Source organism: Chanos chanos, chromosome 7 (genome assembly GCF_902362185.1).
Source record: "Chanos chanos chromosome 7, fChaCha1.1, whole genome shotgun sequence".
NCBI classification, from domain to species: domain Eukaryota; kingdom Metazoa; phylum Chordata; class Actinopteri; order Gonorynchiformes; family Chanidae; genus Chanos; species Chanos chanos.
This window is the reverse complement of record NC_044501.1, coordinates 13,860,323-13,921,565: the sequence shown is the minus strand read 5'-3', so window position 1 is coordinate 13,921,565 and position 61,243 is coordinate 13,860,323. Positions and strand designations below refer to the sequence as shown.

The window sequence follows — 61,243 nt, the reverse complement described above, 5'->3', positions numbered from 1 at the left end:
ATTGCATGCTTTATTCAAACGGCAAAAGTTTCAAACTGATCCGCCGGTCCAGCGCTGAGTAGTCAAAGACAGCTGATGCTGGATTAGCGAAATAGCAAAATGAGCATTTCAGGACCTGTCTCTTACCATCATCTTTACCGTTTGGATGACAGCTACTTCTCTGAGACATCACTGAGTGAAATGAAATCTAAAATTCATATAAGCAGCCAATCATTTTTCCTAGCAATCCAAAATGTCTTTCTTCGTCCACCGGGTCCAAAGACATGCAGTTAGAAAAGATGAAGCATATTAATGGGAGGACCAGAATAATGCACTTTTACTGTGTACTTCGACTTTGAAATTCGGTATACTGGATTGCCAAGGGACACACAAATACACCGCAGACGCATCAACCACTTACTAAGAGTAGTCTAAGCTCATTCTCCAAGGAGATAATCAGTGGATAAGACGATAAGAAGATCAGGTGGAACAAGGTACTCACTTTGTATCAATATCATTGAAAACAAAAGGAAGAACAGAAACATTTTCCCCCAAGTCCAAGACGTCCCACTTCCAGAAATCACTCTTAAACCAATGCAGAAGAACAGAAGCTGAGCGCAGTTCCAATTTTTTTTTTTTAAAAAAAGTCCCAAAATATAAAGTTCTTTCAAAATAGTGTTTCTCCCATCTGAAGCGTAGCCTTTTTTTGGCTCGGATATGAAACAAAAGAAATCCAACGTGTCGTATCAAAATACTCCGTATCAGCTCTGGTCAGTTTACCGTTGCATCTCCGGTGTTAGGAAGCGCTTTGACCTCATGCCTTGGTAGAGCGTTCTGTCTTCAGTCTCTCTCCACTTCACTTGTGCCGGAGTGGGAGGTGGGGATGGTGAACGGGGTGGGAGGTGGGGGCAAGAGAGGGGGATGCCTGAGTGCCAAGAGCGCTCCACAGTGTCCGTAATTTGCACGACACGGATCTTGCGTTTTTCTTCGAATCTTATTGGATTTTTTTTCCGTTTGACATATTGTAATAGTGTTTCTTAACGTTTCGTGTTTCATGATATACACTCTGCCCGGTGAGATGATAGCATTTAGAGACGCGTTAACGCCTAAAAGCAATGTTATGCATCAGAGCACACGGGCTACATTGTTCTTCAAGACTGGATCTGTAGGGAAATCATGCCGTGATGCTGCACATGTCAACATGTATATAAACATGGCAGCAGTGTATATTCATTGCCTATTACATAGTGAGGGTACAAACCTACCCATTTGCCAACCAAATTGGGCGTAACGTCTCAAGAGATAATTGCAGTAATTAGTGGGCGGCTTTAGCTCCTTATAGGCACTGAAATGTAGGCTACTTCAGAAACATCACTGGAGTCGAGCTGAACAATTCGTGTAATTGTTTTTTAGAATATGACACGAAAAAGTTCAAATTCTCAGTGTGGCACCCTCAAAGCCCCGAAATTTCTTGAAACGTGGTTTAGACCGATTTTTTTTATTAAGTGGGAAGTAAGAAAATGTAGAGAATAATGGAGAGTAATGTGGACCTTCTGTTCATTCTTAGTTTTCTTCCAGAATTTTCTAAGAAAACGGCACGCTTTTATCTCACGCACTTAAGTCCGCGGCAGTACAGCGAAACGCGATAACAATGCTCGGGTGGTCCATATGGGCACCGAATCAAACATCTCAGCTGGCCAATAGTCTACAAGCAGAGAGCGCAGTTGTTTTGATGCGGTGGCGGGGGGCTGGAGAGAGGAGTCTCGCCCTGACCACGGGTGTCTGGGTGGGGTAGAATTTGAGCTGAGACAACAGCTGGACTACGCTTCTTTGCCCCTGAGGCAAACCGAGAATTAAATGTCCTTCGCTTCGTAGGTTCGTCCCTGGAACGAGAGCAGCAATAATCCCTGGTGAGCACAGCGTTCGACGTCAATTGTCTCCGTCAAATGAAATCGTGCAGCTCATAAAACCAAGATTAAACTCAACCGTTTGGTACTTTTCCAAATATTTTGTCCTAATGTTCTTTTTGATTGTGGCGGATAAATATAGCACAGGAATAGCTCAAACGGTCAGCTGCAACTGCATTTACTCATACACACACCTCTCGCACCTGTCTCCATGCGACAGACACACCAGCTGCCATGACCCTGCTGACAGTCGAACACATACAACACTGCCATTGTTTAAGCTCAAGCAAACTGCTGACCAGTCACTACAGAAAAACTCACACACACCCTCCCTCTCACTTTCTCAAATACTTGGGCTACAACTGAGGGACCAAGTCCAGACACAGAAACCACCCTGCTAAAATCTCTCACGTGCTAGTCCAGAGTACCAAAATAAAAAAAAAAAAAAACATAACTCGCTACAAGCCATATTTTACTGATCTACAGGGTGAAATTCCTTTGCAATACAGTTGCTTACAAGAAAGAGGACACAGGGATGTCAGAACTTAGTAAAGGCCTCTAAAACATCTGAAGTGCATCATTAAACTATGCTATTGTATAAGCTTATGGTTGATGATAGCAAAGTATTACTAAGCCTTTTAACTTAAATGAGACAGAGCAGTAAAGCGTTTACATATTGGCACTGATCATTTCCACACCATTTCCACCACAAATACTTAATCCACTCAGGCAGCATGAGGAAAAGGATGGTTTAGGATAACCACTCACACTTACTCTAGTTTAAAGCATGTCATGCAGGGTGTTGAATTTTTGACATGTTGCATCACTGCACTGGACCAAAAAGAACCATTTTGTTCTCGTACAAACACACAGCCACAAACAATATGATCTGTTTCAAGAATCAGAGGCTCAATTCAGTTTTAAATATTTATTCATTGAATAATACAAATTTCTGAGCATGTATGTATACATGAAGATGGGAGAGGTCACTGCTGGGCCAAAGGAGGTGTTGTCTGAGGAAGCTCCACCTCAGCCTGTGATGTAATGGGTGGGGTCACTGTCTCACTGGTCGAAGACGTGGGGAGCTCCACCTGGGTGACAGAGGAAACAACAGGACAGCAGTAAAATAAACGAATTCGAAAGGTGACTAGGTCGGACAATTTGAATAAAAAAGTTCCAAGAAAGGTAGTAACAACGGGGAGATGGTCCAGTGTTTTTATATGTACTTCTCAGTTATTCAGAGGATCTTACCAGCTTCTCTGCTCTCCTTCTCAGCTTCCTCCACACTGTGTGATGAGCCTGAAAAAAAAAAGACGTCGGATAAAATACGAGACTTGCCCTTTCTGCCTGTCCTTCTGTCATACTTGGTGGCAAATGGCAATTTTAAAAAGTTTTAAAATTTTAAAATATTTGAAAAAGAATTTTAAAAAGAAATACACATTTATTACTGGACATACTGTCAGATTGGTGGGTAAAGACAGGCCCTGGGCTCTGCGATGAAGGCCCCACTGGCCCTCTCCTACTGTGTGTATGGCTGCCACCTCATACTGGTAGCACAGACCAGTTCTGGCCACTAGAGGGCCCCCACTCAGCAACACGTGTTCTCCACACCTGAAGGCAGGACACATGCATGGTTACCATGTGTGACAAAAACAAGCTTCGGCTGAAGAGAGGTGTAACATGGGTGCGATTACAGAACCGAATGTTTATGACAGGTTGTTTATGCTGACAAAGTGTGAGAACACTGTGGCCAACAAAGGGGTAAATAGCTATACTTATGAAAGTACATGATCTTACGTATACTAAGCATGTGTGTGTGTGAAAACTCACCTATATAGTGTAACTGTACCACTGGAGCTTTCGGCAGCCAACTCCTCCACCTCCTGCTGCTTACACCTGTACAGACAGAAAGAGAAATGCTGGTTATAGGATGTGACAGCAGGAAAAATGCACCGATGATGGTGAAACTGTTCATCTCTGACTGAAATCACTGAAACTGTCATTAAACTACATCAACAGTTCCCTAAAAAAAGTAAAACAATCATTCCAATCATGTTTATATATGTTATAACACTTGACCTAACAGATTAAAGTGTGTCTTTATATAGTGACCATATGTATAGTAACTATAGTTACTATACATATGTATTTATATAGTGTAACCATAATTATATAGTCGCAGAAAAGGTTACAGGTGATTATGACAGAACAAAAAAACAGAAGGTCTGGTAAGCTAGGGCTATGCAGTCTATAATCAGATGGGATACCTGCTGTGTGAAAAGACCTCCAAGGCAACAGAGGGCAATACTTCCAGTGGCTCCCAGGGCAGGTCTTTGTGGATAAGCTGGTGGGCTTCACGGGTGAAAGAGCGCAGGTTTTCCTAGGGGCAGGAATAAGGCAACTTATCACATATTCAAATATGACAATACAGTTACTCAAATAGGTTAAGGCAAACACACGCACACATGTAAAGGGGAGCTCAGAGATATGTGCAACTACTTTGCTTAAGTAAAATGAAGGTTAGAGGTGCCAGTCAGCACGTTACAAGGTCAGGATTATCCATGTGTTCTACATTCATTTCAGTCTCACTCACACTCACACAGACACACATATTAGAACGAGGACAAACAGATGGAAACTGACCTCTGAAGGTTTCCAAGAGTCTAACTGAGGGTCCAGCACCAGATCACAACAGAACGCACCTGATGTAACTAGAAAAGACAGACAGGTGGAGAGAGAGAGAGAGAGAGAGAGAGAGAGAGGGAAGGGGGGGGGGGGACAGAGAAAGAAAGAGAGAAGGAGAAAATGAGGAGCATGAACCTCTGTAACACAGGTATTACTCATTCCTGTAATAACCCATAAGCAGTGTAAATAAAGAACAGATGAAGAACAGAACAGTGTACATACAGGTATGAGAACAGAGCCCCAGCCAGAGGGATACCGTAACAATGTGTGCCATTAAACAACCTTAGCAGTAAAAGGTACTGTGTAGTTGAATGGTACTGGCAAAACCAGTAAAGGACATGGCCCATTAAGCAGAGAGTAGTGGTGCCGAATTTCACGTCTGGCAGGAGGGCATTTAGCCCTAAGGTTGTTTAAAGGCCAATTTATATTTCTGCGTCGAATCTACGCCGTAGGCTCTGCGTAGCTGCATATCCTAGGCCATAGCCTACGCCGTAGCCTGACGCGCACACCCCCCCAGAAATGCAACGCAGGCCGCAACAACTGTGATTGGTCCGCTTGGTAGCATCACCCTCCTTTTGCCTCAACCGGTTCAATGGTTCTACACACCATCTCCTCCGACTTCTTCTCTCTTTTCCGGGTTGCAGCAATTTCAGTAAAATTAACTGTTGTTGAACATTTATTAGCTCCAACTCCAACATCATCCGCTCAGTTTCAGTCACCACTGAAAAAATTCTGGCAAAATGGCGAACTGAGCGCACGTTACTTTGAGAGCTCCGTTTGTTTGTCCGCCAAAGTTTAGAAACTAGTCCTCCTTTTTAACGCAAAACTTGTTTTACAGATACTGCTGTGCAAAGACTGAATTCTGACTTTTTATTCAACATTACTCTCGCCACTGTTTGTAATGCACAAAGAAACACAACTCATTGTTTCAGTGGTGTAATTACAGAACGACACAGACACACTAACACACAAGTATAAGTACTGACAACAGCATAGGCCACTCACGTAGGCTCCGCATAGAGCCTACGCAGAAGTATGAATCATCCTTAAGAGTTATATGACCTTAGTATTAGAGCATCCCTGAAAGATTCAACTGAGCTGTCTTCTATAGTTTCAGAGAATGGTCTTTTCACCTTGTGTTACAAATGGTTATGTACCTGGCACTTCTGGAATCTTAAGCAGCTCCACACTGAACTCATCCTTAAAGGCACCATCAAGAACCTGGCCAAGGAGTGCTGAACATGATCTCCAGTATGCCTGTGTCACACAAACACACAAGTTATGTTTAACTCACACAGAGTACCGTGGCCTGAATTCATGTCCTCTCCATACAGTCTCCATACATCAAAAGTTATTAAACTTGCAATAACACTGTACAGAGACATGAGGCCAGTCGCTTTATCACCCTCTCACATATAAACAGACCTGATTGACCAGTTGAGGGTCGTTGTCTTTAAAGGTGAGGAGGGTCATGGAGCAGGAGTGGGTGAGAGGACGATGAACATGCCATGGCTTCCCGTCAACAAGAGCGAGAGCCGCACTGTTTACGTGCCACTCAGTCAGGTCTGAAGGAGGGAGGGAGAGAGAGAGATTTAAACGTTTAAATTCACAAATAGTTCATTAAATTGTCGTTAACAGCCACTGCACCTCAACAGCAGCTGAGCCCCTTCAATTAGACAACAGTACCAGAACTATTTGATTGTGATCAAAAAGCCTAATTAAACATGAGACAAACTACATCTGCTTTCTGCTCTTGTCTATACTTGAAAGGCCACGAGTAAACATGAGAATATAAAAGAGATAAATAGGTCAAATTACCAAACAGCTTGTTTACAATGAACAATAATGTACGAACAATGCTAGAGGGTGATAAACGGAGCACAGATGAGGCCTATACTGACGTCAGTAATGGGTTTAACTCACGCCGTGCACAGCTGTGTGGGGTGGACATTCCTTTATTCATGACGAGGAGGGTGCCCTGCAGACCGGGTCCCTCCATCTGCACTTCTATCTTCTCTATGCGGGGATACAGAGACCGCTGGCGTGCCTGCTCCTTGGAGAAAAGAGCGCTTCTCTGACTGCGCACCTCGGCAGCAGAGAGACGAGTAGCAGCCGCAGTAGACGTCAGGCCTGAAAAGCATCAGTCACTTAACTATTATGTACGAACACATATTGCTAGTAGGTCTCAGAACCATCTCTCCATCATAACATGGTATTAATTCATGTTCTGTTTCTCTCTGAAAAGTCACCCAAATTGCTAAATAGCAAGCGTTTTTCTAATTAAAAAACACAGAGAATGTCTGCATTATTTAATATTCTACTTTAATTTTCGTAGCTTGAGTAAACGTTGATTCCATGCATAAAGTAAGAACAATTACGTGAACTTAAATCACAGTAGTCACGACTGAAATTTTAACGGGCAGGCTCGAGTCGCACAATGTGTTGATAATGCTGACTGAAGTATTTTAAAAGAAACACTTTGGTTAACCTGGCCACTTTCAGTTTTCTCTTACTGATGCGTTTTATACAAATCTACCCAAGGTCAGAAACCAAGGCTAATATGCAGCCTCTGGCTACCTGGTGTCATATTTGTCTTACGGCAGGCTGATATGAACTTACGACGCTGCAGCATCTGACACGCCGTCCTACAAGACATTGTCCTTGTAAAATATGTCCACTTCAAAATCAATTTATGCAACAGTTAACCGCAAGACGAAGAACAAATTAAGAAGAATTTAAATACAGTGGCAAGCCACGCTTTGATTTCCGCCCATCTAAGTGCACCCTTTGTAAGATTCCGTGTTGAGCAAAGTACCCACGTGAAATGGTTCCGATTTTCAACTTTAGGTTTCAAGTTTATTATCGGGTACTAGATAACAATGCAGACATCATTGTCAGTAATGAAATTCTTGGACTCAACTCAACTTTGCATATTAAAAATAAGTAGAATAGATAATATAATGGAATTAAAGAGTACATAAGATAATATCAGAAAAAAATACTTGCAAACAGTGTAAACAGTCATAGTGTAAACAATAAAAGTAATGGAGCAGGTATACAGTGCAATCTTGAATAAATTAAGTGGCTTATGTAAGCAGTGTAGTCTGTAGTCAGTCTTAAGGGTCCAAGCATTGTGGAGTGTGTAGTATGTGTGTATGGGGTGAGTGCAGGTGTGAATGTCAGTGGTCCAGCTGCCTGATTGTCTGGGGGAGAAAACTGCCTCTGATCCTGCTGGTACAGGTACGGATGCTCCTGTACCATCTGTCAGTGGGCAGGAGCAAGAAAAGACTGTGGCTGGGATGACTGGGGTCAGCGAGGATCCGCTGCGCCTTCCTCCGAACCAGTGTGTGTGTTGAGGTATTCTGTGTATGAACTGCCACTGAATGGCTCAATTTAATTTCAAGCAAGTTATGTTCTTTGTTCTGCTCTTAAAAATCATTTAGGAGTCATTACATGAGCTTTCCTTGAGTACACTGTCTACACTAAATCTCTCCTTACTCATGCTATTTTAGTATGTGCCATCAGTAATGTTACTAAAGACTGAGTAATGACTGTGATTTACTGCAAATTTCATCTGATTTGTGATACGAGATAGCAGACCTTTGGAAAGGGAATGTTGCGCTCCGTACAGTCACACTTTTACACTTTGTGATGAGTGCTAGAGGAATCAGTACAGATGGTATACATGTTCATTACAGATCTCATTAGAACCAAAGAAATATAATAACAAATTAGCTGAGACCAGGGGAAAGGAGGATGGAAATGCAAATGAAACTTTGTCCTTAGAGGGGAATTCAGCCTTCCCAAAGCTGTCATATAGTTAACATATTGGTCCTAAACTTTTTGAATGTGTTTATACGAGAGAGCAGAAATCTTGTTAAGTACTCAGTGAGTGTAAACACTTCCGTCACTGTAGTATAACTACATATATAAAATAAGTTATTTGATTTCATCAGTTTGTACTGAATTAATAAATAGTATTAAAACACTGTATTATTCTAATATTTATATGGTAGGTTTTCCTTGAGGACTCTTTGTTCATGATAAAGCCTAGCAGAACATTTTACCGCACGACAGGGATGTACCCGAATCCGAATACATTATTCGGGAAAGCACGGATAATGCAATGGAAACAGTAGCTCCACTGGTGTTTTGTTGAACATAAAATGAGAAATGATGTCAAAGTAAAGAAGGCTACTGCCTCCTAACTTCACTCTGGCAGTCCCTCATAAAGACAGTGGTAATCCCACTGTGAGAGTTTTTATGTGTGTTTGGTTCAACTGTGCGCCAGAGGTATACAGAGGCATCATTGATGTCCAAATGCAATGAGTGAAAGCTGTACTTTCTTCTTGGCAAGAACAGCAAACAGGATATATGCCTGTATCCAGTCTGTGTTTCAGGTTTGGTTAGATATGCAAACAATGCAGAATGAAGTTTACAACTGATTTCCTTTCGACTATTGCAGTTAAACATTTTTCACTGACAAATGCCAGCCGTTCTGATCAATTACTGTATCAAAATTTTTTGAATACAGAAAATCAGAAACACAATTATCACCAGTTTTCTTTGTCACCCCAGAGAGAGTTACCAATGTCACAAATGAATGTTGTTTTTGTGTTGTAATGACAAGTTTTAAATTATGATGATTATTATGAAGAACTCTTTGCTGACATCAAATGACCAAGACCAAACATTTTGATAAGTAAATCATGTTGGCTCATAGAAATCTGTGTGTTAATTATGAATACAACATATTTAAGAGCTGGGGACATCAGCATCTCTACAAACAGGGGACTTTTGTACTTGTGTGAAGTTATGACTTATTATCATGAAGTTAAAACCCAAGTTATAGCTTATTAATACTCATTCCTTAAAAATGGTTCTTTGACTTGTAACTCCAGCACTTTTGATACTAATAATGAAGATGGGCTGTTGGACTTACCCACAGTACCCAGTGCCAGTGAATTTAGATTGTGCAAACTCAGAACTGTGAATGGATCAATGAGGAGTTCAAATACGTAACTATACGTAACTACAAACACATAAAGATTATAAACAAAGAACATATAGTCAGATTACTAATGTGTCAAACCTTCTCATATGACTACTATGACTTTGTAAGAATTCCCCTTCATTGCCTAACCACTCTTTGGCCTTATGCCCAAACTTTACACCCATTACGGTTTCATTTCCTTCACAAACACAGAGGTACAACTGGCTAGAAAGGTGGAAGATGGTTAATCTGACCTACATACATCTTTTTGAGTCAGTCTTGATAAAAAAAAAAAAGAGAGAGAGAGCGATAAAGAAAGGAGTTATCTTACATTTGTTCTGTCATTCTATGAAAAAAAAAAGCAAGGACATGTGTTTTTCAGTATATTGTTATTTTACTTTAATAATGCTGCAAAACATTATCTGTGGTAAATCCACAGTGATTATAGTAAAGACACAGACAAGAATGTCTTGAACCTGATAAGAGATACAAGCTGAAAATAAGTTAAATGCAAGACACAAGATTATCTCAGAAATGAACATGGCTAACAGGACTGCTGCATATACTGGCTGGAATGACAAATTACTTACCTGACTAAGTCTTATTCAGCTGATGTTGTGGCAATTTTGACAATGTGTCTATCCTAACCCTACAATGATACTATCACATATGGAGGTTCCACAACAGTCTTTTTGCGCAAATCGTTGCATTCTGGACGTGTGAATGCTACCAAGCTGGGATGAACAATTCCTTAACCCCAGTCATGGACAGCATTAACACAACTCAGTGCGTGTGTGTGGGTATGTACATACACTACTGTTCTTTTACATCTCTAAGCTATTATGTCTGGTTTAGCAAATTCAGAGGCTGATTATTAATCATGAGTGGAGATGTTAATCAGTTTTGATAGTTATGAGCAGGCAGGAAGCTGGTTTCTTCTAGACTGGAGATGACACATAACCGATATAGATGTAGCATTTTGACTTATTAGACTTAAGAATTTGATTCACTGGGTTCCTCAGACTTTCATGGTATGGCATTGAGTTGATGGACCTTTATCTCCTGAAGAATGTTCACCAGGGCAGGGTTAATGCTAACAGTTTAGGTGTTCATTAGAAAACAACCCCTATCACGATTAGCATTAAACCCAACCTGGGAAAAGTGGCGGATGCTGTGCTGGATGCATTACCAACAAAGACCTGTTCGAGAGACAAAGCAATATCAAAGTTAGAAATTCCTGGTCTATGTTTTCGAATCTAAATAAAAATTGTGGCTCTTTGTTCATTGCATGTTCAGTATTGTCAGCCTGCTATTTCTCAAGAATACACGTTACTAAGAACACTGCACTCACTTCATAGTTAAAACACTGAAAAACATTAATACCACACTCATCTTTTATGTGAGAAGATATATGTCAATAATCTAATTATAAATAATAGTACCAAATAACTGTAAAAGCAAATATTTTTACAGCGCACTCTCACTGACTTGCAAAGTTTCTGAAGGAAAATGTTTGAATCTCTCTTAATTTGCATTGTCCTACACAACCTCTTCAAACCACGTTCTAGAGAAGAAAACGGAAGCAGTTTGAAACGGGTTACTGCTCTTCACAAGAGAGCATTCATCCTCCCTCTCTTCAGTTGCCCACAGATGACAAATCCAAAATCAGCACCTACTCAACCTCAGAGGCTTCTGGAGTAAATTGACCTTTAAATGCTGGTTATTGTGAGTCACCATTCTACACAGAGGATGTTTCTCCCACACTTGTCTGCTGAGTTACCCTTAGTGGCAGTGATACATACTAGTCCACATATTTAATGGTATATTTAGATTCGCTTATTTACCCAGAAACTCAAATATGTTGAATATGAAATCAGAACTTCTTCCTTTTTTGGTAGATTAACATGCGGTAATCCTCACCAAAGCTAACAGCAGATTTTTTTTTGTACTCGATGCGAAACGGAATATGTCAAAGAACAACATACACAGTAATCAGTTTTTACTCATATATTGTAGCAGACCTAAATTACAGTGCCTAGATAGAAACCACAGAAGCAAGTCTTCGTACCATGTGGTCACATTGTGTGACACAGGCGCTAGAACACATTTACCTGCTTAGGCTCACTTCCTTCCTCTGGGTGCAAAGGCAGCATATGTTCTGTCTAGATGTATTCCTCTACTCGGTTAAAGAGTCCCACTGTCTTGTTTATCATTTCTTTTCCACTAAGACAGTTTACAATGTTGCATCGAACGACTGTTTCAACTTGATTCCTCTGCAATATTCCACCCAGCTCATGTATAAAGTACCGCTGTCTTTTCGTTTTCTTTCTCTCTCAGGCTCCAAAGTTTCTGGGGTGAGACTCTAGTGAAGGATGCCTCTTTTATAGAGAAACTCGGTGAGTCATAAAAATCCCCCAGCAACGGAATTTTTTTTTTTTGTTGAGGGGAAAGTCAAATATCCCAAGAAATATGTGATGGTGATCACATTTAAGTTACTGAAACTAACACTGTCTGCTAATTACACTTTTAATCACTCACAACATTTATGAGTGTCTATGCACCCTTTTTACATCACAGGTGAATGGGAGGTAGTCAAGTTGACTAGGATGGTTATGGTAATGAATGAATCAGAATGTTGAAGATGACATCTATGTAAATGAATGTGCTTTAAGAAAAAGTTGAAAGACTGTATAGATTTGGGTTTTTAAGAAACACAGAGAAGATGTTTTAAATATCACCGGTCGTCATATTCTTTTAAAGCTTTAGTTTTACATATGTTAAAAGAGATGGCACAAACATGTGACACAATTCTCATGTCTCCACTACAACCGCTCTTCATGATGAGGAAGATGATGATGATTTTGATGAAATCAAAATGACAGCACTTCACTGAGGGGATAATGAATTAGTAAAGTGATGAATGAAATGTGAATGAATTTGAACAGAACATGAGTGACATTACAAGTACAAGTACATATACGAAAAAATGTATTACGTCTAGGCATATGAATTTGTAACTGAACGTAATATAAATGCTAATGCTTTACATGAAGTGCGTGCTAATGTGTGATGTGTATGGTGATCATCGTCTGTGGTACCTTTCATTTGCAACTTACATTCTTTTTCTGTAGAATTTCTCCACAATAGTTTTACTTGTTAAGAAAAAGTAAGGTTAAAAAATGAATTACATTCCACAGGACTGAGAGCAATTCTAATGATTTCAGTTGGCATGAGTCAATCGGGGGTTTCACAGTTAACGTTCATCAGCCAAAAGATCTAAATGACTCTAAGCAACATCGAAGCTTGCTCACCTCAGGTGACCCAGCTCACACCTCACCTCCCCTAAACTCTACGCTGTACAGAGGATTTAATATCTTACCACTGCTCAGTTGTATTGAAATAATTCTATAATTCTGATTTTAAAGGGGTTAGTGTCTCACCTGTTAAAAAATTAGCTTGATTTTGTAAACACTCTAGATATCGGATAGGGATACTTTTTGTTGTCATGGTAACCTGATGTGTATTGACAGAAATATTTGCATTTTACAGTAGCCATAACAGACTGTATTTGTCATCAAGGAAACACAAACATATTATTAAAACACGAAAAGAAAGAAAAAACAGACAAATAAAGGATAAACATGCTGCTGTGTTCCGTTCAAGTCAAAATGATAAAACTCCATTACTGTCTGAGTAAAGGCTTTCCATAAATTCCCATTAGGGGTTTTGAAGACTTCAGAGGTACTAAAAAGAGTTTACCCCTTAAATTTACCTTTGAGGACAATAAAAAAGAACAAAATATTTGTAACATATCTAATATCGCTTGAGAAACATCCTGGACATTTAAATTATAAAAGGCTCCAAGACGGAAAGATTACAACAAAAATGAATGAATGGAACTAATCCTTTGTCCTTTCAAAACACCACCTATAGTCTAAGGAGAAAGAATTTAAAATGTGAATGAGAAATCATGTTTAAAAAACAATATAAAACCAATCCTAAACCACCTGTCAAAACCAGCTTTTTCTCATTTCCCAAACAGAAAATCTAAACAAATTATATGGGAATTACATACACTACTGCTAATCATACCAACATACAATATCCCATTAAAGGTTAGGGAAGCTTTATATGATATTTTTATATAATCTATCTTTCTTTTTTTCTATAAAAAAAGAAGAAGAAAAAGGTAAATAAAATGCAGGGAATGAACTAAACATAAAAAATACAAAACAAAATCTACAATAAATCAAATCATTATTCATGCAGTGGGCAATGAACAAAACAGTAAGAACTTTTGATAATTTATTGAGAGAAGGAAAAACAAACAAATAGAACTATATTTCGTCTCTCACGACTGCTTTACGCGCTGCTTGTCTGATTTCTTGTGTCAAAGTATTTAAGAATTTAGACTTTACTAATAAATTAAAAGGAAAATTCTCAAATGTTAAAATTCCAAAGCACCACTGAGGGCATTGTATGAGACATGTACAGATATCATGACATTCATAATTGTAAGCAGATGTTAAACTGTCAAAAGTTCTGACAAATAGGGGAATGTTGAAATTAATTCTGAAAGAGATTGGTGGCCAGTATTCTGGAGATGGGAAAAGATAAAAAATAATCTTCAACCCAGTTAGTTTGAAACACAAAACTGTTTTCAGAACCCAAAATAACAACTATGTTGCTTACTTCAGATATATTTTGGGTGTATGTCTTTAAAAGCCCAAGGACATGAGTGGAAATAAAACCATAAACTGTTTCAGTAGACCTATTGTTCAAGGGACTCTACATAGTTCCAAAGGGGAGACCACATCACAAAATTTACCCAATTTCTGGTGCATGTCCCATATTCATTATTCATGTGGACATACTGTAGCTGCTGGAGAGATCCATAATCTGTAAGACAGTACATGAAGAGTTGACCACAGTTTTTTCCTAAATAAACCATTTAAGAACTTTCATCCAACTTTTGACAGTTCTTCAATTTTTGACCACTTTGTTCATAGGAGTAGAAAATTAGTTAGTGAATTCAATGAGTGATTCATCTGTATAGGTATCACAATGAATTAGGCTATTCACCCTTCATCATATACAGAAGAAAAAAGCAGGGAAAGAAAAGAAGTGGTCTGAAAATTCCTCCTTGAGGCACTCCACAGGGGATATGACAGTTCAGGGGGATAAGACCACTTCAGAAAATCATTTTTATTCTGACGTAACATATAACAACCCAGAAATTAGTCCAGCAGTAGTAAAACAATACAACCCCAGGCTGATGTTCTAGGCTAAATTTATTGAACTGAGAAAATAGTTTTGTTTTCTCCGTTTATTTTTCCGCAGAATCAATGGACATCCCTCATGAGACTAAACCACCCTTTGGTTGACCTTTCATTATACAAAATAGTTCAGTTTTTTAAATTCAGCATTACTGACTGGTACTGAACAGTACTGGTGAGCAAATAACATCTACCTTCCAAAATGTTTAGAATTTTGGTGGTGAGGAAAACAACTTTTGAGCATCATTCATTTACTCCACCCAGTTTCTGGTCAAGATTTTAACTAGATAAGATAAGATAAGATAAGATAAGATAAGATAAGATAAGATAAGATAAGATAAGATAACACTTTATTGATCTCCAGGTGGAGAAATTTGGGTGTTAACAGCAGCAGAAAGACAGGCATAGAAGTATAGATAAAAATCCAATACAATAAACATTATATACTATAATGTATAATACAGTAATGAGCAATAAAAATGCAACAAATGAGCAAACAACTGTACATGTAGTGCAAAAAGATATGATAGTGAGCAATAAATGAATGAGCAGAACAGGTTCATGTATTTACAGTGTCCAAATGTACATGTAGTGCAGAATGGCATGATAAAGAGCAGTAAACAAGTGACCAAACAGGTTCAGGTATCTAAAGTGTTAGATATTTAAGTGTCCAAAGTAGGTATATGAATTAAATTGTCTAGGTGAGGTATAAAAGTGTTTAGCTAAGTGTATGTGTGGGTAAGTCCAGCATGGTGGAAGGAAGATCGGGGGGAGGGGGCACTCCCAGGAACCTGTACAAGTCCACCATCTCTATTTCCTCCCCCTGGATGGTAATAGGGTATGGGGGCTTCCCGTTTTGTCGGAAATCCATCACCAGCTCCTTGGTCTTGCCAATGTTGAGCTAGAGGTGGTTCTCCTCACACCACCTAGTGAAGCTCTATACTACCCCTCTGTACACCTCCTCCTCATCCTCACTGATGCAGCCTACGATAGTGATTGATTTGTTGATTTGGAGTTTGGATGGCTCCCATCTGACTTGGCTGGATGTGATGGTGGGGGCAGTAGGGGGTCGGTAAGATGTCCTCTGATGTGATGGACAGACTGTGCTGGGGGAAGGTGTCGGCTGTGAGATTGTCTCCAGTGGCAGGGGGAGGAGATGAGGAGGCCTGTGGTTCCTCCTGTATTGTCCTCAGTAGCAGAGGAAGGGCATGGAGAGGGGAGGGCAGAAGCTGAGGTGTGGATTGGGGCCGAGGGGGTCAGATGCAGCTGGAGTGCGGGGGTTGAGCCAAACCTGTTGAAAAACAGGTTTAGCTCATTTGCACATTCCTGGCTCCCTTTCATGGCTGGACCTGATTTTTTATGTCCAGTGATCCTCTTTTAGCGCTTTTCCACTAGGACGGTGCTGGTGCCCGTGCTGGTGCCCGTGCCGGTGCGGAGCCAGTGCTGCCTTGGTGCCTTTTTTTTTAGAACCAGCCCGCATTTCCACAGGTTTGGAAACCGAACGCTACGTAGTGAAAGTTTGGGTAAATTCCATGGGAAAAAAATAATGTCGGACAGAACGCATCTGCTTGCTTTTTACTTGTATGCTAGGCTTCCCCACAGCGAAACAACTCACGAATTTTGCTCAAAAACTTTTTGCTCTGGGGCGAAATTCATGAAAATAGTAAGCCTGTCACCTAGCTCAAAAGTTTAAAAGAGTGTTCAAATGATGGTCTGCAGTGGTCTATTTGCACCAGCCAGAGCCAAGAGAGTGAGTGTTTTTTCTACCATTCTGGGTCCGACTACGTTCATGTAACATGTAAACAATAGCCCGTGTTGTTGTAGACACAAATTATTGCCCATACATCTTTTAATCATATACATATTTTCATGCTACATATAGCCTTTATCTTGGTCAGACTTTTTTTGTTACTCCCGCCTCTCTAGAGAACGTCACACAGCAAACACATCAAACGCTGAACTGATTGGTTCTCCCGTGGTTTTTATTTGCATAGCCTCTGACGTCAGCAGTTCCAACTTTTAGGACCAGCAATTCTGTGGTGCTGTGCCAGTGCCAGCTTTTCGGCACCGGCAACAGTATTTTGTCAGTGGAAAAGCGCGGCCCCGGTGCTCGATTAGGCACCGGCACCAGCACCGCGGCAGTGGAAAAGGGGTATTTAACCCATCCCACACCTCCTTGATGCTGTTCTTTTGTAGCTTGCCCTTTAGCTTCTCCCTATAGCTGTTCTTGGCCTTCCTCAGCTCCCTCCTCAACTCCTTTTGGACTGACCTGATCTCTTCCCCATCTCCTGCCATGGAAGCCCTCTTCTTCCTGTTGAGGAGGGCTTCAATGTCCTTGTTAATCCATGGTTTATTGTTCGGAAAACAGCAGACCTTCCTGGTGGGTACAATGCTGTCCTCACAGAACCAGGTATAGTCTGTAATGCATTGGGAGAGTCCCTCAATGTCCTCCGCGTGGTCTGAAAACAGTGCTGCAGGGCCTCCTCAGCTTCTCTAGACCACCCCTTCACAGCCCCGGTGGTGGTGGACTGCTGTCTGATTCCAGGCTTGTACAGGGGTACAAGATGTATCACATTGTGGTCTGATCTGCTGAGGGACAGGGACGGTGGAGTTGTATGTCTCCTTCACATTGGCATGCAGCAAGTCCAAGATTTTATTCTCCCTAGTTTTGTATTTCACATACTGAGTTAAGTTAGTAAGGATTTTAGAGAGAGAGACATGGTTGAAGTCCCCGTTGACTGTCACGAAGGCGCTAGGGTGTTGCGTCTGTAATCCCGCGACAGTACAGGCGTGCGCAACCATCGCTGACAGTGAGATGTAGACAACAATAACGATGGCATGAGAGAACTCCTGATGCCATAAGCATGACCTCAGTCCCACAGCCAGCAGCTCTATATCTGGAGTATAGATGCTCTTCTTCCCCGTTACATGCCCAGGGTTACACCATTTTGAGTTAACAAAGACGGCTAGGCCTTCTCCTTTCTTCTAACCACTCTGTTGTCCCCTGTCCGCTTGTGCTAGTGTGAAGCCGGCTAGCTAAACCGAACAGTCCGGTGTGTTCCCTGCCAGCCATGTCTCTGTGAAACACAACAAACTGCACTCCCGATACTCGCGCTGACTGCTCACTGACTGCTTTAAGACTCGCCAATTGCAACTGCTTTGAGACTCCACAGTTGCAACTACATGTCTGTTTTTCAACTTTTTGAAGTTCTCCCATGTCGTGCTCCTTCTGCAGTCTCTCCACTGGTTGCCAACTGCCTCCAGTATTACCTTACCATGTAACCACAGAGACATCCCCAAGCTAACTTTGTTCCATGATAAAACTCTTTACTCCTCTTTGTGGAGTGTAGCAGTGCTGTCACAGACTATTTTTTACTGACTTCCCACACAAGACATGCGCTTGTCTAGTAAGACCCGTTGTGGAAATGCCCAGACTGAAATGCCCAGATACGCTTGAGTACTGTAATAAATACAGGTATCCCAGCATAGTGTGAATACCCATCCTCTCAGAGAATATTTGGATTTATTTCAACACTTGTTTTTTCCCCTCTCTTGGTAATTTTCACCCAGGTTTCTCCTTTCCTGAGCTTGTTTATAGTTTTTGGCTGTGTATTGTGTAAAGAAAGACTTACCATGTTTACTGGAGCATGTTTACTCTTTTGCTGAAAGTGTTTACCTTCTCTTTATCTGGTGTAGAGTATTTACTTATGGTAAGAGTCTTGTCTGAAGGTAAGAAGCAAAACTGTGTTTGAAATTGTACACATTCTCAACTGTTAATTACACATTTATAAGACATTATTACATATTTATGACAAAACATATTTGATAGGACAATTTTTTTACTTGTATTCCATAGCTACTTATTTTTCTTAATCACACCCAATTCTTTTTGTCCTCATAATGTCAATGCCAATAACTCATTTCACAAACTTTCGCTGCACACAGTTCACTGGAAATCGAATTAATTCATTGTATAGTGTTTGGACGTTACCATTCTTAACATGAGTGTTCAAACCCACTCAAACCTAAACTCAAATCCACGCTCACATCCACATAGCTGTGGTTTGTGACGTCCTTGGTAACATAGGGGGCCAAACCATTTCTTGACGCTTTGGTTCGTCTTAAAAACGTTGCTTTGGAGAGAGAAGAAAGCGTGGGGTGTGGCAGCGCTATCAAGGCGGACAAAAATCGTGGAGTGAGACAGAGAGCGAGAGACAGAGAGAGAAAGAGAAAGAGGGAGGGGAGAAACGGAGAAATGTTAGGGGCCCCCCCTCAGCTTTGGAAATTTATAACCTACATAGACAGATGGTTAACCACTACTTCCAATAAGCAGAATGACATACCTCTCTGTCATACATGAAAATGTTATGAAAGACCTGAATGAGAATATTACATATTAATATGTGAAACTCTTAGTGCTACTGAGTTCCATGAGAAGGGAAAACAGCAGTAAATAGTGCACTCTATGTTTCATGTGATAGCCAATTTGAATATCTTCTAAGACTCAGTGTATGAAATGTAAATTCCAAATGAGTAATAGCACGCTTTTACCTTGATGTATATGTCTGTTTGTCTGAGTGATCGCGTGGGACTAAACAGATGAAAAAGATATGGCTTATGATGTCACTTCCTATTTCATGAAAATGTCATGAGCTTCTCCTCTGTCTTTCTACATACACACATGTGTCGGCATTTAAAGGGAAATTTGACTAGTCTTCGCCTGGTAACGCTGAACCCAGGGCCAAGAGAGACTGAATCATTCTGAAAGAGCTTTTCACATTCAAACAGAGAACGGGGGAAATAAAACAAATCAAAGGGAAAGTGATAAATGTAAGGTCAAACTGAGAATGAATATTAGATGTGTGTGTGTGTGTGTGTGTGTGGGGGGGCTATGTAATAAATATGTTAATGTCATTGATATGTTTATGTAATTACATTAGGGTTGGACAAGGAACAATAGTTGCAAAGAAATACTAAAAAACAAAACAAAATACAACAAAACAAAAGTACTTTTGAAGGGCTTTTTTTTTTCTTTGTCTAGTGATGTGTTCAGTGTGTTTGATAGATGGTCCTTTCCAAGTAGAGCTGTATTTGCCTCCTGGGGAATTCACAATGAAGATGGGAAGTACCACTTTATTTATATTTTATTTCAAAATAATGATCAAGTACTCATCAATCAACACAACAGGACAAGAAGACAAGAATCAATATATTTTCCAGTTACAATGATACCATTTCACATCTGATACCTTTGGGAAAATACATGGGCTAGACAGTTTCACGAGTCCAAAACCCATGTGTGTCTTAGATCTTCTAAAAATTACCAGAGTTCAGAGAAGTGTAGGTGTACTACAGCGCACAAGACAGGCAACGAAAGAGAAAGAAAAAAAGAGAGAGGAAAAGAAGAAAAAGGGGTTGAGAATAAAAGGCGCTGAAGCAACACAGCAACACATGTGACGACATTTTTGACATTTGACGTTGGTAACATGTTTGTCTCACAAAGGTCTCACATTTGCTCATCAGAGAGCATCACACGACCAGATCTCATTCTAACAGCTGAGTTGAATAAAGCCATTGGAGTGAAGCAGGTTTATTCTTGAGAATGAGTAAAACCTTAGAGCAATGATGAAAACAGTTAATGGACACCCTCCACTGAACACTGAAAAGAAAAAAAGAAAAAAACGCACACGTAAAGCTCTCTGCTTTGCCCTCAGATGAACCGTGTTGAGGTTTGACAGTGTTTTCAGAACCAGAGTGAAATGGCATGAATGAAAGTTCCCTTTCACATCGTGGAGGGAAAAAAAAAAGTCTCATTTTTTGGCTATCCAGTCAAATGAAAAACTGTCCTGCTTTAAAGAAAGAAGTTAGACGGTTGTAACTGTTTCACATGGTCCAGGGATATCCTTTTACTGTACTAACAGATACATAAATGAGGGCAACAGAAATAAATAAACTGATGGATTAAATCAGATGACAATAATCCATACAGATATCAGATAGTACAAAGCTGTGGAAGGGATGAACAACTGGTATTTGAGTTGGAGGAATTAACAATCCTGAAGGTAGATGACTAGCTTTTTTAAGGCCTCTGTAGCCTAGCAACAGAACACATTATTGTTAATTTTAGAATCAGCGTAGACTAATGTAGTTGTCCCTGAAGTTCATCTGTCTGACCTCCATTTAAGACCTTACAGGCAGTTTGTTCACAATATAATGAATATTTTTAGATGAAATATTTTTAGATATATTTTACATGTACTGAGTTTAAAGACTTCATAAGAACATATCTTATATGTACTGAGTTTAAAGACTTCATGTACAAGTATAGTGAAGTGGTTAGTTAGAAAGTGTTTCAAAATGGCTCCTTGAGTTTTAAAAGTTTATTGTCCAAATTCAAATGACATTTAGTGGCACCACCAGTTGTTCTGTAGGTTTATAGGAACACACCAAACTGTCACTATCAGTCCCTCAACAGAACAGCGGGGTCCTCGCCAGTAGAGGCACTAACACTAACAACGGTGCTTCACTGCTTTACACATTAAGGCTTTTCAGCTTTAATTTGTCGGGGGAAAAGTCTTGTAAAAATCGAGAGCTTCATAAATCCAACTTTCAATTTGAACATCTGCCAAAACCAGCATTATTTACGTGCTCACCGATTAATCCCAAGAGCTCATATTTGGTGGCAAAGGAACAGAGCTCTACAAGGACAATTCTGCTATTAGCCTATTAAAGTAATCTGGGATGCTAAAGGCTCTCTGGGAATTTGTCTCCCTTGAGGTATATGCCCATAGGCATGGGCTGGCATGATCGTCAAGGGTTGTTAAAAGTCAACTTTCACTGACGGGGCGATTACAGGAAATTAAGTGTTATGGTAATAGAGTCTTCTACTTCAGTAATGAATATGTTCAACAGCAGTGGGAATATTTCTTACTCAGAATGGGAAAGATCTCTCTTTTATGTCAAAGTGGCATTTTACATGCAAAACTGATCGCGAATCGCATGGGAATACTTCGCTTTTTAGAGTAAAGTGAATCATCTGGTTGTATGTCCGACCGAGCGTACAAATGACTACGCTTTGGAGGGCGCAGGGTGAATTTTAACTGCCATGTGGCAGTTGTTAGCTCAATGTTATAAAACATGCTATGATAATAGCACTGAAATCTGAGTGATACAATACATATCTAAACAGCCTGATCTAAATATATTTTTGTTTTTCAAAATATGAATACTTAAAAACACCAACATATACTTGCTTTGACTCAGACGTAAAAATAAACTGAATCACGTATGACAGAATAGCACATTCAAAGCAGACCAGTTTACTACAAATGGAATTACCCTCATAGACGCACACGCCGACACACAATTTTAGCCACTTTATACATCCGCTGTTTGTGCACATGCTCATTGTATTGTTGGAAAACTAATTATACTTACATGGCGCCATCTACTGTTTATCAATGAAACAACAAAGCAGCATTTTTATTGTAATCTGGGGCAGGGGTTTTAGAATTCGCACCCCTCCCTTTACATTGCGCTTGCCGGTATGCGCCTAAAAATCTCCTGATCTCGCCCCCTTGACGCTTGCTCACGCTACCCCGGATGGGCGGGCCTCACACGTGGAAAATCTTCTGGTCTGGACATAGTACTATTTATTGACCGGCTAACTGTTTGTGTGACAGTCCCTGCCTTTTTCGTTCGTTCGTTCGTTCGTTTGTTTGTTTGTTTGTTTGTTTGTTTGTTTGTTTGTTTGGTTTGGTTTGGTTTGTTTTGAGCAAATCATTATGGTGCCATTACAGTTCATTCAAGAAATGTGCTGAAAAGCAGTTAATGAGTGGAAATGTATGTTTGGCACAAATGAGTGTCTTACAACCAATTAATCTGGTTCTCAAATGATTCCCTCAATTAACTAAAATTAAGTTGGATTGATGGTTAAGTCTAACCATCCAAAAGAACTCTGTCTACCTTCATTTTAAAGCAGGTTGTGAGAACTGCATATCTTGCTGATAACTATCAGTTAGTCTTATCAAATTTAAAGGAAGTGGACTGATGGTGCTTCAAGCTGTGTTCACAAGTCTACAGCTGAGAGCATGCACATACACCAAGCAACACACATACATGTTCACAAGCAGATCCAGAACATAAGTTAAATACTGAATTATCTACTTATCCATTCCTTCCCCCAAAGGAGTGTAACTAATCAATCTGATTAAAAAAAAAAAAAAGAAAAGAAAAAAGAAAGTTCCTATTTATAACCATCTCATGGCACAGTATCACTTTGGAATAAATGAGTACGGATATAATGTGAGAGACTTGACACAGGAAGGGCACGAGTTTCTCAAGGTGCGTTTGAGACACACCATTGAAGGCCCCTCTGCTCCCCACATGTAGGTTAACTAATAGTCACATTACAACAGATGCCCGCAAAGTATGATGACGACACATTTTTCACTTCAATATCTTGGAAGGAGATTGCAACAACAGACAACCTCAGACAGATTTTTTTTTTTTCCTTGGGTTGTTTTCAGACAACAAATGATACCACTTTTTGAAGCTTCTTTTACCCACATGTCCTACCTACATGCTACATTGAGTTTTCAGAGTGCAGAGGTTAATAAATACCATACACAGACACAAAGCTTGCCCATGGGAAACAAATGGGTTGTTCTGTGTTCCATTACGGTACAGTCACGGGAGCTGGTGAATATTTAACATGATTGATTAATGCATGTGCCAAATCTCAGGCTTTACAAAAAAAAAAGCAAAACTATATAAATACAAATTTATCTATTACAATTCCAGTCATTTCACGAGGTTCATAAGGTTATCAGATTAATGTTGATCTGAGAAAGTGACACCTTTCAGATTTTTATTTTTCTGAAGTTCCTAAAGTGAAGCTGAGAAAACTCAAACATTTCAGAATTGAATGAACACAAGATGAAGATTAAAAGTGTGATAGTGTGATCTGATTTAGGTCAGATATATGTTCTCTTAGCATATTTGAAAAACATCCACCATTTCAACCTTATCAAAGCTTTCATATAGCATGAAAAACAATACCCCTACAACTGTTGCTATATGATGCAATCAAAGCACAAGGAGGAAGCACACACACACACACACACACACACACACACACACACACACACACTCTCTCTCTTAACACTCCCCCCTCACTAATCGCACTGATAAGTTAAGACCTGAGGAAACACTCCTTCACCCTCAGTTTTTTACACATGCACGTTCACTGACACATGCGGACTTCTTCACCCTACTTAACAGTTTCACCTTCACAAGATTTCTGACAACGTCAGCAGGTAAGTCATCATGTCTCAAGATTAATTGTTTATATTAGTTTGCTTGTCTTTGTTAAGGAAAAAGTCTCAAAAAACCATGGAAAAACAACAACAGCGACAAAAAAAAAAGACTTTAAGAGAAAACTCCGGAAGGTGTGTTCTCACTCCAGGTATGCATGCTGGATGGGTGTAGACAGGCTTTGAATGGAGGAGTAAGTGTGTGGGTTGGTCGTTTGCTTTGGCCTTAGGCAATAAGGCTTATCATTCTTTTAACCTGAAACTTATGCATGTACTCTACAAACTGTCATGCTGGCATTGTCACACTTTGTCCTCTTGCCTAACTGGAAAAAAAAATGACAGAAGTATTCTGGAGAAGCACACTGACATTGACAGTTTGGAAAATAATTAATCCAATGTGGTTAAATTGGAGATTGGAGCCTTAGCTATACCTGGTAAAATTGTGACATGCAAGTCATCTTTGGCACTGACCGCGTGTATTTTAGCACAGTTTGGTGCTCCCTAAACTGCAGAACTGGAAGACAGAAGAACTGCAGTGTCCTTGATTTGATTTAGAGTATGTCACTCTACCTGTCCAAGGTCCATGTAGTCCAGAGGACCATCACCTTCACTATACAGAGGCAGATCTTTGAGGGAGTGAAAGTTCACATAGTAACCCTCCTGGACCATGTTCTGTTCCCAATTCCTAAAACTGGAGTGACCAGCTGGGACCTGTTTCGATGAACACTTTAAAAATAACGCTGTCTCTTGTTCCAAATTGTGTCGTGACTACAATACGGATGCTTGCAAAGAAATTTCCAGATATGTGTTTGAACGACTGCCAGCTTGCCTCTCGCACGTATTTCTGCACAATTCTGTTTGTGGCTGGTTTCACATTGCAGACAAACCTTCAGTTGTGAAAAAGAACAGCGTAATTGAAACATCTGTTTTAGACACTGATGTGTATGTGTGTGTGTGTGTGTGTGTGGGGGGGGGGGGGGGGGGGGGGGGGTGTTTGTTTTAACCCCTTTTCTCTGTTTTGTTTTGACCACCACAAAGTCTACCACATAAGACAAGACTGTTTTACACAGTCTTCTCTTATGTTACACAGTTACTACTCAGGCCTAGATAAGAGTCTTGCTCAGAATGCCATGTCAAACGAAGGAAGTTGTGGTGTTGTTCACCTCAGTCTTATCATCACCGACAATGTTAAAATTGAGATGATAAATGGTCTATAAATAGAGCTTATATAACAAGTGCTCCTCTGAAGAACTGTAACATTGATCACATCTTGGAGGGAGCAAAGCAGTGTTTTTACTGTGTTTGAAGATGGACAAATGTAACTCAAGCAACGTAAACCTCGATAACTTTTATCACCGTAATACAGAAAGCATACTCAATGGAATCATTGCATATTAGGAAGGCAAGGCTTCACAGCCCTAGTGCAGAAAATCATAGAAGAGCTCCCGCCCATTCCAGACGGTCAGTACCGACACACCAAATCCCCATCACCCCACTTACAAACCTTTTTGGACCCCCTCTAAGACAGACAGAGAATACAGAAGTACCAGCATGCAAGATCAACCAGAGAACAGCTTGTTCCCATGCAAAACACAGCTATACAAAGGACAAACGTCTGCTTTCTGATGAAAAGTGAACCATTTACTGTATCCTATGTGTTGTCCTGTTGTTGTTGTTGTTGTCGTTGTTGTTTTTACTTGTGTTTACTGATGTCACAAAAATGATTGCAATTTATGAGACCCTTTGTAAGTTAGAATTTCAGTGAATTTGTGGCATAGGACTCTTAAGCTGAACTCAAATTCTAATTCAAGACAAGAAATTGAACAGAAGTCTGTGGTGGACGTCCTGGTTCAACTCAACAACATGTCATTTACCTTTTTAGTCAGTGTTGGGTCATATATTGTGTTCCTGTACATATTTGCTTTGCGGGGGGTAAAAAAAAAAAGAACTCTAACAAAGTTTTTTTTGAATCATTGCAGCATCACCATGCCAACCCCAGTGACCCAAACCATGACCAACACATCATCCCAATCATCCAGTTACCCAAACGACGCGGCCCGTGTGGCCCAGATGGTGATAACGGTGCTCATCTTCGTGGTTGGCGTGACCCTGAACGGCCTGGTGGTGTGGGTGTTGGGAGTGAGATGCGGCCGGGTGGGCCGAGGAGGATCGGGGAGCGGGGAGACGCGGGGCGCCGGAAGCTTCCGCGTGTACGTAGTGAACCTGGCGCTCGCGGACCTGGTGCTCCTGCTACGCACGCCCCTCATGCTGGGGTACCTGGCTCACCACTTCAGCTGGCCCTTCGGACTGTCCGCCTGCCGCATGGTGATGTTTTTTCGCTGCCTTGGCCTGTATGTAAGCGCCTTCCTGCTGTGCGCCGTGGCACTGGAGCGATGCCTCTGCTTGCTTCGGCCTGTCTGGGCGAGCATCCGCCGGCCCCGCTGGGCTGTACCCCTCGCCTGCGCTCTTCTCTGGGCGCTGGCAACGGCCTTGTCAGCGCCTTACATATCCGAGGCCAGGCTGGTGGACTGGAAGAACCGCTCGCAGTGCATAGAGAGCAGAAAGGAAGCGACGCCCACCCTCACTGCCATAGAGACCGCGGCCGGCTTCATACTGCCGCTCGTGATCTTCATGTCTTGTAACGTGGCGGTGCTTGTGAACGCGAAGAAAACAGAGAGAAACCAAGCCACGCCCGTTTCGTCTCCCGGCGTGTCGCCGACGTCACCAACGTCTCCATACGTCTCCCAGCGCCTGGCGAGGCTGTACCGGGTGCTCTTTATCACCATGCTCCTCTTCCTCACCTGCTGGGTTCCCTACTTCACGTTCCGTTTTCTTCGGGCGCTCTCTGGCACTCTCGGTCCGGAGTGGGCGGAATTCCACCGGAGGACGATAACGGGTTGCTACGTGGCGTTGTTTTTAGTCTACGTAAAAAGCGCACTCAATCCAATCCTGTACGTGTTCGCGGCGCGAGGTTTGGGCCGCACCGTACGGGCTACGCTCCTCTCCGCTGTGGAGCGGGTTTTCAACGATGAAACCACAGAGTCGCTCCGCAGGAAGTCGCTGCGTAGGAGAGACTCGGAGTTCTAATGGTGTTTGACTGATGTTGGCTCTCAGACATTGAACCTGTGGCCATTTTGTTTGATGGTGCTAATGACATGGAGCGCCGGCCCCAGACTAGCCATTTCTGGAAGATTTTCTCACGGACCAACCAATAAGAGTATAGACCACGTAGGCGCTGGACTTCTTTAGCATATGGACAGCAAATATATATACTCAAAATTTTCCAAACTATGGACACCCATTATGGATTACAACCATATAATCTGCTTGAGCAGAGTATGTTTTTGTCCTCACGTTTTGTCCCATTTCATAAGACATTCACAAACACATTCACTCAGCAAACAGATGAGAAAACAGTGAAAAGCACTTTTGTTCTCACTCTTGTATTGCTATGTCTGATAATGCACTTTTATATATTTTTGCTATTCAGGTACTGGGTGTGCTTCCAATTTTTGTGGACTGTATCTTGCTAGCTTTGTTCTGGAAGCACTGTCACAGTTTGTATATGTTTTGAGCATGACACACGCAGAAAATCATTCATTTATTACGCATTTGTCAAAGATACATCCAAAATTACCAAAGCAATTGCTAAACACTGCTGATGAATGCTCCAATGGTGAGAAATTCAGCTCTTTCATAAGATTAAAAGTAAAAGTAAAAGTAAAAGTACATGTCAGGCTCTACATGAAAGCTTATACAGTCTAACAGAATAATCATGCAACAGTATTGGGCTACTCCATTTAAACGCATGACTCTGTGATCAAAGGAATCACACAGTTTTATTCTATTTTGAGGTCATTAAAACAACTATATATGAAAATAATGTTTTATATGCTTTTTATATTGTAGTTTTTTTTTGTGTGCCCTGGGTCAACAGAAGATAATATATATATGTATGTTTGTATGTATGTATGTACAATTCTTATCTGAATACATGAGTATGCCTTAAAATAACTCGTTTTAGTAAAGACGTTTGCTTCCCAGCATGCTGCTAAGATGTTATCTATTTCTCCATTTCTACATTCACACCGGCTTGCAAAATGACTAGAGAGAATGGTTTATGTCTCTGACAGAGAAGATGGGACGTATCAGTTTTACAATCGCATGCCACTGGATGGGGGAGTGAATGGTGTTAAACAGCCGATCTGCCTGTTTGCGTGGCAGCTCCAGGAAACTCTCTCGTGTCCTGAACCTCCGGAATGTTCTGAAGCTCCCTCACTACGGCGTCAGCTTCATAATCCGTTCCTAAAGACAGAAATCCCGCGTTACTTAGCCATCCAAATGATCGTTCAGTGTGTTTCCAACATGTGTGGTGATGCTGTCGTGTCTACATCCAATGAGATCACAGAACTCACATATACAGTCAATAGAAGAACGATATTAAATCAAACCACCACAGCGCGAGATAAATGTAGGTTTCATTCGTTGGTCAATCTTACGTTTTCTCATATGAACTCGGACGGTGTCTGAAGAATCAGGTGATACTTCCCTATTTTTGATAACCATATCGAAAGTCTGTCGTTTTATTGTTGGTTCTGCCGTAGGAAAAAATAAGAAAAAAAAAAACCAAAGCCTGCAAGTTTAAATGCTCATAGCAGCATTAAAGCTGTCAGACTGCAAAAGGAAATGCGGTAGACGACCAGACATCAAGGGGTTAAAATCTCCACACATGGTATTACTGATATGTTGCGAAAACAGTCGGTCCCTGGAAGAGATGTTGTCAGGTAGTCATGGCAAGACATTTCCGCAATACTTCAAATCTTCAGAGCACAGCGTGTCCACAATAGATGTGAGTTCCTCTTCTTTTCTGTTTAAAATGAAACCCTCTCGGTGACCGCAAAGCTTGCGTTACTCCCTGTCTGCTATGTGTGATCTACCATTTCCCTTTTTAAGGGGGAACACAAATATGAACTTATGTCCATATTAACATATACAACTAACACGTACAACTGAAATATGAACATCTGTCATTGTTTTTTCTGTTTGTTTGTTTGTTTTTTAACAGTCTACTGCGATGAGCTGTCCATTGCCTATCCAGAGACAGTCCTGAGGGAGAGAATACCTTTTTAAGGCACGCAGGCGATTTGCATATCATTGCGCGGTTCGATTACTCATGCTTGCTAAGAAATTCATCAAAATACTGCAATGTGCATCTTGAGAAAGTTACAAAAGAATATCCAGAGCCTGATATGGAAAAAAAAGAAAAGATTTATGTATATTTTTACGATCGCAACAGTAGTAGTCATAATTGCCGTTACCTGCAGCGAGGGCTCCGAGCGTGAATGAGGTGGTAAAGCAGGCAGACAGAGGACAGTTTGGTCTTTTTGTTGTAGTAACTACAAGAAAAGGAGAGACAGAATAGAAAATTCGCATAAATCTAACAGGATCCCAATTTAAAAGCAGCAAGCTCCCAAGCGGAAACTGCATACATCTTCCATTCCATCTATCAATGAAGGGAGAAATAACAATATTTCAGTGCTCATTCTCACACTGAACAAAAAAACGTTTTATTGTCCTCTACTATTCATGTGTAGTACGGTCATGGTGTTTCTTTTGAGAGCGTGTGTGTGGGTGTTCAAGTTTACCTCTCCTGCATTGTCCTCCTCCTCTTCTAACCTGTTTCTCAAAATTCGACATTCCTCTTCCAAACTCTCAATCCTTATCTCCATCTGCTCCAGAGTGCTGACAACTGAGGCCTGATTCTCCTGAAAACACAGACAAAAACACACAAAGTAAGGACTTAGCAAAACATTTTCACTTAATCCTGGGCCCCAGGATTTTTACATTGGTTGCACTGATGCGCCTAACTTTTTCATTTAGGTGCACGAGCACATAATTTAGGTGCACCCAAAAATTTTTCACTGTCCCTTTTGGCGCTGCAATAATACATTTTATGTGTTATCTTTTTTGTCTGGTCCTATACACACTGGTAATCTCTTAACGCAACATGTAAATGATTGTAAACAGGAACAGAGGAGCAGATAAATGTTTTGTCTTTATTTAAAATCACGGCACAAACGTGAAATCGCAATAACCTCAATTGTTTAAAAAAAAAAAAAAAAAAAAAACTGAAAAAGTGACTGACGTTTAAAGTGCTCGACCAACTGGACTAAATAAATCAAACTCGAATGACTCAAAGGTGTAACGGGCACATTTCTCGTGATGAAAAAAAAAAGAAAGAGTCAACAGTTCTCTTTATTTTGAATTACCTGTACGTTTTAAGATTGTGATGTCGCTCCAGGAGGAGTACAGGGCATGGTTTCACACATACACACATGCCCTGTTTTTTTTTTTCCCCCACCCGCATTCAGAGAAGAAGAATATCACGGTCAGAACCAATTTGGGGCAGAGTAGGGGGTGATCTTCGCAGAATACGGGTGGGGAAAAAAAAAAGTAATGCTACACGCATACACACACACAGACAGACAGACCTGCCTAATGTCAAGGGCACCGCTGCGACCACAGTGGTCACCCCCTGGAGCCATGTAATTGTGGAAAAAGTTACCAAAAATGCCAGAAGTACATCAGACCAAAGTCACATGAACCAAAACAGGAATCTATGTGACAAAACCACCGTACATTGGTACTGGCTAACATCAGCTTTCAAGTGTATGGCATGTTAACCATGCTCTCAAAGTGCTTGAACATGAAATCTAACAATGAATGTTGAGTACTCACATACCCAACCGTTTAACAGACAGCATGTAATAAAACAGAAAACCGTATGGAATCTGGGACATGTATAAAACGTTTCACAAACTCTTCAAGAAGGACACACATTTGTGTACCGCAGTATCTGTAGCGGATCTATTGACAACGCTGCCACATCACGCGTTCTAAAACAGGACAATTGCGCTTTCCATATGTCGATTACGTGTAATTAGCACCCTTTTACTAAATTAACATCAACAGGATTCAGTCGTGGTTTTGGGCGTCAACAAATTGCGTGATGTTTTCTGCATTCTCCATGGGTAATGACTCAGTTACATCCATGTTGTGCGCGCTACAGAAACCCTCAGGGCCTTAGCAGTACTGCCAGAGACTTACAAATAACTGCAGTCTGTCTCTATCACCAATGTATAAAGGTGCATACAGCACTACTCCACCCACACACACACACACACACACACACACACACACACACACACACACACACACACACACACCAAGCCCGCCCTTTGTGTTACCTCTAAAGCATGCAGTCTCTTTTTGCCCAGTTCAGTTTTCCTGATCTCCGTTTGATACTGGCGGGTCACCTTCTCCATGTCGTGTTTTCGGAGGGGTACGGGGAGCTGTGCACACCTGGCCAAAAACCTGTGACGACGTGCCCGAAACAGCGGGAAACAATTCAGCTTTTCTTTATAAGTTTGCAACACATCACATTCCAAAATACTTCAACAAATTCATCTGCATGTGAGCACATGACAAACTTTTGTCCGAGAGGATAAGTTCATCTGCGCTTATACCACACTTCAACAGTATAGTGTCATTTTTGGTCGGCGCACAAAGAAAATACACCACGGGCCTACGAACGAATTTCTCTAACGTGTTTTGTGTTTACATTTCAAAACAATGGCTTTCACATTTGCTCTATTTCTGACATATAATTAGTGGATTGTCAATCTTTGTATCCATGGATTCCATGATGAGTTTTTACTTGTCCAGCCGCACCTCTCGCTATTATCCAATCATACAGTAGTAATCGAGAGATTTTTGATACAGGAATTTAACTTTAGTGGTTATTACCCAACTTTCAGTAAATTCAGATGTTCCTGTGGCCGCTCTTTATCCTTCATCTTCTTTGACAAAACAGATCTGTGGAAAGTTTTAAAAACAAAAATGGGGTGAGCGGTGGGGGGGCGGATGAGGCGTCGAGTGACGTGAAAAAAAGATGAAAGAACTGAAGTATAAAGTAACTACCACATTAAACACGTCACTCACAGTACTGACAAACTCAGCATGTTGTCAAGAGCCAGTATGGAAGACTTAGACATGGGTTTCCACTTTTCTTGACCTCTGACTTTTTGAACCGCGACAGGGGCTGAAATAAGAAGACAAAACTTGGAAAACTGCAGCATTGGCCAACAACAACAAAAAAAAGACTGTTAACAAATCTATAAGTGCTATTCGCCTTTCCTCACAAACTGCACAGCCCTCAAACTGTTTTGTTTTTGTTTTGTTTTTGGTTTTTTTGGCAAAACCGTACACACAAGTCGTATAAAATATGGTTAACCTCGTGTTTTCAGGCATAAACCTCTATTATTCATTATATCGAACTCGTTTCATCTCAGCCGAATTAATACACAGTCTCTTCAAGGTGAAAAAATGAACAAGATCAGTTTAACTACGAACTTAATATATGTATATTCAGTTGTTTAACTTAAAACTCAATTTAACTAAATCAGAACATGAAGATGGATAAAGGGCCAAGTGAGGTCCACATGCTTTGGAGCCCAACGATGGAGAGAGAGAGAGAGAGAGAGAGAGAGAGAGAGAGAGAGAGAGAGAGAGAGAGAGAGAGAGAGAGAGAGTGCGAGGGAGTGAGAGTGTGTTATGGAAAGATTAATAACAATATGATGAGATAGGAAAGAGAAAGAGGAAGAGGAAGTGCAAAAAAAAGCGAAATATTGCTGAGCTCAACTGTGGTTCACCATAATTCTCCTACATGGCAGGTTAACACACACACAGTCTCACACCCACACACATGCAGGCACACAAAATGTATTTTGTATTTACTCAAATGTTTTTCTATTTCGATCTTGTTTTCACTTTTGTCCAAATTTTATGAATTTTGAGATTGTTTTGCATTTATAGTTTTGATTAACAACTGCTCACCTGCATAATTTTATTTAGATTACAAAGTGCAATAGTTACAGAAGCCGCACTGAAAAAGCAACAAGGTACTGATTCATTCAGCATCTTTTATAGCAGTGTTCTGAACTGATCTTGGCAGTGGGGAACAGCACTTCTGTACAGTCTATGTATTTGATGGCTTTTGTGTGCCATCTAAAGGCAGCATTTAGTTCAGATGGAAGGTAATGTGTTTTTCAGTGGAATGTTTGACTTTGTTTGAAAAGTCTGTGGTTGAAAAGCCTGTGGACAAAAGTAGCATCATTTCAGGAAATGGGTGTAGGCAATTTTGGAGCATCATTTCAGGAAATAGGTGTAGGCAATTTTGTAAAAACTAATCTAAAACCCACATCTACAATTACAACTGTTTGGCAAAGACCATCACAACAATCGAGTTTTTGAATAATACCACAAAGCAAGGCTGGAACCTCTCTGTGGTTACTGGCATGTTCACAACGGAGATAAAGTATCTGTGTGCTAGAAAACTGATTTCTCCGGCCTTCTTTATTTTGTGGTTGCTCAAAATTATCAATGTCTATCCATCCACCCACCTGACTTACTGCTCCTCTTCTTAGTCTGCTGTGGATGTACACTCCCATTGCTGGGCCCTGGCCTCTGAAACACAACAGCAACATTTTATTTATTTATAAAAACCAAAGTGGGACCACCTAGCAGAATCACACTTCTTCAGGTCACCATGCTTGTACGCTAGAACCGTCATGACTAAGTCCCTCACTAAAGAACGCAACAGCAGCAGTCACGGCGGCTGTCAGGAACACTAGAACTAACTGACCCCATGTACAAACAGAATGAATACGCCTGCGATTCAAAACATAATGTTCGTGGTGTATAACCCCATCATACTAAATAACTGCCACATTTCCACTTGTGGTTTTTCTAATTACGGATTCTGTTGTGATTTTTGGTCTGATTATTCTACATGACAGTTTTAATGCAGTATTCTTGGTGGTGTCTTCTGGATCTACAACCTTAATTTCAATGGAAGGTGATTTTGTTTTACACAGCGTAACACAAAAAATTGAAGGCGTTAAAACAGGCGAGCTTTCTGAGACGGGATGTGCAAATACCACCTCAAAGCGACAGTGCCCCCCAGGAACTACGTCACTGTTTCGAGACAGTTGTAATTATTGTAGTTCGTTGTAATTATTTGGCGAGTTATTTGCAATGCCGAGTACATCGGTCCGGTGGTCTGACAACGGTTGTGAGGCGTGTGTCTGAAATGCGAGTTCGATGTGATCTCACCTGGACGGATTTTTCTTGCCTCGTTCTCTCTCCTCGACCCCTACCTTTGGGTCCCTCTATAGACGTTCTCCTAGACCCGCGGGGTGGTCTCATGGTACTGCGTCGTTAAAAGAAATACACATACGTGATCCTCCCACTCAGAACCTATAGTTTAGAACACCAGACCAGTTCGCCTGGTTTGATGAGCTAGTTAGCTAGCCAAGAACTGCGTTATCTCAGTGGGTAGTTAATATGATACTTTGTAAGGATGCTAACTGGCTAGCTTTCTGGTGGAGGATAATTAGATGTCTACAGAACTTAGCGGTGAAGTGACAAATAAATAGTAGAAATGTGAATAACATGTCGTAAATAGTTTAGTTTCAATCAATTCATCACTTGTTCATTGTACTGAAACAAACCATTTATAGTTTACCAGTTTCGCGGCAAGCTTTCAAACGCAGCCGTTCTTTGGAATTGTCGGTGTGCGCATGCGCGTCGTCACGATATTTGACGATGTAACACAGCCATGATAGGAAGGGAACAACGGAACTGTCTTCAAAGTTCCTCTGGTTGAAATGTTCAGCTAGCTCGAAGTTCAGAGTACATTTCATTACATTAATTGAAAGATTTTGTAAATCGGCAAACAATTTGTTTTAATTATTCATTAAACACACTTTACAGGAACAACAATATCCACATAAACAGTTAATCCTCCCAGATGATAAAGTAAGGTGTGAATGCACTCAGCCACAGAGCAATTAAAATGATGCCCTTAAAACAGAACGTTTGCAGGAATGTTAACAATGGAGGCAATCCATAGGGCCCACCTTTGACTATAACATTGCCTGCTAGTCCATATTTCTAAACCATATGTTTGAATTTCTTTGTTGGTGGACCTAACATTAAATAGAAAAGGGCAGGTTCTGTGTGATAGTACGCTTCAGTATTAAACATCTGTCAAACTTGCAGTGTGACAGTACTCTCACTAGAGTGCTCATGAATCCTTGTGTGACAATGAAGTCCTGATAAAGCATACTGAGGTTTTTCCTCTCTTCAAGCGCTTCCATTTCACACCCTGTCTGGATTAAAGAACTTTCCAGTATAACGGCCATGGTTGTGAAGGTCACGGGGACTAACAACTTTGCGGAGGCCCAGCATGTTGGACTGAACTATCTGCTTAAATGTCCATGGGTTCTGATTGTTGGCTTCTCTCTCAGCATGTTCCTGCTTCATAGCCTCCAGGCTCTCTCTGCTCACCACCTGAGGGGGGGGTAAAGGGTAAACATGATTCAAATTCTGTACATACCCACATACATTTTGGGCTCATTCTTCAGGTAGAGATTAAGCCATGTCCTGGGCTAAATTACATTTTGAATGGACAATTTTCTATCAAAACTGTAACACGGTCAAAAACTATTATACACTCTTAAACTTTGTCTGAGAAACAAGGCCAAACACTCCATGGACTCGTAATAGGGCACTCCAGACACACGCCAAATAGTCAGTGCTGTTTGTTATCTTTATTTCCTCTGAGCAAACTGAAGGTTGTGATATTAGTGCCTCTTTGGCAGCCAGAGAATCTCAGTGCTTTAAGGCCTAAGAATTACAGAATTTCAACACTAATTTCTAATTCAAAATCGCTCTTTGAAGTTGACCAAATCTCTCAAATGTTTATAGTACTGTAGCTCCATTGTCTGTGATGAAATACACACTCTATCTATTACAAATAATAATCTGATGTCCGTGTAACGTTCCAGTTCTACTGCATCAAGGAATATGAAGTATACGTTACATTTGGTTATTACAACATGCATTAAAATAGGTTTTTAAAACTGCTTTCGGGGGACGAAAGGACGACGCCACCATCAGAGGTGGACCACAGAAGTTTTAGGTTCAAACTCTCTGCATGTCACTTTGAAACGAAAAGCCAACGCTATGAACAGATTTAGGAGCTATTACAGAGAGGTCATAAGAGTAGACGATAAGAACATGATGACCCCAAATGATCTCACCTTGGCTGGAAACGGCAGCTTCTTGGCCACCTCAGACAACACGCCCTCCACCTCTCCCAGCTCAATACGGCCACCGACCTCCACAATCAGGCGCCCACACTTCACCGGGGTGACGTAGTGGTCGATGGCACCCTTGCCACCCCCCATGCGCTGGCCGAGTCCCTTTCGGGTGATGGGCTTGTAGGGGGCGTTAATTCGCCAGCGGGCAAAAGTGGTGCGCGGGTCCATTCGTCGGTTTATCGTGAGCCTCATCATCTCCAAATGGCCCCAGTGAAGGTAGCCTCCACCCAGAGCCTAGAGGTGGAGCAAAAAAACAGAGGGGAAGAATGAGTTAAGCGACCAGCGATCTTACAAAAGGGAGTCACAGAATTATTCCTACTAGCCATCAGGTCAGAGGTGACTAGCCAGTTCAGGTCAGAGTTGAGGTATGTGGCTTTCGGTTAGAGGTCACATTAATTACCGCAGTAGGCAGATACCACATAAAGAAACCTAAGCAACTAATTAAGGATTCCAGAGGACATAAGAATTTCAATACAAACAAGGAGAAATGAATTCTCATGCTGACCACTATGGCATACTGGCCCCGGCTGAACGCAGTGGCTCCTTTGGCTGGGCCCTGGATGTCCCGGAGTCTCTTCATCTCTTTCCTAGCCTTCTTAAAGTTAGGCACCTTGTTGAGTAACTTGAGTTTGGGTTTTTCGGGTAGAACCACATCTGCACAGTGAAAAAGAAAAAAAAAAAACAATAAAGGATGCAAAGAACACAATCACAAAACAGCCTTGTCTCTTGCAAAGAAACACTGTTGTTGAATAAGGTTAGCAGCCTTCCTTTAGAAATCATCTTACAACTAGCTGTTTGTCATATGTTGATACCTCTATAAGCTCAATTAAGTAAGATGTAAAGATTTGCAACACATATCACTATTGGTGCTATTAGTAAAACACTTACCACTGTAGTCTGGCGGTATATCATATGTTTTTAATCCAGCCGAAAACACTTTCAGTTGATTCTGCAATACATCTGTGAAGATATCGTCTGACTTAGAAATTTGGTTTAACACAAAAGCAATTGAGAATACACTGAACTGTTGTAAATGCTGATTAGTTCTATTTTACCACCAAATTTCCACTGAAAACAGACATCGACGGTTCATTATCAAGTTATTCAGCATATCAATACGCAAAAGTGTCTGTCGATGCACAGTATTTTGTGTAACTCTGTTACCTGAATACCCAGTGTTTCTGATGGTCAGTCCTAAGAATGCGTTTCTCAATATAGAGAGCATGGCTGCACAAACAAGCTATTTACACATACACCATTTACAAGACCTACAAATTTGAATAGTCAGTCTTAATTTGTTGTAAATTTTATTTAGAACGAGTTTTCGTCTCCATCACGCATAACACAAGGTCGCTGCCATCTTTGACCGACAACATCCGGTGTGCATCTCCGAAAATGCCCCGATATGGACTACGACTGCAAAGGTTCCAGATTACGCACAGAGTGTAGGAGAGCCAAACTTGTGTAGGGGTGTAGGAGAGCCAAATTTGGCGATCCTGTAACAACTAAACGCATTAAAATAATATACAGGAATGGCCTTTAGTCTTAATTTTCTAGAGTCTCTTTTTAACGTTAATGTTTGTATGCATGCAGGGAAAACAAAGGTATCATACAGTTTAAGCACGACTGGATCCTCATGAATGTATAATATCCCAAATTTGGTCTGTACCTCTGAGATTCTAATACATATCAATGTATAAAAAGAAAGCATGCGAAACGAAACCCCTGAGTTACATCTAATGGTAAATTTATGATGGAGCATTAGAAAGACTGCAAGCCTTTGAGTTAAAGGTAGTTTAAATGTCAGGAAATATTGTATTGAATACGCGTGAGAAAGTATCAATTGGCTTAAGTCGATGTCTTAAAGTGACTTAAGTGGAGTCATGCGCAAAATTTCTTTGCAGTGCTTATTTAAAGCCATACCATCACAAGCCCTTGTACGTGTCATTAGAGTATCTTGAGCCCACAGTGTGAGACATAAATACAAGAAAGAAGCCTGCTCTTCCCTGTTTTTTTAAGTGGTTCATACGTCATATTGCTAAAGCGATCTAGTGTGCGTTACCATCACTTATCACTTGCAGGTTACTTTTTAGGTCATACCTGCATTCCTTTGAAAGAGTTCAGCTTCTGCAGTTCGAACAATCAAGAACCATCTCCGAGAACTACCAAATGTTAATGCAAAAAATGAGTTAGCATAAACAGGATCAAATCCAACAAACAATATCTGCAAATCGCTAATGAAGGGTTTTTATTGGTTTGTTTGTTTGTTTGTTTTATCACCACTCTTCTTTATTAGTGTTGTGTGTTTGGGGGTGGGCAAATACACTTTGCAATTGCTCCTTCAGAAATAATTAAATAAGTTTATGTACTAATTTAAATGCTTGAACGACAGACAAATGTGCATTACTTCACTAGGGTGCATCTATACACGACAGGTAGGCGAAATTTCTCTATTGGCATTTGAAGGTATGCCACACACAATCCAGTCAACATTTCCTCTTGCCCTTCGTGACAATTGTTGATGAACTGGACGAAAGTAACGTGATTAAGCCGCTTAACGAGGACGCTTCAGTGTTTTGGCTATACTATTATTTCGATGTTGACACTCCGAGATATAATTTTGGGGGTGGGTTTATGAAGTTACACCCAGCACACCCTGGCCACCTGAAAACTCCCGTCGCACGAACTTTCTGGACTCAAAAGATTTGATTTATCTCCACGAATTAAGGTAATACTAAACTAAGTTGATGTTCAAGACCAGTTTTTGTCTGCAGATACCCATTATCCTTGGAAATTCTCAGATTTAAACTGGGCTAAGCTAATTAAACTAATCTTCTTACCCATGCACAAATCCTGACACTGTACAAAAAGTACATTTTTAGATATAAAAGTGCAAGATGCATTAAACTTAAGAAAGGCAAGTTCTACTTTTCACAGGTGTCCTTTGCCTATTGTTGCTAATTAGATCAAGTGAAAGAAATGGCCTCTTTTGTTCCAGCTCATCACAATCTCTGTGCATCTTCCAAATGGAGCGTGTGGAGCCCAAGATTCAATCCGATTTCCCATATTACTTCACTGAAGATGGGCACCTCATCCACAGAGATACAAAGGAGCCTTATGTGTTTACCTTTAGACTCCAGGATGTCCAACGAACTGAGAAGAATCACCTGGCCCTCTGCCACTACATCACCCAGTCTGTGTACAACATGCTGGAGGATCTGTACCAACTGCATAGGGTTTACCTTTCACACAACAGACAGGCTGACCCACAGTGTGGTTTTGTGTACATGAGTCCTGGGGCTCTGGAGCACCCTGGAACACTTCTAATCCTGATCCAGGACTGGGGTACAGTGCACTGTGGGGTGTGGAGCTGGAGGGCAGTGGCCCATGAGGGACTAGAGAGAGGCAGCCAAATCCCATACGTGCGTCGGGCGCTGAGGGAGTCCTGTGCTGTGCTGTTAATGAACCCTAATCAAGGCGGGTTATCTCCGGAGGAGCACGTGCGTGCCGTTTGGGACGTCCTCGTCGCCCGCAGCGTCGCAGAGCGCGTGGGCGTGGTAACGCACGGTTATGGCGGTTTGGCATTCGTGAACCTGCTGTGCCAGCGACCGGAGGAAGTCCAGCGGCGAGTGTGGGCGGCGGCTTTCCTTGACTCGTCTCACAGCCTTTGGCACCAGCCTCTGGGCCCCGCAAGCCGCGACTGGTTAAAGGCTCATTCCAGGAGGTGGGTACTGAGCACAAAACCACTCAACCGCTCAGTGAGCTCCCTCAGGGCAGGGTGCCTGCAAATGTCAGCAGGCACCCAGAGTCATGACATGGTACCCGCAGTCTGCATGGAGTCTGTGTTCCGCTTCTTTGCCAAGCTGATGAGCCCCAAGGCCATGCCCACTCCCTTTGACATCATCACAAGGAGCAGGAGCCAAGTTCAAGGCAGGCTGGGAGTTGCTGTCACCAACAATCATGACAACAAGAAAGCATGAAGAATACTTAGTCCACCAGAGCAATGGTGTTTGTACTGAGTGTGTGTTGGATGTGGAGAGAGAAGCTGTCTGTGCCACCACACTGACAGATATAGTAAGAATTGTTAACTTACAAAGCTGTTTAAGTTAGATGAACATAAGTGGGGTATTTGAATCATGCAGAACAGAGTAATGTCATAATGACTTTTGATTTTCTGTTTCACTCTTACTGGAGAAAATAAATTAGCACGTGTCATACAGAAAAACAAATGTGTTTTTGTTTGTTTGTTTTTGCAAAAATGTCAATCATTCACAAGACGCACTTCAGAACAATTGTTAATCTGAAAAATCAAAGTCTACATATGATTTATAAATATGATTCGGGCAAAAACAGCTAAAACCACAGGCAATGACGAGATTTTTCAGCTGAAGCATTTATTTGAGAAACATTTCCATTAATAAAAGAGACATATTTTTTGTCAGTCACTACATTATAAACAAATGATAAATATAACTAAACTATAATCAAAATATGACACAAATCAAATGGACTATTTCTGTTTTACTTATCGGGCATTGCTTAAAAGCCTAGGAAACTGCCAACTGGTTGCAGCCTTAAATCTAATGGTATCATTTCCATAGGAAACATGTAGGGTACAAGTTACATTTCCGTTGCTTAGTCTGCTCCATTTGCCTGAACAAAAGCATTTCCTCTGACCAAACTGGTTTAGAAACGTTACACCTACAGCAAATATATTCAAACCCAATTATTTTTGACCTTAAAAGCCTCAGTTTCTAACCACAAAGCCAATGTGGATTGATTTCAAAACCACACAACACATCATAGATGTAATAAAAATTCATATAATGTGGGCACTCAGTTGTGGTTGTTGTGCAGTCATAGTGACAGGTTTTCTCTGAACTAGATGCCATGATAGAGGAGATCATATTTAGGGATGTTTCTTGGATCAATAGGGCTCTGTACTATGAGCTTCCCTCTCATGGCACCACGGTAGATCACCTCAATCAAGTCTATAAAATCCTGTTTGGTCTTAAAGCTTCCGACAAATTTGGTGTGGTCCGGGGACCTGAAAGAACAGAAATTAGTTGTTACAGTACACCGCATTGTCTGGAAATCTTTATGAGGGGGAAAAAGCAACAGCAAAACTGAGCGTGTCATTACAACATTCTCCAGAGGTGGTTTGTTATGTTACGGTAGCAAGGTCAAGTCAATTGAATCTGTGTGCAGCGTTTCTCAAAGTCTAAACAGTCAGGCGGAAAAGACAAGCAGCCACGAAGAACACCAGTTAACACAACGTATGTCATAAAGCCCTGTTTTACATGTGAAGGCAAGAGAACTAAGGTTTTGAATCTGTCGGCTACGGTTAAATTTATTAAGCTATTCTATTGTAATATGTGTGCGAGGCTTACCCGTAATCGACTTTCATGTGTTGTCCGTTGAAGAAAAATACCGTTGAGGGAATGTAACTGATGTCAAAATACCGGGTGTATATCGGAGCTTTATCCACATCCACGAGATAAATAGACGCCATATTACTCAAGTCGTGAGAGGTTTTTGACAGCTGCCAACAGAGGAACAAAATTACGATTTTCATGTCGAAAAACAACAAAAGGATTCAAGAGTAGAAACAAATAGCACTTCGCAAGTAGAGGGATACTAACAATTTCATCCAGTTGCATGCAAACGGAGTCGTCATCTCTTCCAAAGCGCAGCACTAGAACCTTTTCAGCGACATTTTTAATTACTTCGTCAATATCCTTTTTACAGGATAATTTAGGGAGGAATAAACTCATGGTTTCAAAAGATTGTTATCTCACTTCATGAAGAAATCATCCAAGAGAGAATTTTTACTTTAGTTCCTTGGGTGCTTCAGTAAACAGGTATCACAAACTGATTTCGTAGTTCCATCACTATAAAATGACCGCCTGGAAACACAAGTTTTGTGGTCGATCAGAACAGAATTGTAATAAATAAATTGTAAAAGTGGAGATGGCTAGAGGTTAGTTATATATTAATATTTAACTCGAATACCTCTTATCGTTTTATTTCTCCGTAAGAATATGAATGAATATATCATTTGAAGCTAAAATAGGCAAATACTTTCGGACCACTTGCTTCACTACGGACGGGTGATGGTGTTGTACTCACTCACAACGTGACCTTAGGCAGAGCATGATACGGCTCCAAACATAGCACTCGGAAGTTTCGGTTTAAACCATTACCGTTTATATATATTCTGTAAACACATTTAGTGGTTAGCTTACGAACAGTCACCGGAATGTGGTACGATAAAAACAACATTAAATCCATTGATTCCAAGCTGCTGTTTTGTGCTTCAAGATGTCTGCAGTTTCTCCGCACAAGCGTCCTATGACTTTTACCTAACGCCGAGAGGCTCATATGGAATAGTAAGTTCGGTGGACTCCAGGTTTAAAGTTCACCGCTAATGGATCTGATCAAAATATCGCTTTTAAGTGTGGTACGGAGGAGCTACTGTGCATGGACTACTACGCCTTTGGGAAGTCGACTGGCCAGTTTACGACATGCAGGTGCACGTGTAACCGCCAAGCCATCCCCATATTCAGTACAACCTGCCCTCAGCCGACACTTAAGTTTCAGTGGGCCATTATGGAAAGATGTTCCAGAATCTGAAGATAAACCCACAGAGAAGCTTGACTTAGATGTTTGGAAATCTGTCATGAGATCTCAGACGCTGCAGGAGGAGACACAGGAGGATGAAGAGGAACCAGGAACTCCAGGGGAGGATGCTGAACTCTCTCCGCTGGAGGCCAGCCGCCAACTGGTGGAGGCGTGGCGTTTAGCCGGCAAGATGGTGCCAGATCAAATGACTGAGGAACAGCTGGAGACTCTGGCAGAATTAACTACCAAAAGCTCTAAGAAAAAATTTCTCAAGTACTTGGCTATTAGGGAAGGTTACAAAAACGCCAGGAAAGAGAAGAAGGCAAAAAAGAAGGAGGACCAAAAGGCCGAGAGCGAGGGGGAAGCTGAGGGAAGGGACGGAGAGACCGACGAGGAAAAAGACAAGGAAGGAGAGAGCAAGCTCAGGAACACGTTTCTGCTGAAGTTCTGGGATCGTTCCTTGGACGTACTACTGGGATGGAGGGCTGCGCAGGCTATGCGCTTTGGCCAGCCCCTGGTTTATGACATGAGCTATGAGCAACACATGTCACGTCGCGAGATGGAGAACACGGTCTCGCAACTGCTGCAGAGCGAGGGCTTCAACCGTCAGTCGTCGGACCCCTTCCATCTGCATTTCTGTAACCTGCGGCCCAACGGAGCGTACGAGCGCGAGCTGCTAAAACGCTACGGCGCCGATACCTGGGGACGCCTCTTGATCACCGCCACTCCCCAGAGCTATGTAGATGTGTTCCCTCACGAGAGCCTTGTCTATCTCACTGCGGATTCGCCAAACGTACTGCGTACTTTTGACCACAACAAAGTGTACATTATTGGCGCTCTAGTTGACCGCTCCATCCAGTCGGGCGTCTCTTTGGCTAATGCCAAGCGTCTCAAGCTGGCCACCGCTCGACTTCCCCTGGATGAGTTCCTGTACTGGGAACTGGGAGCCAAGAATCTTACCCTGGACCAGATGATCCGTATTTTGCTGACTGCTAAGGAAACAGGCAGCTGGGAGAAGGCTTTGGAGTTTGTGCCCACGAGGAAGCATGATGGTTTCCACCAGCGGAGGAAAGAGAGCAAACCCACACCTGCCCCTCCTGTCAAAGCGAATACATTCACTGATAAGGATATGAGTGGAAATGTAGACAGACGGTTTGTTGATAAACAGAGAAGGTCAAGGGAAAGTGATACAAGTAGCATCCCCAGCAAACCTAGCTTTGGAGTAAAGAGCAACTTCCAAGTCCCAAGCAGGCTAAGAACTTCACTGAAAACCAAAATGGAAGAACGGAACAACAGAGAAAAGAGTAAGAGGAAGTGGTGGGAGGAAAACTAGCCAATAAACTGTTGTCATCGAGTCTAACTCAGGCCTGGTTTGTGTGACACTACAGGCTATTTGCCTTAGGCTTGTGCAAATAAAATGGTTTGCTAATGTGACAGAGAAATCTGGTTGCCTGTAAAATAACTAAAGTTTCTTATTTTGGATTCAGAGCCCTTCAGTTACTTAATGTGGTGGCAAACCTAATCCCCATTGTGATAAAACGGAAATGTCATTTTTCAGAATGTCAGCTGCCTTGTAACACTCTGGAATCCAACTACTCTAACTCATTTCACGCAGCTTCAAATGGCAAAGATTTATTTGTGCTTGAAAGACTTCCCAAGCAGACAACTCCAATTTTTGTGTCATGTAATAAAAATAACTCAGGAAAAATTCAACCGAAAACACAGTTTATTTTGGTCCCTTTAAATAATTTTACAGAGAAACATACAACACACTCATGTAATTTTTGTTTTAATCAAAACAACAATGTAATATTGTAAGAGTGTGAGATTCAACAAGCTGAAAAAAAAAAGGAAATGTTTAATTGTCCACTGTACCTCACTACAGATGCAGGACCTTTGATTTCATTCACAAGACTGAGGCAAAGTATAATTCAACTATTTCCAGGTTTTCCACTCCTGTGCAAATACACCATCACAATACTGTGCTCCACGACTCCACCGCCAAGTCTTACTGGAGCAAAGAAAACATCTTTCAAAAATGAGCTCCTCCACTTACACATCTAATTACTGCACATACCAATACTGCATCCCGTCAGGTTGCTTTTTTTGACAGGTTCTGTCAGCGTTCATCAACTCTCATAAAAGTCAATAAATAGCAAAAGAGAAGTTACTTTAGGTACATGATCTGAACTACTTTAAACTCAACTCCAAGTCTTAAAAAAAAGTAATCTCTTTATACACAGCAAACTCAGCAATACATTACTCACAGTAACTCATCAAAATATGTCATAATAAATTAATTCCATGTCTTAAATCCAAAATGAATCTGAGATGGGTTTCTCATAATGTCCTTGTCAGGAAACATTGGTGTGAAAATGAGATCTTTTACAAAATAGAAAAATCAGTCTATAACAATGTTTATCAACATTCACGATTAGCTAGTCAAGCTAAAATGCTAATCCTTACAATTTTTTGGGGGGGGTGGTTCTTTAAAATGGTAGCCTTTACATCATATCAAATACAGTGCAATAAAGTTAACCAATTAGAGCCATTCTACATCCACTGCTGGTGACTGTAGTTTAAATGTCAGTTCGGGTCCTCTCTTTGGTTATGTAAATAAGAGGTTCACTGTGCCACATAGACCATCTGGTGTAAAAAGATGCTGGTGAGTCAGTGGCCATCTCATAATCTCACGGGAGTTTTTTTTTATTGGCCGTAGTTTAACTTTTTTCGTGGATTATTTCATCTTGTCTTTTCCTTCTCTTTGTGATAATCTAACCCTGATAGGGAAAAACTCCTATGGTATTGTTTTAAACTCCAAATTCTATTTCATATTACAATATACAGCAGCAAGATTTGTCATGCAACATTGCTAATGCAGACTGAGTAATGCAAAGTAACCTTTGTGATAGGAGGCCAATTATTTAGACAGTATTAAATGAGCCAGAGTCACTGTAACGCAGGATACAGAGAGCAGCTTTAGTCGGCGGGGGGGGGTCACTCTGGACTGGACACAGCGTATATCCCATCCTGACCCTTTCAAGTACTGTGCTTATTTTTTGTTCTGCCTTTTTTTGCTTAGGGAGAACAAAGCCCTTAAATCACCAAACCAGTCTCTGAAGAATGACAATTATGAAAGTAAAAAGGCATAATTTCACACACTGGAAAAGCATTTTGTCTGTAACCCATAACAAAACAAACAAACAAACAAAAAAAAAACCTCCACAGCCTTTGGCCTAGAGAACCAGGAGTTCACCGCTGCAGCGTTCACAGCAGTTGAAGGTGATGTTCTCGTAGCGTGTGTATGGGTGGAAACGCCCAATGCTCTTCTTATTGGGTAAGAAGGGCGAGGACCCGCTGTCAGATAGAGGCACCTCACCCTCGCCATCTGGACAAGATATGGGGTCTAGAATCCTCAGCACCTGAGAGGAGAAATAAGACATTTGACATAATAATTACAGTCATGGGTCATGGAATGGTGGTGTGCCATCAGCCAAAATGTTGTATTGTAATATTTGACTGTTGTGTCACCATAAAGCGCTGAGTGTTGTTTCTATGTATCCACTCTTTTCAAATACACAGTTACAAAAGACAGAGGTTAAGCAGAGGAAGTCTCGGTACAATAAAACTGACAAAACACAAAAAATTTTTTTTACTGTTGGAGAACTATACCTTCTCTGCCATCTTCTCAGCTGGTGTGTTACAGAGTTCTGACATCTGACTGCCCTTCACGCCGCTCTTGTTGTTGCCTACATTTCCCAGCAGGTGGGAGTTGATGGCATCAGCAAGTTTGTGATTGGCTGCAGCCAGTTCACCGGTGCTCAGCGGTTGGGCACTGGGGTAATAGGTTTGCTGTCTCCCGTACTGCAGGGAGACCAGGAGCTGCTCCAGAGCCCTGCCAAGCATACAATGAACCTTTAGTGTCTCAATCTTTATTGGTGTCTATAACAACAAACCATAAAACAGCCACTGATAAAAAAATTGCTTTTGTCTGTTAAACCATAGCTTGTTATCAGTGTTAGTCTCCCCTGAAGAACAAGACTTTATCACCATAATACAAGTAGAACAGCTTGAGTTCAAGTATATTATGTGAGTGTAAAAGCCACGTGTAGTTAATTAAGTGTGACTCTGGGCCTCTGCATGGATGTGTCTGTTTACCCATCGTACCTGTGTGTGTGCATCATATCCCTGGAGAATTCCTCTCTTTCACTCAGCAGGTCCTGGATGGCGCTTTGGGCTTCTCTGGTTTGGCGCTGCAGAGCGGCCCTGGCATTGGTTAGTTCCTCAGCCATCACTCTGGGTTAAGAGTACACAAAGACAGCCTGTCAACATGTGTCTACACAGGCACCTAATCAGCAAGCTCTTTTCACTGAAAAACCTATGCATTTTTACCCAGTCCTTAAACACAGCAGTATTTACTACTAAGGAGCAATTCCAAACAAAATGCATACTACTTTCTATTGTTTGTAATGAATCACTTGACACACTATTCATGCTGCATTCAAATGATCTCTATTTCACTCACCATTTCACTACAGTCCTTATCACCTACACATTGTCTCTTTATGATTTCAGTCAAACACACACACACACACACACACACACCTGCTGGCGAGGAACTTGCTCCTCCACACATCACATTGAATGCTCATACGCTCCAGCTGCTCTGCAGTGTGGGCCAGACTGCGGCCCAGTGCCTCGTTCTCCAGGATCAGCTGGTTCTTCTCCCGCGCAAGTCGCTCAAAGTGATACTGCAGGTCATCGCCTACCGAGGCCACCAACAGCTTCTTAAGCTCTCTGTTAACCTGTGCAGAGTACGCATATCCATGTTACAGCAGGGTCAAAATAACCATACGTGTCCCATTACAATAATCTAACAGTCATTACTGGGGTTGGCTTTTCAAATATATAAAGCCACATCACCCTCTAATCTGAGTAAGTGAAAACACTCTATTCAACTCTATCATTCAATCCTGCGAGATTTTGGCCCTGCCATAATCCCTTCTGTTCACGGGCTCTTCACGACGTCGATAAATTGAATCAAGTATGTTCAGGTTAGGTAAGCTGAAAAGCCAACATACAAGGTGATGCTGCAAAAACGGTCAGCATTTCCTTTCTCTGAGGTGTTAACTCTTATTGTCTTTATTCATGAACCCCCGATAGTATACTCACTCTGTGATAAAAGGAAACAAGACAAAGCAACTTCTCTTAAAAAAAAAAAAAAAAAAAATCAGCAGCCTATTCTCTATATAGTCTCCATTCCTCGTAGAGAGAGATCTTACCTCGGTCTGAACACGTAGCTGATTGGACAAGCCCTCTTTGTCCTGTAGCAGTCTGCGCTCTGAGTTCTGCAGCTTCTCCAGGGCACTCTTCCAGTCCTGGGGTTCTGTGGGAGAGGGGGGCTGCTCGTCCCCGTGCAGAACCGGAGACGAACCTCTCTCCTCCCCTTTCCCCTCCGTCTGAGTCACCGTGCGTCCGCTCCTGCTGATAGCTGCACGTGGAACCACGATCCGAACCGCTTCCACCTCTGTACAAGCCTCCCTGCTCACCTTCCCCAAGTGCAGTACACCTGGCGACTGGGGCGTCACGGCAACTGCCCGTGGGCTGTGCCTCGGGGTAGCCACTTTCAGGAGTGGAGCCTTCTCTGTGGACATCTCCTGGGTTATCGTAGGCTTGTCCGTTTCCATGCCATCACCAGGGCCACGGACTGGCTCAATGGCTAAGAAAGAGAGAAAGAGTTGATCAGGATATGTTCTTGCTCATTCACTGGCCGAGACATGTCTGAGTTTTGATCTCAAGAGCCTGGTTGGCTTTGAGGTTATTTAGACTGTGATGTCTAAAGTATGTAAACAATGAACTGAAATGAGATTGAAGTGGAGATTACTTACCTGTGATGACTACTTCGGACGACATGGTCTGCAAGGTTCTTTGTAGTCCAAGAACTGATGAAACTTTCATGAATTGTCTGTGAGGTCCCTGAAAAAGATGACAATATGTAAAATAAATAAATAAATAAATAAAAGTCAAGAGCTTTGAAAAATCCTGAGACTTATGCCACTGAACAACAAGCATTACGGGACACCATTTAACACCATTTTACGACCCCATACCATTTGGGCCTACTTACGAGTAACCTTACCACGCTAACAATACTCATAACTACAATATTACCAATTTACCAACATGACAATTATTATACAAATTCTATCAAGTGCTCAAAAGGTAAAACACACCAAAATTCCAGTAAGTGAGAACTAATCGAGAGCTTTCACACGTATGACTTTAGTCCGCGTCTCTGTTAGCGACACCGTTTTACAATCCAATCACAACTAAAGCTTTCACAGAAACCGCTATCGATATATGCTCACTATCTAGAGATAGATTAGACTGTAATTTGCTGGCATGCATATTAACTAGCCCATTGCTAGTATGCTAACAATCGCTTAAAATCAAACGCAACCGAGGTGACAGTCCACACTCGTTCATATATGACACAGAAATGTTTCTTACAAGACAGACCTCTGCATTAGATTTTCGTATCTAATGTGAATGAATTTACCGTAAAATTTCGACGCAACAAACTCGACAATTTAAGATCTTCACATTGTTAACTTCCACTTCTCCATTTCGACATTGTTGCCGGATGTTGCTGGCTCGAGGAGCGTCACAGGAACGAAACGTTATCAATGATCTGGGATCAGCAGGAAGGTTTTTGTTCACAATTCATACAGTTTACTGAAACAGCAAACTTGATCCTGGATCAGTAAGCGGAAACAGTCTCGACAATCGAGAAGAGGAACTACTGACCACTGGTGAATGTGACCAGTAGGACTTCAAAAACAGCGACTCCCTGTAATTCGGCTACTGCAGCTTTGTGCTGCTTCTGGAGAATCTGTGAAAACAGTGTTCCTGTCAAGGGGTATGTGAGCACTTGCCACCATCAGTGGGTAATTACTCATACAATCGCTACATGAATGATAGTCATATCAATGGTAGCTGAAAGAAATGGTAGTTGAATCAAACGGTTTAACCTGTTCAGATCACTATTGTAGTACTTTAAAACCTGCAAGTGACTTTTATACTTGATTAATTTACCTCTACTCGAGATGAATGTAGGCTACCTTTTGTAAGTTGTTCCGTATGAGAGCGCCAGCTAATTAACTGCTGAAGTGTAAATTATACTTGTAGCTGTGAGTTGAAAGTCAGATTGCTCTCATATCAGCGTACTCGATAGACAAACGATGATGTTTTAGTAAGTGTAAATTGTGTGTCTGAAATGTGATGGCAGAGTTTAAATGGGAGTTCACGGGCTCTGGAAGCTATTAGAGAGCACGGGGAAGCCTATCAACCCTGAGACCCTTGAAGGGAAGATCCTTGCTGTCGGTATCCTTACATAACAAGTGACACGATACGCTCCGTGTTTTCAGAATTACCTACGTACATTTTTTTTTGTCTCGCAGTATCATCGAGGTTCGAGTTTAATTCTTTTTGATTTCTTGTACCTATGTTAAATGTAAATAAGTGTTGAAAACTGCAGTATACATTCACTGTCCACTTTATTAGAAACATCTACCTTGGAGATGCACCTTGTTTACAGAAACACCAGTTTCTGCCATCTGCTATCCTCTAGCCCCTCATCAATGATAAGTTTCTGACCACAGGAACATTGTTGGCTTGATATATTTAGGTGGTGGATCACTCTGAACCCAACAGTGTCACTGACATGTGTAAAACTCTGCTGTGCCTGATGCACTCATATCAGTGTGACACCCACATCCATAACACTACCACATCAGTGTCACTGCTGTGTTGAGAATGGTCTGCCACCCTAATAATATCCAGTCAACAGCAACCCTGCAGTTAGAAACTGACCATTTATGAACGGGGAATAGGGTTGCTGACAAATTGTCCATGGCGGCACATGGGCTGCACTTGGCAATTTTACACTTCTATGGTCTACCTATGGCCTGGGTAATCGTCATAAAGTGGTCAGTGAGTGTACGTACAAATTTACACGTGTTTGTGGAAGTATGCTGGTGGTGTCTATGTTTGGGTCCCTGACTTATTCCTCACAGATATCAGCATCTGGCTCAACCAAGCCGTGAAAGGGGTGCGGGATCGAGATGGGAACAGCGTCCAGAACGCTCACTTGCTCACGCTCTTCAACCGACTCTGCAAGCTTCTCTTCTTCCGCATCAAGCCCATCTTTGTCTTTGATGGAGATGCACCGCTGCTCAAAAAGCAGACCCTGGTCAGAAACTGAAATCAACTGAATGTCAAAAGATTGGGAACAGACAAAAGATATATTGCTGCATATGACCTCCACGGGGCAGACAAGAGCCAGTAGACTGAGAGCAAGAAGACAAACATTGGCTGATTTTGAAAAACTGTGGTTCTTGAAAACGGTTGAAACTTTAGTAATATTATCAAGATTGTCCTCTCTGAAACCAGCAGCTGGAGTTAAAGCACTTAAGGTTAAATGCAAAGCTGGAGCACTTAAGGTTAAATGCAAAGGATGAATGGGGTGGGGGTGGGGGGGTAAAGAGGCCATTGAGGTGATAATATATGACCCAGTTATATTCAAGACTGTATGTATGAGTAAGTAACCCAGAACATTGTGGTTCATCAGGCCATCAGAAGACAGAGGAAAGAAGAGATCACTCGTGAGTCCCAGCAGACCAATGAGAAGCTCCTGAGGACCTTTCTGAAGAGGCAAGCCATCAAAGCAGCACTGGGAGACCGGAGGTGAGGAGTAAACTCAGGGTCCATAGAAACATAACTTCTGACATGGATTCTTCCTCTTATGAAATCTATGGTACTTTGTGCCAGTTTTTCTCAGAGTATGAAGGTTTAGTATTTGACTTTCCAAGTGCTAATAAATATAATTATGTGCAGCTTATCCTAAATCAGCACTCTGTCCGGGACAGTTGATACATGCGAGTCGTAATTTTGAAATGGTCTGGTAGAGATAAAATCCATGCAGTTAAAAATTCTTCAGTGGCTTTTGAGAGAAGTTTTTGTTACGTCTTATGTCATGTTTACTGGTTCACATGCTTTTTCTGACCGCACAGTCAAGAGACCATTCCCAGCATCTCCTCAGTGAGACAGGAGGAGGCGGATGACATATATGCTCTGCCCGCGTTACCACCCGCAGAGGAGAGAGAAAGAAACAGGTGGGAAAATGAGACTTTTCATGAGACGGTGATTATAGTAATTACATCCTCATTATCTGTGTCTAAATGGTCTAAATGTTACTTTGTGCTCCTTTATTATCTGCCCTCGCAGTTCAGACGAAGATGCAGAGAGAGAATGGGAGGAGACCGTACAAAACCGTAACAGGTTTCAGGTGAACCTGACGACTCGACTAACCACCTCAGAGCCAGCCTTTAGTCGCCCGCTCCTCAGGAGCCCTCTAACAAACTGAAAGGAGAGGGTTGATTAAACTAAGTTGCTAGTTTCACCATTCAACAAATTAGTGGACGGATTGTAATCATTTTCAGTTTACTGAAATCAAGTCAGTTTTGTTTATGATCCATTGAATGGGAGTTTTTAGCAGTCAGTTGTGGTTTGAGCATCAAAGTCTGTTTGTGTTCCAGAAGACGTATGCTACTTAAGAGGATGAAGGCGTGGTGTCACATGGTCAGACGTAGCATAGCAGTTTGAAAACGGTTTGCAAGATGTTAGGGTCTAAAACATTGTTAAAAGCTCTCAAGTTGGAACAGTATGGATTTGCTCTTTGTAATTTAGGAAGAGATCTATGAAGATCCAAATGCCGTGGACATAAACTCGGAAGAGTTTTCCCTCATGCCACCTGAGGTCAAGCATGAGATCCTGAAGGAGATGAAGGACTTCAACAAGAGACGGCGTACTTTGTACCACAAACCTCCAGAGGTACTGCTGTGCGCTGCATCATCATATTATCAGACCAGTTTTCACCCCTTCACATAACCCTCATAACATACCTCTGGAATAGGTAAACACAGTGTAGGGGTCTAGAGTAACTGCAGGAAGAGTAGCCATAATCTTGAATGTTTTATTGTTTGTCACCTAATGAATTTGTCAAACAACTGATGTCTGAAAACTTGCCATCTAATTTAATTGTGGTACCCAGACCGTTTATATACTCTTTGATATCCTCACATAGGCATTATTAAGTTACATTTTATTTGTCTGATCAATGACTTATTGGTACCTGGCCCTTTTTTTTTTTTTAAACAGAAATCCGGTGACTTCTCACAGTACCAGTTGGCTGGGTTGCTGCAAAGGAACAGGCTGAACCAGCGTTTGGAGGATGTGGAGCAGGAGATGAGCCAGCGTAGCTCAGGGGTACTAGAGCAACAGCCCGACCAAGACAAAGGCCACAGTGTGGAGTCCCGCCGGCTGGTGTCAGAGGACTCTTCCCATTACATTCTCATCAAAGGTCAGAGCTTCCCCGTGCAGACAGAATTCCAGATTGGATGAAATGAAACCCGGTAAAGCTCAGATGATGCTTTTTCCCCAATGAGATTTACCAAAGTGCGTAGCGAATAGACCTAAATCAACCTGTCCCGCTACGCTATGCTACTGCTAAGAAACTACTCCAAGTGCCGTGTATGGGTTCAGTGCTTTATTGAGTCATTTTTTGTCTTTAAATGTATTCCTTGTGCCTATGACAATAAAGAGTAATTCCTGGTTATGAGGTCAGTAAGAGCTAATAGAGGTGAATTTCGTGGTGTTTTCTGAACGTGTCTAGTGCATCTTAGCATTTGATGGTGGGAAGCGACTCATTTCACCATTTTGAAGCTACATATTAAAAAATTCAAGACTGAGACCTTAACCAATGCCCAGTTTGTACATCAGGCGTCTTGTTAAAGCAGACCTGAGCAGGGACCCTTGTGTTGCATGGTTTTATTAGTGTTAAATTAAAAGGCGATAACTGCAAGTGGAAATCTCAGCATTCCCATCACAGGTAATTCTAAAGAGAGAGAGACAATGCTGAATGCAGTTCTGAGAGATGGACAATACTGAATGCAGTTCTGGGGGAGAGACAATACTGAATGCAGTTCTGAATGAACAGAGACTGATAATTTTGAAGTCAGAGAAGTTATAGTGATATATTTCTCTTGTAGGGCCCCAGAATAACAAGAACACCTCGGAGAGCCAAGTGGCTGCCACACCCTGGTCAAGTGGACCCTGGGCAAGACAAAAGAGAGCCAAAGGGAGACCAGAACCCCTCTGGCGGCCCATAGCAGAAGATAGCGCAGAGGAGAATGAACTCTCCTCCTCTTCCTCTTCATCCACAACTCCCAAACCAGCACCTAGTGGTGAGGACCAACATGGAGCACCTCCCTCCCCCCGGACCCTCAAGGCCATACAAGCAGCTATGACAGACAGCAGCAGCTCTGACGAAGAAGTCGCTTCCATCAAGAGAAGGGTCAAGGTTGGAGACAGAGCTAAAGATTTTCATGATGAGGGTGGAGGTGACGTTTCTCCACGGACTCTGCAGGCCATTCAGAGTGCCCTGATGGAGGATGACGTAGTCCCTAAGGAGGTGCATCAAAAGGATCGTGTTAAACCCCAGAAGAACCTTGTTGTCATTAGCAGTTCTGATGAGGAAGATAGCAGAGAGGAACGTTTGGACAAGGAGGTTAAAAAGGAAGAGGAGGAGGCGGACGGTGGACTGTCACCTCAGACCTTGCTGGCCATTCAGAACGCCTTGACGAAAGGAGAGGGTCTCCTCAAGGATCGCTTCCAGCCACAGGAGGAGCAGGTGGACCTCAGGAGCAGCTCTGAGAAGGAACGAATGGAGGAGTTTGTTGGTGCGAGGAGTAAGGCTTCCAGCTCCGCCATACCGTCAGATGACGCAACACAAATCCTTGGAAGCGCTCCAGATACAGGATATCCCTCTTCAGATCAAGAGTCGGACAAGGAACTAGAGCCAGTTCTTCGATCTAAGCCCCCGCTTGTTGACAGCTCCTCATTACGCAAAGGACTTGAAATGACCCGTGTATCTCTTAATGCCTCCGGGGACAGACCCCTCCCGCCAAGGAACCAGGAAATTATCACCCACCAGCCTGTTACTGATGGACAAAAGATCTCCACAGGAGAACAGACAGAGGAGAAAAATGGACAGATAGTGATAAAGAGTGAAGAGAGTGAGGAGAGCAGTTCTGAAGGTATGACCTCATTCGACCACTCGCTCACTGAGACGTTTGTTTATATGTGTAGTCATACTGCATAGCGTAACACTGTGTTAGCGTGTTACCATTTGATTTATTTGGACGAAGTGTCTTGGTACATTATACCGACATACTCTGTTCTCAACAGAGAGCTTCATTGAGGTGTCAGAAGCAGAGGATGAAAGTGGATCAGATGATTCGCATACCAAGGTAGACGCAGTGCCAGCTCAGAGCGCCAGTCCTCATGCAGATAGGACAGAAGAAGAGGAGGAGACCAAAGGGGATGATTCGATTGGTGAGAGCATCTCACAAGATAACAGTGAGGTGGAGGAGAAAGGAACTGGATCTTCTCAGGGATCAGATGCTGCCGCGGCATCCAATGAATGGGATGACATTGATATGGTAATCATATCATTACATTACACACACATTATAGTTATAGCAATCAGATTGACACATGCTCTACATCTCAACACATACACAGAAAAGGCATCAACAAGGTTATGTTAGATTGACACCAATTACCTCACAGTGAAAACAGTAGCATTCAGTCAGAATGGAACATTACTTTTTCTGAGCACAGTGCTTTTTTTGTCGTTATGCTTCAGCAATAGGGTGTACTGACTCCACTGTGTATGTGTGGGCATGTGTCTCTGTATGTGTGTCTCTGTGTGTGTGTGTGTGTGTGTGTGTGCGCACATGTGTGTATGTGTGCATGTGGATGTGGATGTGTGTGTGTGTGTGTCCTGTAGGAGGAGCTGGTGCAGCTGGAGAGCTCTTTGCAGGCGCAGCAGAGCAACCTGAGAGGACAGCAACAACAGCAGGAGCGCAGCGCTGCCACCGTCACTGGACAGATGTGCCTTGAGAGCCAGGTGATTGTCCTCAGCCATAGACATAAAAAAAAAACAAAAAAAAAAACAGAGTAGATACCCATATAATTCCACAGTCTTGGCAAGAGCTCAACTGTATTATAAAATTACAGCTGGGCCATAATCTGTCAATACACTCCAGCCCAGTGAGAGACACACATCGCCCCTATCCCAGCGGAACTAAAGGAAAGGGGCAAAAGAAGTTCACGGCACATTTTTAGGGTCTTTATGGTCTGAGGGGCCATTGTAATATTTTTTTTTATTTATTCTACACTTCACAGCTTATCTGGTTTCAAAATAGATTGATTAATCAACTGCCAAACAGCATACTTAAGCTAAGTGCGTTACCACATAGCAGTGCACTCATAAAAAAACTCAACACATCACCGCAGCGTGTTATTTTATTAATATCTGCATAATAATGTGCCTCATATACCACCTGAAGATTTGATTTGTTTTGAACAAGTGGTCCAAGTATCGAAGATGTGAATATATGTGTCTATTTCAGTCTCTGGTGTTGAGAGTTTTTATGTATCCAGTATTCTAATGCCATCATGATTTTGAGTGTGTGTTTTTACTTTGGATTGTGGAGGCTGCCTGTGCATCTATTCTGACTTCTGTGTGTGTGTGTGTGTGTGTGTGTGTGTGTGTGTGTGTGTGTGTGTGTGTGTATCTATGTATGTATATGTGTGTGTATGTTTGTGTGTGCTTTTGCGTGTGTGTGTTTATTTGTTTGTGCGTGTATGTGTGCGTGTGCGTGTGCGTGTGCGTGTGTGTGTGTGTGTGTGTGTGTGTGTGTTTATTCATGCGAGCATGTGTGTGGGGAAGTGAGTGGTCTGATGACTGCAGCAGGTGTTAAAACAACAAACAGATTAACACTAGTGATGGAACTGCTGCCAGGGCCAGTGAGCTGTCTCCCATATAAACTCTATAAATAGTGATGGTGTCAGTATTTATCTGACATCACTAAGGCCGTGATTATTGACTGCTGATAGGGTGACAAAGATGTTTACGGTTTCCCCTGCTGTAACCCATGTATAAGAACCTATCTACTTTATCTTAAGGACTAAGGCGTTTTCTCATTTTGGATGTTAGAGTAGCAGGCAGATACACTAATAAGATTAACACATTATAATCCAAGAGTGTTTATTTTCAACAGATGTTTAAAAGCTTTCCAAAGACCCAGATTTGCTGTGGTCAACATACAATAGCTACATAAGGAGGACTAACTGTTTTTTTTTTCTCTGGAAAAAAAATGCACCTAATTATGTTTTTAATATCAACCCATTTTCACATACACCTTGTCTGTCAAACACAGGAAAAGAAGACAAATTGTCTAATTCCATTAAAGTGGTTTTCAGTATAAAAACGGAAAATGCTTAAACAAACGGACATTTAAGACTTGAAAAGACCAAGTTTTAGCCGTTTTTCTTAAGAGAGATCAGTTCGTTTCTATCCTGTGTTTAAGAGCTTGAGTTATCTTAGATCTGTGTGGTTTTTGGTCCTTTTTTTTTTTCCTGCTCTCAGGAGCTCCTGCGACTCTTCGGCATCCCCTTCATGGTGGCGCCCATGGAAGCGGAGGCCCAGTGTGCCGCGCTGGACCGAACCGATCAGACCCACGGAACCATCACAGACGACAGTGACATCTGGCTCTTCGGCGGACGCCACGTCTACAAGAACTTCTTCAGCCACAACAAATATGTGGAGCATTACCAATATGTGGACCTACAGAACCAACTCAGTCAGTAACACCAGAACTAGCTCCTAACTGGATTATTTAATGAGCAGGAGTACAGAATCTGTAACTTTTCAATGGTTTTTAAATATTTCAAAAATTTCAGTTATCCTTTTAAAAGTTTTTTTTTTTTTAAAGCACTACACAGTTACGATTTTCTTTCTCTGTTTTGAATTTGTATCATGTCGTTTATGATTGAGAAAATACCATTAGACGGTAGTGATGTGTCCTTTATAAGCATCCCATTGTGTTCTCCATTAAATTCTGTGCGTTTATGTAGCTCTGGACCGGACCAAGCTGATAAACCTGGCTTACCTACTGGGCAGTGACTACACAGAGGGGATCCCAGGCGTGGGATACGTCACAGGAATGGAAATCCTTAACGAGTTCCCCGGCCCCGGATTAGAACCACTCCAGCAATTCAGGTCAGACGCATGGAAACTCTGACCACTGACCCGTGAAACAGGGAACCAAACCAACAGTGTGAATTTTTTTTTTTTTTTGGTTGTCTTCTCTTGAGCTACTATTTGTAGTGTGACTTTGTGCGCATGTGCGTTAGGTCATACGCGTATTGATGTGTATTGATCATAAACGTCTGTTAACATCTCTTTTTTTTGTATCTGGGATGGTACAGTGAATGGTGGGAAGAAGCCCAGAAAAATAAGAAGTTAGTTGCTAACCCCAAAGACACCAAAGTCAAAAAGAAGCTGAGACACCTGCAGCTACACTCTGGCTTCCCCAATCCTGCCGTTGCCCAAGCCTACCTACATCCTGCCATTGACCAATCAGAGGCCTCCTTCAGCTGGGGGCGCCCACAGCTAGAGCTCATCAAGGAATATCCTTTATGTGTGTGTGTGTATTTGTGTTTGTGTGGGTGTGTGTGTATGTGTATAGAGTCATTTCTGAATTTGCAGAGTAATTTCTTAACACACCATACATTCTGTTTGAGTCGATTTGGTTGGAACAGCAGAAAGACAGAAGAGACACTACAGCCAGTCCTGAAACAGCTAAACTCCCATCAGGTAAAACATTCAGTTTTTCTATAGTTTAGAGCAGAACCACTATTTTAAAGACACTATTCACGATGGATTTTGGGTACAACACAAACACGTATAGTACTTAATGTAATATTAGAAGAAGAGTTGAGATTGGTCATGTAGAGGCAGGTTATGTTTAGAAACACTGCGAAATGTTGTGCTGACTGGCGATATTACATGGCGGACATTGATTTTTACAGACGCAGCTGCGGATCGATTCGTTCTTTCGGCTGGAGCAGCAGGAGAGACAGGCCATTCGCAGCCAGCGTCTGCGCAGGGTAGTCACCTGCCTCAAGAGGAAAGAGCGTGAGGGAGGAGATGAGGAAGAGGAGGACGAAGAGGAGGAAACAGGCCAAATCTCTCCGGTTAAGAAAAGCAAGACAACAGGGCCCAAGGAGAATAAAGAGGGCCCAGCAGCTCCGACGTTCGCGGGGGCGTACGGAGGAGGGTTCATTGGCTCTCAGCCAATGAATACCAACAGTCTAGAGGCGCTGAAGGAAGAGACCGGTGAAGAAGTGGGCGGGGTTATGGAGGAAAAAAGGGTTTTGACCCGAAAGAACAAACCAAAATCTAACAACAGCAGCAGCAGCAGTTCAAGTTCAGAGGATGAAGGTGTGCAGACAAAAGGGGTTGCTATGGTCACCGCGCGGTCTATATTTGAGGGGAAGACAAGAGGGAGGGGGAAGAGGGGTGGGCGTGGCGGGAGGGGAAGAAGCAAGAAGAGCCAATGACCTGTTCTGCACAAACTTTATTTATGTATCTGTAGAAACTGAGACAGTACCAAAAGCAAGTGTCACTGAGATAAAGATATGAATTTTCATGCAATGTGTAAATCATGCAGAAGACATTTTGACTGACTGTGTGAACCTGTTGCTGTGATCATGTTTATGAAGTATATTTTTGGTGCTATGATGTAATTTATACTTTCATAAAAGAAAATCATTGCAAAATGTGTCAGTGTCTAGTTTTATGAGTCCTAAAAAAAAGAGATTACGTACAACTTGATTCCTTCTGAATTTGAAAGGCATTAGATTAAATTGCTTAGATTCAAGCAGACCTCAGAATGGCCTGTGAATTAGGGAGATATGTCCACTTCCAAACTAAATCAAGAATATCTGTGATCCAAATGTCTCCACTATAGTTCTGTGAGAATGAACTAAAACCCAGGTGTATGAGAGAGATTTGAATGTAAATGTGCTTATTACTCTAAGCACAAGGCTAAATTTCAGTCTTAGTAAATCAGTCCAAAGGAGTAATAGAGAAGGAAGCCTATCACCATTTCATTAGGGCAGAACTCCTCAATCTGTATAGTGCTGGTTAACTTTCCTGAATATTTTTCCTATTAAGAGTTGCTCAATTCAGTCACCTGTTGACAGTTTAACCCCCACACCCCCCAAACACACACAGACATACACACACACACACACACACACACACACACACACACACACACACACACACACACATATACTGCTGTTGTCTATTCAAAGAGAGCTATTTAAAAACTCAGTAGAACCAATGCCATTTAAGGAGTTGTGTCTCACTAATACAGGTCTTGAGAGTCAGTGCCTGTGTTGTCATCCAAGGTGGCTTTTGTGTCCTCCCTCCCCCCTTAAACCCAAGCAATACCCAATTCCCATGATTCAGATCACAGTGTCTCTTCTCCATTTCACTCAATGCCTCAGATATACAGCCAGGTTTAAAGTGACAGGTGTGTGATGAGGGACTGTAGATGCTTTGAATGACTTTGGATCGTGGCCGATCCAAACTATATTTCTGTCCCTCTGTATCTCATGGGCTCCCCTGTTAATCACCAAGCCATTTCAGAGCAGCTGTTCTTGTCAATCACCCAAAACTGCACACATGTCTGAGAGAGAGAGAGAGAGAGAGAGAGAGAGAGGTGGATGCATAGATCAACCATATTCTGTACAGCGCAGCAGGAATAACGATCTTCAACATTTATCATGGAACCTGAAGGGAAGACTGAAGCACAGAATGAAACAGAGGGTGGGTGTTCGATCGCCTACGACCATACACACACACACAAGCACACAATTTGATAAGAAACTCTCACCCAATATAACCACTGTTACATGCACTTAGGATACTTTCAAAATTGTGGCGCTGTTCTAATCCTACATGCCTTTAAATTGGACAGTCTAATATGGATATATGACTGTTACTGAGTTATTTCTTCTAAGCATTCAGTTAAGGAGTACATTCATTAATCTAAATTTGAATCTCTAAGCCTACAAATTGACGTATGCTTTTAAAACTTTGTGCGCCGGCTGGTGGCCAGTGTGTCTTTCCACTCATGTCCGTAGCCACTGTTCGGATTACCCAGTAGTGTTAACTGTTTGTGTGTGTATTCAGAGGTGTGTTATATAGCAGTCATCCTCGTTATGTAATGCCTCAGCTGTCCGTCATCACAGCCAAAAGAGGCCC

At 41.7% G+C, this 61,243-nt stretch overlaps 10 protein-coding genes across 10 annotated transcripts in view; 4 read left to right on the top strand and 6 right to left on the bottom strand.

Annotated features, from left to right (window-relative positions):
* The window catches only part of jam2a (junctional adhesion molecule 2a), a 12,247-nt gene extending 11,658 nt beyond the window's left edge, over window positions 1–589 (bottom strand). The window contains exon 1 of the mRNA XM_030780622.1: window positions 482–589. Coding sequence (XP_030636482.1) covers window positions 482–524 — 43 coding nt within the window. The 5' untranslated portion in view covers window positions 525–589. The remainder of the gene's footprint in view (window positions 1–481) is intronic.
* Window positions 590–2,802: 2,213 nt separating this feature from the next.
* mrpl39 (mitochondrial ribosomal protein L39) lies at window positions 2,803–7,334 on the bottom strand. Its single transcript, XM_030780571.1, has 10 exons — window positions 7,191–7,334; window positions 6,495–6,701; window positions 5,997–6,136; window positions 5,729–5,828; window positions 4,530–4,597; window positions 4,154–4,266; window positions 3,717–3,782; window positions 3,344–3,497; window positions 3,138–3,185; window positions 2,803–2,977 (listed from the first exon to the last, which is right to left on the bottom strand). The coding sequence occupies exons 1-10, from the start codon at window positions 7,225–7,227 to the stop codon at window positions 2,873–2,875; spliced, it is 1,038 nt and encodes a 345-aa protein (XP_030636431.1). The 5' UTR covers window positions 7,228–7,334; the 3' UTR covers window positions 2,803–2,872.
* Window positions 7,335–26,140: 18,806 nt separating this feature from the next.
* LOC115816024 (C3a anaphylatoxin chemotactic receptor) lies at window positions 26,141–27,241 on the top strand. The gene has a single exon (XM_030778995.1). It carries the CDS (start codon window positions 26,141–26,143, stop codon window positions 27,239–27,241), a length of 1,101 nt encoding a protein of 366 aa, XP_030634855.1.
* A 1,979-nt stretch (window positions 27,242–29,220) lies between these two features.
* Window positions 29,221–34,420, bottom strand: cenpq (centromere protein Q). The gene is made up of 8 exons (XM_030778994.1): window positions 34,328–34,420; window positions 33,616–33,679; window positions 32,156–32,255; window positions 31,961–32,029; window positions 31,402–31,528; window positions 29,800–29,919; window positions 29,473–29,550; window positions 29,221–29,244 (listed from the first exon to the last, which is right to left on the bottom strand). Exons 1-8 carry the CDS (start codon window positions 34,418–34,420, stop codon window positions 29,221–29,223), a joined length of 675 nt encoding a protein of 224 aa, XP_030634854.1.
* A 538-nt stretch (window positions 34,421–34,958) lies between these two features.
* Window positions 34,959–37,731, bottom strand: mrpl16 (mitochondrial ribosomal protein L16). The gene is made up of 5 exons (XM_030780616.1): window positions 37,543–37,731; window positions 37,267–37,338; window positions 36,884–37,032; window positions 36,319–36,612; window positions 34,959–35,566 (listed from the first exon to the last, which is right to left on the bottom strand). Exons 1-5 carry the CDS (start codon window positions 37,601–37,603, stop codon window positions 35,375–35,377), a joined length of 768 nt encoding a protein of 255 aa, XP_030636476.1. The 5' UTR covers window positions 37,604–37,731; the 3' UTR covers window positions 34,959–35,374.
* Window positions 37,732–39,404: 1,673 nt separating this feature from the next.
* Window positions 39,405–40,358, top strand: LOC115816022 (cotranscriptional regulator FAM172A homolog). Its single transcript, XM_075353585.1, has one exon. It carries the CDS (start codon window positions 39,405–39,407, stop codon window positions 40,356–40,358), a length of 954 nt encoding a protein of 317 aa, XP_075209700.1.
* An 896-nt stretch (window positions 40,359–41,254) lies between these two features.
* On the bottom strand, window positions 41,255–42,152 carry txnl4b (thioredoxin-like 4B). Its single transcript, XM_030780615.1, has 3 exons — window positions 42,021–42,152; window positions 41,769–41,920; window positions 41,255–41,425 (listed from the first exon to the last, which is right to left on the bottom strand). Exons 1-3 carry the CDS (start codon window positions 42,150–42,152, stop codon window positions 41,260–41,262), a joined length of 450 nt encoding a protein of 149 aa, XP_030636475.1. The 3' UTR covers window positions 41,255–41,259.
* A 570-nt stretch (window positions 42,153–42,722) lies between these two features.
* On the top strand, window positions 42,723–44,550 carry trmt10c (tRNA methyltransferase 10C, mitochondrial RNase P subunit). Its single transcript, XM_030780613.1, has one exon. The coding sequence runs from the start codon at window positions 42,806–42,808 to the stop codon at window positions 44,330–44,332; it is 1,527 nt and encodes a 508-aa protein (XP_030636473.1). The 5' UTR covers window positions 42,723–42,805; the 3' UTR covers window positions 44,333–44,550.
* A 295-nt stretch (window positions 44,551–44,845) lies between these two features.
* Window positions 44,846–49,638, bottom strand: blzf1 (basic leucine zipper nuclear factor 1). Its single transcript, XM_030779932.1, has 7 exons — window positions 49,559–49,638; window positions 48,888–48,975; window positions 48,282–48,718; window positions 47,605–47,804; window positions 47,167–47,295; window positions 46,672–46,894; window positions 44,846–46,421 (listed from the first exon to the last, which is right to left on the bottom strand). The coding sequence occupies exons 2-7, from the start codon at window positions 48,955–48,957 to the stop codon at window positions 46,236–46,238; spliced, it is 1,245 nt and encodes a 414-aa protein (XP_030635792.1). The 5' UTR covers window positions 48,958–48,975; window positions 49,559–49,638; the 3' UTR covers window positions 44,846–46,235.
* A 212-nt stretch (window positions 49,639–49,850) lies between these two features.
* On the top strand, window positions 49,851–59,529 carry ercc5 (excision repair cross-complementation group 5). Its single transcript, XM_030778992.1, has 17 exons — window positions 49,851–49,918; window positions 50,288–50,382; window positions 51,075–51,250; window positions 51,629–51,744; window positions 52,071–52,172; window positions 52,285–52,345; window positions 52,747–52,890; window positions 53,218–53,419; window positions 54,108–54,997; window positions 55,052–55,154; window positions 55,306–55,559; window positions 55,910–56,029; window positions 57,554–57,767; window positions 58,042–58,186; window positions 58,396–58,596; window positions 58,699–58,783; window positions 58,999–59,529. The coding sequence occupies exons 2-17, from the start codon at window positions 50,295–50,297 to the stop codon at window positions 59,527–59,529; spliced, it is 3,432 nt and encodes a 1,143-aa protein (XP_030634852.1). The 5' UTR covers window positions 49,851–49,918; window positions 50,288–50,294.
* Window positions 59,530–61,243: the final 1,714 nt, after the last annotated feature.

Excerpts from the sequence above, each read along its gene's own strand:
- txnl4b (XM_030780615.1), bottom strand. The coding sequence starts at position 42,152 with ATGAGTTTATTCCTCCCTAAATTATCCTGTAAAAAGGATATTGACGAA. Across the intron at positions 41,921-42,020 it reads GCATGCAACTGGATGAAATT|CTGTCAAAAACCTCTCACGA; the intron begins GTTAGTATCCCT and ends CTCTGTTGGCAG. Across the intron at positions 41,426-41,768 it reads CACATGAAAGTCGATTACGG|GTCCCCGGACCACACCAAAT; the intron begins GTAAGCCTCGCA and ends CTGTTCTTTCAG.
- blzf1 (XM_030779932.1), bottom strand. The coding sequence starts at position 48,957 with ATGAAAGTTTCATCAGTTCTTGGACTACAAAGAACCTTGCAGACCATG. Across the intron at positions 47,805-48,281 it reads AGCTACGTGTTCAGACCGAG|GTTAACAGAGAGCTTAAGAA; the intron begins GTAAGATCTCTC and ends TACTCTGCACAG. Across the intron at positions 46,422-46,671 it reads CTGAGAAGATGGCAGAGAAG|GTGCTGAGGATTCTAGACCC; the intron begins GTATAGTTCTCC and ends TTCTCCTCTCAG.
- mrpl16 (XM_030780616.1), bottom strand. The coding sequence starts at position 37,603 with ATGCTCTCTATATTGAGAAACGCATTCTTAGGACTGACCATCAGAAAC. Across the intron at positions 37,339-37,542 it reads CAGAAACACTGGGTATTCAG|ATGTATTGCAGAATCAACTG; the intron begins GTAACAGAGTTA and ends ATATCTTCACAG. Across the intron at positions 37,033-37,266 it reads TATACCGCCAGACTACAGTG|ATGTGGTTCTACCCGAAAAA; the intron begins GTAAGTGTTTTA and ends TTCACTGTGCAG.
- cenpq (XM_030778994.1), bottom strand. The coding sequence starts at position 34,420 with ATGAGACCACCCCGCGGGTCTAGGAGAACGTCTATAGAGGGACCCAAA. Across the intron at positions 32,030-32,155 it reads ATGCTGAGTTTGTCAGTACT|ATCTGTTTTGTCAAAGAAGA; the intron begins GTGAGTGACGTG and ends AACTTTCCACAG. Across the intron at positions 31,529-31,960 it reads CTGAATTTACTGAAAGTTGG|GTTTTTGGCCAGGTGTGCAC; the intron begins GTAATAACCACT and ends ACGTCGTCACAG.
- mrpl39 (XM_030780571.1), bottom strand. The coding sequence starts at position 7,227 with ATGTCTTGTAGGACGGCGTGTCAGATGCTGCAGCGTC. Across the intron at positions 4,267-4,529 it reads ACTCTTGGAAACCTTCAGAG|GAAAACCTGCGCTCTTTCAC; the intron begins GTCAGTTTCCAT and ends TCCTGCCCCTAG. Across the intron at positions 3,498-3,716 it reads GGTACAGTTACACTATATAG|GTGTGGAGAACACGTGTTGC; the intron begins GTGAGTTTTCAC and ends TCCTGCCTTCAG.
- trmt10c (XM_030780613.1), top strand. The coding sequence starts at position 42,806 with ATGGATCTGATCAAAATATCGCTTTTAAGTGTGGTACGGAGGAGCTAC.
- LOC115816022 (XM_075353585.1), top strand. The coding sequence starts at position 39,405 with ATGGAGCGTGTGGAGCCCAAGATTCAATCCGATTTCCCATATTACTTC.
- LOC115816024 (XM_030778995.1), top strand. The coding sequence starts at position 26,141 with ATGCCAACCCCAGTGACCCAAACCATGACCAACACATCATCCCAATCA.
- ercc5 (XM_030778992.1), top strand. The coding sequence starts at position 50,295 with ATGGGAGTTCACGGGCTCTGGAAGCTATTAGAGAGCACGGGGAAGCCT. Across the intron at positions 57,768-58,041 it reads GGACCTACAGAACCAACTCA|CTCTGGACCGGACCAAGCTG; the intron begins GTCAGTAACACC and ends GCGTTTATGTAG. Across the intron at positions 58,187-58,395 it reads GAACCACTCCAGCAATTCAG|TGAATGGTGGGAAGAAGCCC; the intron begins GTCAGACGCATG and ends GGGATGGTACAG.